This window comes from Protomyctophum bolini (genome assembly GCF_963924005.1).
Source record: "Protomyctophum bolini genome assembly, chromosome: 2".
Taxonomy (NCBI): domain Eukaryota; kingdom Metazoa; phylum Chordata; class Actinopteri; order Myctophiformes; family Myctophidae; genus Protomyctophum; species Protomyctophum bolini.
In genome coordinates this window covers 18,531,118-18,603,206 of record NC_137863.1, presented here as the reverse complement: position 1 = coordinate 18,603,206, position 72,089 = coordinate 18,531,118, and the positions used below count along the sequence as shown (strand labels likewise).

General features: G+C 41.1%; 1 protein-coding gene across 1 annotated transcript; it reads right to left on the bottom strand.

Moving 5' to 3' along the window:
- Nucleotides 1-37,138: 37,138 nt before the first annotated feature.
- prickle2b (prickle homolog 2b) lies at nucleotides 37,139-63,420 on the bottom strand. The gene is made up of 8 exons (XM_080793033.1): nucleotides 62,750-63,420; nucleotides 55,143-55,326; nucleotides 48,922-49,035; nucleotides 47,303-47,440; nucleotides 44,529-44,732; nucleotides 42,701-42,887; nucleotides 39,093-40,052; nucleotides 37,139-38,904 (listed from the first exon to the last, which is right to left on the bottom strand). Exons 2-8 carry the CDS (start codon nucleotides 55,272-55,274, stop codon nucleotides 37,910-37,912), a joined length of 2,730 nt encoding a protein of 909 aa, XP_080649159.1. The 5' UTR covers nucleotides 55,275-55,326; nucleotides 62,750-63,420; the 3' UTR covers nucleotides 37,139-37,909.
- Between the last annotated feature and the right edge of the window lie 8,669 nt (nucleotides 63,421-72,089).

Sequence of the window (72,089 nt, the reverse complement as noted above, 5' to 3'; positions counted from 1 at the left end):
AATTTCAAAAAACATGGGTTATAGCCCATCGTTTTTTGAATTTTTGAAAAAAATGTTATCCTCATTTTTCATCATTTTTGAACATGGGCTATAGCCCCTACCGTACGGCATACTATAGCACGCCGTTTTTCATCATTTTTGAGGATTTGAAGAAAATTCAAAATTTCAAAAAACATGGGTTATAGCCCATCGTTTTTTGAATTTTTGAAAAAAATGTTATCCTCATTTTTCATCATTTTTGAACATGGGCTATAGCCCCTACCGTACGGCATACTATAGCACGCCGTTTTTCATCATTTTTGAGGATTTGAAGAAAATTCAAAATTTCAAAAAACATGGGTTATAGCCCATCGTTTTTTGAATTTTTGAAAAAAATGTTATCCTCATTTTTCATCATTTTTGAAATGATGAAAAACATGGGCTATAGCCCCTACCGTACGGCATACTATAGCACGCCGTTTTTCATCATTTTTGAGGATTTGAAGAAAATTCAAAAACAAAAAACATGGGTTATAGCCCATCGTTTTTTGAATTTTTGAAAAAAATGTTATCCTCATTTTTCATCATTTTTGAACATGGGCTATAGCCCCTACCGTACGGCATACTATAGCACGCCGTTTTTCATCATCTTTGAGGATTTGAAGAAAATTCAAAATTTCAAAAAACATGGGTTATAGCCCATCGTTTTTTGAATTTTTGAAAAAAATGTTATCCTCATTTTTCATCATTTTTGAACATGGGCTATAGCCCCTACCGTACGGCATACTATAGCACGCCGTTTTTCATCATTTTTGAGGATTTGAAGAAAATTCAAAATTTCAAAAAACATGGGTTATAGCCCATCGTTTTTTGAATTTTTGAAAAAAATGTTATCCTCATTTTTCATCATTTTTGAACATGGGCTATAGCCCCTACCGTACGGCATACTATAGCACGCCGTTTTTCATCATTTTTGAGGATTTGAAGAAAATTCAAAATTTCAAAAAACATGGGTTATAGCCCATCGTTTTTTGAATTTTTGAAAAAAATGTTATCCTCATTTTTCATCATTTTTGAACATGGGCTATAGCCCCTACCGTACGGCATACTATAGCACGCCGTTTTTCATAATTTTTGAGGATTTGAAGAAAATTCAAAATTTCAAAAAACATGGGTTATAGCCCATTGTTTTTTGAATTTTTGAAAAAAAATGTATCCTCATTTTTCATCATTTTTGAACATGGGCTATAGCCCCTACCGTACGGCATACTATAGCACGCCGTTTTTCATCATCTTTGAGGATTTGAAGAAAATTCAAAATTTCAAAAAACATGGGTTATAGCCCATCGTTTTTTGAATTTTTGAAAAAAATGTTATCCTCATTTTTCATCATTTTTGAACATGGGCTATAGCCCCTACCGTACGGCATACTATAGCACGCAGTTTTTCATCATTTTTGAGGATTTGAAGAAAATTCAAAATTTCAAAAAACATGGGTTATAGCCCATCGTTTTTTGAATTTTTGAAAAAAATGTTATCCTCATTTTTCATCATTTTTGAACATGGGCTATAGCCCCTACCGTACGGCATACTATAGCACGCCGTTTTTCATCATTTTTGAGGATTTGAAGAAAATTCAAAATTTCAAAAAACATGGGTTATAGCCCATCGTTTTTTGAATTTTTGAAAAAAATGTTATCCTCATTTTTCATCATTTTTGAACATGGGCTATAGCCCCTACCGTACGGCATACTATAGCACGCCGTTTTTCATAATTTTTGAGGATTTGAAGAAAATTCAAAATTTCAAAAAACATGGGTTATAGCCCATTGTTTTTTGAATTTTTGAAAAAAATGTTATCCTCATTTTTCATCATTTTTGAACATGGGCTATAGCCCCTACCGTACGGCATACTATAGCACGCCGTTTATCATCATTTTTGAGGATTTGAAGAAAATTCAAAATTTAAAAAAACATGGGTTATAGCCCATCGTTTTTTGAATTTTTGAAAAAAATGTTATCCTCATTTTTCATCATTTTTGAACATGGGCTATAGCCCCTACCGTACGGCATACTATAGCACGCCGTTTTTCATCATTTTTGAGGATTTGAAGAAAATTCAAAATTTCAAAAAACATGGGTTATAGCCCATCGTTTTTTTAATTTTTGAAAAAAATGTTATCCTCATTTTTCATCATTTTTGAACATGGGCTATAGCCCCTACCGTACGGCATACTATAGCACGCCGTTTTTCATCATTTTTGAGGATTTGAAGAAAATTCAAAATTTCCAAAAACATGGGTTATAGCCCATCGTTTTTAGAATTTTTGAAAAAAATGTTATCCTCATTTTTCATCATTTTTGAACATGGGCTATAGCCCCTACCGTACGGCATACTATAGCACGCCGTTTTTCATCATTTTTGAGGATTTGAAGAAAATTCAAAATTTCAAAAAACATGGGTTATAGCCCATCGTTTTTTGAATTTTTGAAAAAAATGTTATCCTCATTTTTCATCATTTTTGAACATGGGCTATAGCCCCTACCGTACGGCATACTATAGCACGCCGTTTTTCATCATTTTTGAGGATTTGAAGAAAATTCAAAATTTAAAAAAACATGGGTTATAGCCCATCGTTTTTTTAATTTTTGAAAAAAATGTTATCCTCATTTTTCATCATTTTTGAACATGGGCTATAGCCCCTACCGTACGGCATACTATAGCACGCCGTTTTTCATCATTTTTGAGGATTTGAAGAAAATTCAAAATTTCAAAAAACATGGGTTATAGCCCATCGTTTTTTGAATTTTTGAAAAAAATGTTATCCTCATTTTTCATCATTTTTGAACATGGGCTATAGCTCCTACCGTACGTCATACTATAGCACGCCGTTTTTCATCATTTTTGAGGATTTGAAGAAAATTCAAAATTTCAAAAAACATGGGTTCTAGCCCATCGTTTTTCATCATTTTTGAACATGGGCTATAGCCCCTAACGTACGGCATTTGTAAGTGTAAGGCTTAATTGGGTCGTCCACTCACAGTTAACAGTCTTTGTATTGAGTTTGTGCTTGAAATGTAGGCCTACTGTAATTCTGCAAACTGTTAATAAATATTTCAATCAATCAATCAATCAAAATTGACATTTCAACTATTGATCAGACGCTGTGCATTGACGACACCTAGTGGTCATTCATTTTAATTGCATGCATGCAGAGAAATCACAACATTGTGAGACGCACTGGGTCGTTGCCATGTTTTGCCACGGAAACCAGCGACCTGCCTTGTGTAAGTAAGTAAGTAAATTTTATTTATAAAGCACCTTTCTTAACAATGTTACAAAGTGCTGTACAGTGACACAATAAAATCAATCATAATTAACAGGACAGTACAACAAGCAAATAAGAACAACATAATCAAGTCAAATAAAATCAGAAAAATTTTCCCGAAATAAAAACGTTTTCAGTGGACGAAGCCAGGCTTGATACGAGCAGACGTGGCAACGCGATCGAAACACAGGGGCAATCTCCCGTTGGCCGAGAGGTTATGGGTTATAGCCCATGTTTTTTGAAATTTTGAAAAAAAAAATTATCCTTGTTTCTCATCATTTTGGACGGTGGGCTATAGCCTATATCGTACGGCATAACCCCCAACCGTTACTTTTCAGGAAACAGGGGGAGAGAGCACCGTCTCCCGATGGTCCTTCCCAGCACCTTGATGTCATGACATGGGACTTGAACCGGCCAACTGTCTGAAGCTGGCAACTGGGTCAAGCGCTCCACACCATTGAGCCAAGGCACCTTGGGGCATTCAGCAGATGTCTCCTGGTGCTTTTGAGTTTTTATTTTTTATTCAAGAAAGTCAGTGTGCAAAGCAAAGCATCACAGAGACACATGAATAATGTGGGATTTGAACCGTGGACCTGTGGATCACAACTAAGTACAGCCACTCATCACACTGAGCTAACTGCTGGTTACTACAACACAGCTTTTCTGTGCTAGTTGATGTTAGTGTGGAATGCAAAGTGTCAGTAAAGATTTGAGTATGTCGGGGTTCGAACCGGCACACTTCTACTAGGTATACTACGGATATCATTTGACTTATCCGTTGGTCCACTGAGGCACACAATCATGGGGAATTTCTGTGCTGCTTTAAAGTTGTCCTTCTGAAAGTCAGTGTGCAAAGCAATGGACCAATGAACCATGTAAATACAACAAATTGAGCAGGGCACTGCAGGGAGTTGCACCCCGTTCCGGTAAACCAGAAGTACGACACCAGTGCCTTAGTTTTTGTGTTGTCATTTACAGGTCCTTTCGTTGAAATGTAAATTTTACATTTCAACAGTGTGTGTGTGTGTGTGTGTGTGTGTGTGTGTGTGTGTGTGTGTGTGTGTGTGTGTGTGTGTGTGTGTGTGTGTGTGTGTGTGTGTGTGTGTGTGCACGCTTCGATAACCAGTGTTGGACCTGTAAGGGTCCATTTGGTTGATGAGAAACGAGGATAATGGCGAAGCTCTCTGTCTTGGTCTCGGTTGCAATAAAATGATCGACTCTACACTACACTTCAGAACACTCTCTGCCTGCCTTCATTCGTCCGGTGCTTTTGACTACAGCCTACAGCCTGCCGTATTGCTTAGCCGTTTCTGTCTCAAATAGATAGAATTATAGTCAGTGTAAAGGGAGAAATTACACGACACAGGCTCCCATTGGCCCGTGAGTTCCAACCTCTCGGCCAACGGGAGATTGCCCCTGTGTTTCGATCGCGTTGCCACGTCTGCTCGTATCAAGCCTGGCTTCGTCCACTGAAAACGTTTTTATTTCGGGAACATTTTTCTGATTTTATTTGACTTGATTATGTTGTTCTTATTTGCTTGTTGTACTGTCCTGTTTTAATTATGATTGATTTTATTGTGTCACTGTACAGCACTTTGTAACATTGTTAAGAAAGGTGCTTTATAAATAAAATTTACTTACTTACTTACACAAGGCAGGTCGCTGGTTTCCGTGGCAAAACATGGCAACGACCCAGTGCGTCTCACAATGTTGTGATTTCTCTGCATGCATGCAATTAAAATGAATGACCACTAGGTGTCGTCAATGCACAGCGTCTGATCAATAGTTGAAATGTCAATTTTGATTGATTGATTGATTGAAATATTTATTAACAGTTTGCAGAATTACAGTAGGCCTACATTTCAAGCACAAACTCAATACAAAGACTGTTAACTGTGAGTGGACGACCCAATTAAGCCTTACACTTACAAATGCCGTACGGTAGGGGCTATAGCCCATGTTCAAAAATGATGAAAAATGAGGATAACATTTTTTTCAAAAATTCAAAAAACGATGGGCTATAACCCATGTTTTTTGAAATTTTGAATTTTCTTCAAATCCTCAAAAATGATGAAAAACGGCGTGCTATAGTATGCCGTACGGTAGGAGCTATAGCCCATGTTCAAAAATGATGAAAAATGAGGATAACATTTTTTTCAAAAATTAAAAAAACGATGGGCTATAACCCATGTTTTTTTAAATTTTGAATTTTCTTCAAATCCTCAAAAATGATGAAAAACGGCGTGCTATAGTATGCCGTACGGTAGGGGCTATAGCCCATGTTCAAAAATGATGAAAAATGAGGATAACATTTTTTTCAAAAATTAAAAAAACGATGGGCTATAACCCATGTTTTTTTAAATTTTGAATTTTCTTCAAATCCTCAAAAATGATGAAAAACGGCGTGCTATAGTATGCCGTACGGTAGGGGCTATAGCCCATGTTCAAAAATGATGAAAAATGAGGATAACATTTTTTTCAAAAATTCAAAAAACGATGGGCTATAACCCATGTTTTTTGAAATTTTGAATTTTCTTCAAATCCTCAAAAATGATGAAAAACGGCGTGCTATAGTATGCCGTACGGTAGGGGCTATAGCCCATGTTCAAAAATGATGAAAAATGAGGATAACATTTTTTTCAAAAATTCAAAAAACGATGGGCTATAACCCATGTTTTTTGAAATTTTGAATTTTCTTCAAATCCTCAAAAATGATGAAAAACGGCGTGCTATAGTATGCCGTACGGTAGGGGCTATAGCCCATGTTCAAAAATGATGAAAAATGAGGATAACATTTTTTTCAAAAATTCAAAAAACGATGGGCTATAACCCATGTTTTTGAAATTTTGAATTTTCTTCAAATCCTCAAAAATGATGAAAAACGGCGTGCTATAGTATGCCGTACGGTAGGGGCTATAGCCCATGTTAAAAAATGATGAAAAATGAGGATAACATTTTTTTCAAAAATTAAAAAACAATGGGCTATAACCCATGTTTTTTGAAATTTTGAATTTTCTTCAAATCCTCAAAAATGATGAGAAACGGCGTGCTATAGTCTGCCGTACGGTAGGGGCTATAGCCCATGTTCAAAAATGATGAAAAATGAGGATAACATTTTTTTCAAAAATTAAAAAAACGATGGGCTATAACCCATGTTTTTTTTAATTTTGAATTTTCTTCAAATCCTCAAAAATGATGAAAAACGGCGTGCTATAGTATGCCGTACGGTAGGGGCTATAGCCCATGTTCAAAAATGATGAAAAATGAGGATAACATTTTTTTCAAAAATTAAAAAAACGATGGGCTATAACCCATGTTTTTTGAAATTTTGAATTTTCTTCAAATCCTCAAAAATGATGAAAAACGGCGTGCTATAGTATGCCGTACGGTAGGGGCTATAGCCCATGTTCAAAAATGATGAAAAATGAGGATAACATTTTTTTCAAAAATTCAAAAAACGATGGGCTATAACCCATGTTTTTTGAAATTTTGAATTTTCTTCAAATCCTCAAAAATGATGAAAAACGGCGTGCTATAGTATGCCGTACGGTAGGGGCTATAGCCCATGTTCAAAAATGATGAAAAATGAGGATAACATTTTTTTCAAAAATTCAAAAAACGATGGGCTATAACCCATGTTTTTTGAAATTTTGAATTTTCTTCAAATCCTCAAAAATGATGAAAAACGGCGTGCTATAGTATGCCGTACGGTAGGGGCTATAGCCCATGTTCAAAAATGATGAAAAATGAGGATAACATTTTTTTCAAAAATTCAAAAAACGATGGGCTATAACCCATGTTTTTGAAATTTTGAATTTTCTTCAAATCCTCAAAAATGATGAAAAACGGCGTGCTATAGTATGCCGTACGGTAGGGGCTATAGCCCATGTTCAAAAATGATGAAAAATGAGGATAACATTTTTTTCAAAAATTAAAAAACAATGGGCTATAACCCATGTTTTTTGAAATTTTGAATTTTCTTCAAATCCTCAAAAATGATGAGAAACGGCGTGCTATAGTATGCCGTACGGTAGGGGCTATAGCCCATGTTCAAAAATGATGAAAAATGAGGATAACATTTTTTTCAAAAATTAAAAAAACGATGGGCTATAACCCATGTTTTTTGAAATTTGAATTTTCTTCAAATCCTCAAAAATGATGAAAAACGGCGTGCTATAGTATGCCGTACGGTAGGGGCTATAGCCCATGTTCAAAAATGATGAAAAATGAGGATAACATTTTTTTCAAAAATTCAAAAAACGATGGGCTATAACCCATGTTTTTTGAAATTTTGAATTTTCTTCAAATCCTCAAAAATGATGAAAAACGGCGTGCTATAGTATGCCGTACGGTAGGGGCTATAGCCCATGTTCAAAAATGATGAAAAATGAGGATAACATTTTTTTCAAAAATTCAAAAAACGATGGGCTATAACCCATGTTTTTTGAAATTTTGAATTTTCTTCAAATCCTCAAAAATGATGAAAAACGGCGTGCTATAGTATGCCGTACGGTAGGGGCTATAGCCCATGTTCAAAAATGATGAAAAATGAGGATAACATTTTTTTCAAAATTTCAAAAAACGATGGGCTATAACCCATGTTTTTTGAAATTTTGAATTTTCTTCAAATCCTCAAAAATGATGAAAAACGGCGTGCTATAGTATGCCGTACGGTAGGGGCTATAGCCCATGTTCAAAAATGATGAAAAATGAGGATAACATTTTTTTCAAAAATTCAAAAAACGATGGGCTATAACCCATGTTTTTTGAAATTTTGAATTTTCTTCAAATCCTCAAAAATGATGAAAAACGGCGTGCTATAGTATGCCGTACGGTAGGGGCTATAGCCCATGTTCAAAAATGATGAAAAATGAGGATAACATTTTTTTCAAAAATTAAAAAAACGATGGGCTATAACCCATGTTTTTTTAAATTTTGAATTTTCTTCAAATCCTCAAAAATGATGAAAAACGGCGTGCTATAGTATGCCGTACGGTAGGGGCTATAGCCCATGTTCAAAAATGATGAAAAATGAGGATAACATTTTTTTCAAAAATTCAAAAAACGATGGGCTATAACCCATGTTTTTTGAAATTTTGAATTTTCTTCAAATCCTCAAAAATGATGAAAAACGGCGTGCTATAGTATGCCGTACGGTAGGGGCTATAGCCCATGTTCAGAAATGATGAAAAATGAGGATAACATTTTTTTCAAAAATTCAAAAAACGATGGGCTATAACCCATGTTTTTTGAAATTTTGAATTTTCTTCAAATCCTCAAAAATGATGAAAAACGGCGTGCTATAGTATGCCGTACGGTAGGGGCTATAGCCCATGTTCAAAAATGATGAAAAATGAGGATAACATTTTTTTCAAAAATTCAAAAAACGATGGGCTATAACCCATGTTTTTGAAATTTTGAATTTTCTTCAAATCCTCAAAAATGATGAAAAACGGCGTGCTATAGTATGCCGTACGGTAGGGGCTATAGCCCATGTTCAAAAATGATGAAAAATGAGGATAACATTTTTTTCAAAAATTAAAAAACAATGGGCTATAACCCATGTTTTTTGAAATTTTGAATTTTCTTCAAATCCTCAAAAATGATGAGAAACGGCGTGCTATAGTATGCCGTACGGTAGGGGCTATAGCCCATGTTCAAAAATGATGAAAAATGAGGATAACATTTTTTTCAAAAATTAAAAAAACGATGGGCTATAACCCATGTTTTTTTTAATTTTGAATTTTCTTCAAATCCTCAAAAATGATGAAAAACGGCGTGCTATAGTATGCCGTACGGTAGGGGCTATAGCCCATGTTCAAAAATGATGAAAAATGAGGATAACATTTTTTTCAAAAATTAAAAAAACGATGGGCTATAACCCATGTTTTTTTAAATTTTGAATTTTCTTCAAATCCTCAAAAATGATGAAAAACGGCGTGCTATAGTATGCCGTACGGTAGGGGCTATAGCCCATGTTCAAAAATGATGAAAAATGAGGATAACATCTTTTTCAAAAATTCAAAAAACGATGGGCTATAACCCATGTTTTTTGAAATTTTGAATTTTCTTCAAATCCTCAAAAATGATGAAAAACGGCGTGCTATAGTATGCCGTACGGTAGGGGCTATAGCCCATGTTCAAAAATGATGAAAAATGAGGATAACATTTTTTTCAAAAATTCAAAAAACGATGGGCTATAACCCATGTTTTTTGAAATTTTGAATTTTCTTCAAATCCTCAAAAATGATGAAAAACGGCGTGCTATAGTATGCCGTACGGTAGGGGCTATAGCCCATGTTCAAAAATGATGAAAAATGAGGATAACATTTTTTTCAAAAATTCAAAAAACGATGGGCTATAACCCATGTTTTTTGAAATTTTGAATTTTCTTCAAATCCTCAAAAATGATGAAAAACGGCGTGCTATAGTATGCCGTACGGTAGGGGCTATAGCCCATGTTCAAAAATGATGAAAAATGAGGATAACATTTTTTTCAAAATTTCAAAAAACGATGGGCTATAACCCATGTTTTTTGAAATTTTGAATTTTCTTCAAATCCTCAAAAATGATGAAAAACGGCGTGCTATAGTATGCCGTACGGTAGGGGCTATAGCCCATGTTCAAAAATGATGAAAAATGAGGATAACATTTTTTTCAAAAATTCAAAAAACGATGGGCTATAACCCATGTTTTTTGAAATTTTGAATTTTCTTCAAATCCTCAAAAATGATGAAAAACGGCGTGCTATAGTATGCCGTACGGTAGGGGCTATAGCCCATGTTCAAAAATGATGAAAAATGAGGATAACATTTTTTTCAAAAATTCAAAAAACGATGGGCTATAACCCATGTTTTTTGAAATTTTGAATTTTCTTCAAATCCTCAAAAATGATGAAAAACGGCGTGCTATAGTATGCCAAACGGTAGGGGCTATAGCCCATGTTCAAAAATGATGAAAAATGAGGATAACATTTTTTTCAAAAATTCAAAAAACGATGGGCTATAACCCATGTTTTTTGAAATTTTGAATTTTCTTCAAATCCTCAAAAATGATGAAAAACGGCGTGCTATAGTATGCCGTACGGTAGGGGCTATAGCCCATGTTCAAAAATGATGAAAAATGAGGATAACATTTTTTTCAAAATTCAAAAAACGATGGGCTATAACCCATGTTTTTTGAAATTTTGAATTTTCTTCAAATCCTCAAAAATGATGAAAAACGGCGTGCTATAGTATGCCAGAACGGGTAGGGCTATAGCCCATGTTCAAAAATGATGAAAAATGAGGATAACATTTTTTTCAAAAATTCAAAAAACGATGGGCTATAACCCATGTTTTTTGAAATTTTGAATTTTCTTCAAATCCTCAAAAATGATGAAAAACGGCGTGCTATAGTATGCCGTACGGTAGGGGCTATAGCCCATGTTCAAAAATGATGAAAAATGAGGATAACATTTTTTTCAAAAATTCAAAAACAATGGGCTATAACCCATGTTTTTTGAAATTTTGAATTTTCTTCAAATCCTCAAAAATGATGAAAAACGGCGTGCTATAGTATGCCGTACGGTAGGGGCTATAGCCCATGTTCAAAAATGATGAAAAATGAGGATAACATTTTTCTCAAAAATTCAAAAAACGATGGGCTATAACCCATGTTTTTTGAAATTTTGAATTTTCTTCAAATCCTCAAAAATGATGAAAAACGGCGTGCTATAGTATGCCGTACGGTAGGGGCTATAGCCCATGTTCAAAAATGATGAAAAATGAGGATAACATTTTTTTCAAAATTCAAAAAACGATGGGCTATAACCCATGTTTTTTGAAATTTTGAATTTTCTTCAAATCCTCAAAAATGATGAAAAACGGCGTGCAATAGTATGCCGTACGGTAGGGGCTATAGCCATGTTCAAAAATGATGAAAAATGAGGATAACATTTTTTTCAAAAATTCAAAAAACGATGGGCTATAACCCATGTTTTTTGAAATTTTGAATTTTCTTCAAATCCTCAAAAATGATGAAAAACGGCGTGCTATAGTATGCCGTACGGTAGGGGCTATAGCCCATGTTCAAAAATGATGAAAAATGAGGATAACATTTTTTTCAAAATTTCAAAAAACGATGGGCTATAACCCATGTTTTTTGAAATTTTGAATTTTCTTCAAATCCTCAAAAATGATGAAAAACGGCGTGCTATAGTATGCCAAACGGTAGGGGCTATAGCCCATGTTCAAAAATGATGAAAAATGAGGATAACATTTTTTTCAAAAATTCAAAAAACGATGGGCTATAACCCATGTTTTTTGAAATTTTGAATTTTCTTCAAATCCTCAAAAATGATGAAAAACGGCGTGCTATAGTATGCCGTACGGTAGGGGCTATAGCCCATGTTCAAAAATGATGAAAAATGAGGATAACATTTTTTTCAAAAATTAAAAAAACGATGGGCTATAACCCATGTTTTTTGAAATTTTGAATTTTCTTCAAATCCTCAAAAATGATGAAAAACGGCGTGCTATAGTATGCCGTACGGTAGGGGCTATAGCCCATGTTCAAAAATGATGAAAAATGAGGATAACATTTTTTTCAAAAATTCAAAAACAATGGGCTATAACCCATGTTTTTTGAAATTTTGAATTTTCTTCAAATCCTCAAAAATGATGAAAAACGGCGTGCTATTTTATGCCGTACGGTAGGGGCTATAGCCCATGTTCAAAAATGATGAAAAATGAGGATAACATTTTTTTCAAAAATTAAAAAAACGATGGGCTATAACCCATGTTTTTTGAAATTTTGAATTTTCTTCAAATCCTCAAAAATGATGAAAAACGGCGTGCTATAGTATGCCGTACGGTAGGGGCTATAGCCCATGTTCAAAAATGATGAAAAATGAGGATAACATTTTTTTCAAAAATTCAAAAACAATGGGCTATAACCCATGTTTTTTGAAATTTTGAATTTTCTTCAAATCCTCAAAAATGATGAAAAACGGCGTGCTATAGTATGCCGTACGGTAGGGGCTATAGCCCATGTTCAAAAATGATGAAAAATGAGGATAACATTTTTTTCAAAAATTCAAAAAACGATGGGCTATAACCCATGTTTTTTGAAATTTTGAATTTTCTTCAAATCCTCAAAAATGATGAAAAACGGCGTGCTATAGTATGCCGTATGGTAGGGGCTATAGCCCATGTTCAAAAATGATGAAAAATGAGGATAACATTTTTTTCAAAAATTCAAAAACAATGGGCTATAACCCATGTTTTTTGAAATTTTGAATTTTCTTCAAATCCTCAAAAATGATGAAAAACGGCGTGCTATAGTATGCCGTACGGTAGGGGCTATAGCCCATGTTCAAAAATGATGAAAAATGAGGATAACATTTTTTTCAAAAATTCAAAAAACGATGGGCTATAACCCATGTTTTTTGAAATTTTGAATTTTCTTCAAATCCTCAAAAATGATGAAAAACGGCGTGCTATAGTATGCCGTACGGTAGGGGCTATAGCCCATGTTCAAAAATGATGAAAAATGAGGATAACATTTTTTTCAAAAATTCAAAAACAATGGGCTATAACCCATGTTTTTTGAAATTTTGAATTTTCTTCAAATCCTCAAAAATGATGAAAAACGGCGTGCTATAGTATGCCGTACGGTAGGGGCTATAGCCCATGTTCAAAAATGATGAAAAATGAGGATAACATTTTTCTCAAAAATTCAAAAAACGATGGGCTATAACCCATGTTTTTTGAAATTTTGAATTTTCTTCAAATCCTCAAAAATGATGAAAAACGGCGTGCTATAGTATGCCGTACGGTAGGGGCTATAGCCCATGTTCAAAAATGATGAAAAATGAGGATAACACTTTTTTTCAAAAATTCAAAAAACGATGGGCTATAACCCATGTTTTTTGAAATTTTGAATTTTCTTCAAATCCTCAAAAATGTAGAAAAACGGCGTGCTATAGTATGCCGTACGGTAGGGGCTATAGCCCATGTTCAAAAATGATGAAAAATGAGGATAACATTTTTTTCAAAAATTCAAAAAACGATGGGCTATAACCCATGTTTTTTGAAATTTTGAATTTTCTTCAAATCCTCAAAAATGATGAAAAACGGCGTGCTATAGTATGCCGTACGGTAGGGGCTATAGCCTATGTTCAAAAATGATGAAAAATGAGGATAACATTTTTTTCAAAAATTCAAAAACAATGGGCTATAACCCATGTTTTTTGAAATTTTGAATTTTCTTCAAATCCTCAAAAATGATGAAAAACGGCGTGCTATAGTATGCCGTACGGTAGGGGCTATAGCCCATGTTCAAAAATGATGAAAAATGAGGATAACATTTTTTTCAAAAATTCAAAAAATGATGGGCTATAACCCATGTTTTTTGAAATTTTGAATTTTCTTCAAATCCTCAAAAATGATGAAAAACGGCGTGCTATAGTATGCCGTACGGTAGGGGCTATAGCCCATGTTCAAAAATGATGAAAAATGAGGATAACATTTTTTTCAAAAATTCAAAAAACGATGGGCTATAACCCATGTTTTTTGAAATTTTGAATTTTCTTCAAATCCTCAAAAATGATGAAAAACGGCGTGCTATAGTATGCCGTACGGTAGGGGCTATAGCCCATGTTCAAAATGATGAAAAATGAGGATAACATTTTTTTCAAAAATTCAAAAAACGATGGGCTATAACCATGTTTTTTGAAATTTTGAATTTTCTTCAATCCTCAAAATGATGAAAAACGGCGTGCTATAGTATGCCGTACGGTAGGGGCTATAGCCCATGTTCAAAAATGATGAAAAATGAGGATAACATTTTTTTCAAAAATTCAAAACAATGGGCTATAACCCATGTTTTTTTAATTTTGAATTTTCTTCAAATCCTCAAAAATGATGAAAAACGGCGTGCTATAGTATGCCGTACGTAGGGGCTATAGCCCATTGTTCAAAAATGATGAAAAATGAGGATAACATTTTTTTCAAAAATTCCAAAAAACAATGGGCTATAACCCATGTTTTTTGAAATTTTGAATTTTCTTCAAATCCTCAAAAATGATGAAAAACGGCGTGCTATAGTATGCCGTACGGTAGGGGCTATAGCCCATGTTCAAAAATGATGAAAAATGAGGATAACATTTTTTTCAAAAATTCAAAAAACAATGGGCTATAACCCATGTTTTTTGAAATTTGAATTTTCTTCAAATCCTCAAAAATGATGAAAACGGCGTGCTATAGTATGCCGTACGGTAGGGGCTATAGCCCATGTTCAAAAATGATGAAAAATGAGGATAACATTTTTTTCAAAAATTCAAAAAACAATGGGCTATAACCCATGTTTTTTGAAATTTTGAATTTTCTTCAAATCCTCAAAAATGATGAAAAACGGCGTGCTATAGTATGCCGTACGGTAGGGGCTATAGCCCATGTTCAAAAATGATGAAAAATGAGGATAACATTTTTTTCAAAAATTCAAAAAACGATGGGCTATAACCCATGTTTTTTGAAATTTTGAATTTTCTTCAAATCCTCAAAAATGATGAAAAACGGCGTGCTATAGTATGCCGTACGGTAGGGGCTATAGCCCATGTTCAAAAATGATGAAAAATGAGGATAACATTTTTTTCAAAATTTCAAAAAACAATGGGCTATAACCCATGTTTTTTTAAATTTTGAATTTTCTTCAAATCCTCAAAAATGATGAAAAACGGCGTGCTATAGTATGCCGTACGGTAGGGGCTATAGCCCATGTTCAAAAATGATGAAAAATGAGGATAACATTTTTTTCAAAAATTCAAAAAACGATGGGCTATAACCCATGTTTTTTGAAATTTTGAATTTTCTTCAAATCCTCAAAAATGATGAAAAACGGCGTGCTATAGTATGCCGTACGGTAGGGGCTATAGCCCATGTTCAAAAATGATGAAAAATGAGGGTAACATTTTTTTCAAAAATTCAAAAAACGATGGGCTATAACCCATGTTTTTTGAAATTTTGAATTTTCTTCAAATCCTCAAAAATGATGAAAAACGGCGTGCTATAGTATGCCGTACGGTAGGGGCTATAGCCCATGTTCAAAAATGATGAAAAATGAGGATAACATTTTTTTCAAAAATTCAAAAACAATGGGCTATAACCCATGTTTTTTGAAATTTTGAATTTTCTTCAAATCCTCAAAAATGATGAAAAACGGCGTGCTATAGTATGCCGTACGGTAGGGGCTATAGCCCATGTTCAAAAATGATGAAAAATGAGGATAACATTTTTTTCAAAAATTCAAAAAACGATGGGCTATAACCCATGTTTTTTGAAATTTTGAATTTTCTTCAAATCCTCAAAAATGATGAAAAACGGCGTGCTATAGTATGCCGTACGGTAGGGGCTATAGCCCATGTTCAAAAATGATGAAAAATGAGGATAACATTTTTTTCAAAAATTCAAAAAACGATGGGCTATAACCCATGTTTTTTGAAATTTAGAATTTTCTTCAAATCCTCAAAAATGATGAAAAACGGCGTGCTATAGTATGCCGTACGGTAGGGGCTATAGCCCATGTTCAAAAATGATGAAAAATGAGGATAACATTTTTTTCAAAAATTCAAAAACAATGGGCTATAACCCATGTTTTTTGAAATTTTGAATTTTCTTCAAATCCTCAAAAATGATGAAAAACGGCGTGCTATAGTATGCCGTACGGTAGGGGCTTTAGCCCATGTTCAAAAATGATGAAAACTGAGGATAACATTTTTTTCAAAAATTCAAAAAACGATGGGCTATAACCCATGTTTTTTGAAATTTTGAATTTTCTTCAAATCCTCAAAAATGATGAAAAACGGCGTTCTATAGTATGCCGTACGGTAGGGGCTATAGCCCATGTTCAAAAATGATGAAAAATGAGGATAACATTTTTTTCAAAAATTCAAAAAACGATGGGCTATAACCCATGTTTTTTGAAATTTTGAATTTTCTTCAAATCCTCAAAAATGATGAAAAACGGCGTGCTATAGTATGCCGTACGGTAGGGGCTATAGCCCATGTTCAAAAATGATGAAAAATGAGGATAACATTTTTTTCAAAAATTCAAAAAACGATGGGCTATAACCCATGTTTTTTGAAATTTTGAATTTTCTTCAAATCCTCAAAAATGATGAAAAACGGCGTGCTATAGTATGCCGTATGGTAGGGGCTATAGCCCATGTTCAAAAATGATGAAAAATGAGGATAACATTTTTTTCAAAAATTCAAAAACAATGGGCTATAACCCATGTTTTTTGAAATTTTGAATTTTCTTCAAATCCTCAAAAATGATGAAAAACGGCGTGCTATAGTATGCCGTACGGTAGGGGCTATAGCCCATGTTCAAAAATGATGAAAAATGAGGATAACATTTTTTTCAAAAATTCAAAAAACGATGGGCTATAACCCATGTTTTTTGAAATTTTGAATTTTCTTCAAATCCTCAAAAATGATGAAAAACGGCGTGCTATAGTATGCCGTACGGTAGGGGCTATAGCCCATGTTCAAAAATGATGAAAAATGAGGATAACATTTTTTTCAAAAATTCAAAAAACAATGGGCTATAACCCATGTTTTTTGAAATTTTGAATTTTCTTCAAATCCTCAAAAATGATGAAAAACGTCGTGCTATAGTATGCCGTACGGTAGGGGCTATAGCCCATGTTCAAAAATGATGAAAAATGAGGATAACATTTTTTTCAAAAATTCAAAAAACAATGGGCTATAACCCATGTTTTTTGAAATTTTGAATTTTCTTCAAATCCTCAAAAATGATGAAAAACGGCGTGCTATAGTATGCCGTACGGTAGGGGCTATAGCCCATGTTCAAAAATGATGAAAAATGAGGATAACATTTTTTTCAAAAATTCAAAAAACGATGGGCTATAACCCATGTTTTTTGAAATTTTGAATTTTCTTCAAATCCTCAAAAATGATGAAAAACGGCGTGCTATAGTATGCCGTACGGTAGGGGCTATAGCCCATGTTCAAAAATGATGAAAAATGAGGATAACATTTTTTTCAAAATTTCAAAAAACAATGGGCTATAACCCATGTTTTTTGAAATTTTGAATTTTCTTCAAATCCTCAAAAATGATGAAAAACGGCGTGCTATAGTATGCCGTACGGTAGGGGCTATAGCCCATGTTCAAAAATGATGAAAAATGAGGATAACATTTTTTTCAAAAATTCAAAAAACGATGGGCTATAACCCATGTTTTTTGAAATTTTGAATTTTCTTCAAATCCTCAAAAATGATGAAAAACGGCGTGCTATAGTATGCCGTACGGTAGGGGCTATAGCCCATGTTCAAAAATGATGAAAAATGAGGATAACATTTTTTTCAAAAATTCAAAAACAATGGGCTATAACCCATGTTTTTTGAAATTTTGAATTTTCTTCAAATCCTCAAAAATGATGAAAAACGGCGTGCTATAGTATGCCGTACGGTAGGGGCTATAGCCCATGTTCAAAAATGATGAAAAATGAGGATAACATTTTTTTCAAAAATTCAAAAAACGATGGGCTATAACCCATGTTTTTTGAAATTTTGAATTTTCTTCAAATCCTCAAAAATGATGAAAAACGGCGTGCTATAGTATGCCGTACGGTAGGGGCTATAGCCCATGTTCAAAAATGATGAAAAATGAGGATAACATTTTTTTCAAAAATTCAAAAAACGATGGGCTATAACCCATGTTTTTTGAAATTTTGAATTTTCTTCAAATCCTCAAAAATGATGAAAAACGGCGTGCTATAGTATGCCGTACGGTAGGGGCTATAGCCCATGTTCAAAAATGATGAAAAATGAGGATAACATTTTTTTCAAAAATTCAAAAACAATGGGCTATAACCCATGTTTTTTGAAATTTTGAATTTTCTTCAAATCCTCAAAAATGATGAAAAACGGCGTGCTATAGTATGCCGTACGGTAGGGGCTTTAGCCCATGTTCAAAAATGATGAAAACTGAGGATAACATTTTTTTCAAAAATTCAAAAAACGATGGGCTATAACCCATGTTTTTTGAAATTTTGAATTTTCTTCAAATCCTCAAAAATGATGAAAAACGGCGTTCTATAGTATGCCGTACGGTAGGGGCTATAGCCCATGTTCAAAAATGATGAAAAATGAGGATAACATTTTTTTCAAAAATTCAAAAAACGATGGGCTATAACCCATGTTTTTTGAAATTTTGAATTTTCTTCAAATCCTCAAAAATGATGAAAAACGGCGTGCTATAGTATGCCGTACGGTAGGGGCTATAGCCCATGTTCAAAAATGATGAAAAATGAGGATAACATTTTTTTCAAAAATTCAAAAAACGATGGGCTATAACCCATGTTTTTTGAAATTTTGAATTTTCTTCAAATCCTCAAAAATGATGAAAAACGGCGTGCTATAGTATGCCGTATGGTAGGGGCTATAGCCCATGTTCAAAAATGATGAAAAATGAGGATAACATTTTTTTCAAAAATTCAAAAACAATGGGCTATAACCCATGTTTTTTGAAATTTTGAATTTTCTTCAAATCCTCAAAAATGATGAAAAACGGCGTGCTATAGTATGCCGTACGGTAGGGGCTATAGCCCATGTTCAAAAATGATGAAAAATGAGGATAACATTTTTTTCAAAAATTCAAAAAACGATGGGCTATAACCCATGTTTTTTGAAATTTTGAATTTTCTTCAAATCCTCAAAAATGATGAAAAACGGCGTGCTATAGTATGCCGTACGGTAGGGGCTATAGCCCATGTTCAAAAATGATGAAAAATGAGGATAACATTTTTTTCAAAAATTCAAAAAACGATGGGCTATAACCCATGTTTTTTGAAATTTTGAATTTTCTTCAAATCCTCAAAAATGATGAAAAACGGCGTGCTATAGTATGCCGTACGGTAGGGGCTATAGCCCATGTTCAAAAATGATGAAAAATGAGGATAACATTTTTTTCAAAAATTCAAAAAACGATGGGCTATATCCAATGTTTTTTGAAATTTTGAATTTTCTTCAAATCCTCAAAAATGATGAAAAACGGCGTGCTATAGTATGCCGTACGGTAGGGGCTATAGCCCATGTTCAAAAATGATGAAAAATGAGGATAACATTTTTTTCAAAAATTCAAAAACGATGGGCTATAACCCATGTTTTTTGAAATTTTGAATTTTCTTCAAATCCTCAAAAATGATGAAAAACGGCGTGCTATAGTATGCCGTATGGTAGGGGCTATAGCCCATGTTCAAAAATGATGAAAAATGAGGATAACATTTTTTTCAAAAATTCAAAAACAATGGGCTATAACCCATGTTTTTTGAAATTTTGAATTTTCTTCAAATCCTCAAAAATGATGAAAAACGGCGTGCTATAGTATGCCGTACGGTAGGGGCTATAGCCCATGTTCAAAAATGATGAAAAATGAGGATAACATTTTTTTCAAAAATTCAAAAAACGATGGGCTATAACCCATGTTTTTTGAAATTTTGAATTTTCTTCAAATCCTCAAAAATGATGAAAAACGGCGTGCTATAGTATGCCGTACGGTAGGGGCTATAGCCCATGTTCAAAAATGATGAAAAATGAGGATAACATTTTTTTCAAAAATTCAAAAAACGATGGGCTATAACCCATGTTTTTTGAAATTTTGAATTTTCTTCAAATCCTCAAAAATGATGAAAAACGGCGTGCTATAGTATGCCGTACGGTAGGGGCTATAGCCCATGTTCAAAAATGATGAAAAATGAGGATAACATTTTTTTCAAAAATTCAAAAAACGATGGGCTATATCCAATGTTTTTTGAAATTTTGAATTTTCTTCAAATCCTCAAAAATGATGAAAAACGGCGTGCTATAGTATGCCGTACGGTAGGGGCTATAGCCCATGTTCAAAAATGATGAAAAATGAGGATAACATTTTTTTCAAAAATTCAAAAACAATGGGCTATAACCCATGTTTTTTGAAATTTTGAATTTTCTTCAAATCCTCAAAAATGATGAAAAACGGCGTGCTATAGTATGCCGTACGGTAGGGGCTTTAGCCCATGTTCAAAAATGATGAAAACTGAGGATAACATTTTTTTCAAAAATTCAAAAAACGATGGGCTATAACCCATGTTTTTTGAAATTTTGAATTTTCTTCAAATCCTCAAAAATGATGAAAAACGGCGTTCTATAGTATGCCGTACGGTAGGGGCTATAGCCCATGTTCAAAAATGATGAAAAATGAGGATAACATTTTTTTCAAAAATTCAAAAAACGATGGGCTATAACCCATGTTTTTTGAAATTTTGAATTTTCTTCAAATCCTCAAAAATGATGAAAAACGGCGTGCTATAGTATGCCGTACGGTAGGGGCTATAGCCCATGTTCAAAAATGATGAAAAATGAGGATAACATTTTTTTTAAAAATTCAAAAAACGATGGGCTATAACCCATGTTTTTTGAAATTTTGAATTTTCTTCAAATCCTCAAAAATGATGAAAAACGGCGTGCTATAGTATGCCGTATGGTAGGGGCTATAGCCCATGTTCAAAAATGATGAAAAATGAGGATAACATTTTTTTCAAAAATTCAAAAACAATGGGCTATAACCCATGTTTTTTGAAATTTTGAATTTTCTTCAAATCCTCAAAAATGATGAAAAACGGCGTGCTATAGTATGCCGTACGGTAGGGGCTTTAGCACATGTTCAAAAATGATGAAAAATGAGGATAACATTTTTTTCAAAAATTCAAAAAACGATGGGCTATAACCCATGTTTTTTGAAATTTTGAATTTTCTTCAAATCCTCAAAAATGATGAAAAACGGCGTGCTATAGTATGCCGTACGGTAGGGGCTATAGCCCATGTTCAAAAATGATGAAAAATGAGGATAACATTTTTTTCAAAAATTCAAAAAACGATGGGCTATAACCCATGTTTTTTGAAATTTTGAATTTTCTTCAAATCCTCAAAAATGATGAAAAACGGCGTGCTATAGTATGCCGTACGGTAGGGGCTATAGCCCATGTTCAAAAATGATGAAAAATGAGGATAACATTTTTTTCAAAAATTCAAAAAACGATGGGCTATATCCAATGTTTTTTGAAATTTTGAATTTTCTTCAAATCCTCAAAAATGATGAAAAACGGCGTGCTATAGTATGCCGTACGGTAGGGGCTATAGCCCATGTTCAAAAAAGATGAAAAATGAGGATAACATTTTTTTCAAAAATTCAAAAACAATGGGCTATAACCCATGTTTTTTAAAATTTTGAATTTTCTTCAAATCCTCAAAAATGATGAAAAACGGCGTGCTATAGTATGCCGTACGGTAGGGGCTATAGCCCATGTTCAAAAATGATGAAAAATGAGGATAACATTTTTTTCAAAAATTCAAAAAACAATGGGCTATAACCCATGTTTTTTGAAATTTTGAATTTTCTTCAAATCCTCAAAAATGATGAAAAACGGCGTGCTATAGTATGCCGTACGGTAGGGGCTATAGCCCATGTTCAAAAATGATGAAAAATGAGGATAACATTTTTTTCAAAAATTCAAAAAACGATGGGCTATAACCCATGTTTTTTGAAATTTTGAATTTTCTTCAAATCCTCAAAAATGATGAAAAACGGCGTGCTATAGTATGCCGTACGGTAGGGGCTATAGCCCATGTTCAAAAATGATGAAAAATGAGGATAACATTTTTTTCAAAAATTCAAAAAACAATGGGCTATAACCCATGTTTTTTGAAATTTTGAATTTTCTTCAAATCCTCAAAAATGATGAAAAACGGCGTGCTATAGTATGCCGTACGGTAGGGGCTATAGCCCATGTTCAAAAATGATGAAAAATGAGGATAACATTTTTTTCAAAAATTCAAAAAACGATGGGCTATAACCCATGTTTTTTGAAATTTTGAATTTTCTTCAAATCCTCAAAAATGATGAAAAACGGCGTGCTATAGTATGCCGTACGGTAGGGGCTATAGCCCATGTTCAAAAATGATGAAAAATGAGGATAATTTTTTTTTCAAAAATTCAAAAAACGATGGGCTATAACCCATGTTTTTTGAAATTTTGAATTTTCTTCAAATCCTCAAAAATGATGAAAAACGGCGTGCTATAGTATGCCGTACGGTAGGGGCTATAGCCCATGTTCAAAAATGATGAAAAATGAGGATAACATTTTTTTCAAAAATTCAAAAAACGATGGGCTATAACCCATGTTTTTTGAAATTTTGAATTTTCTTCAAATCCTCAAAAATGATGAAAAACGGCGTGCTATAGTATGCCGTACGGTAGGGGCTATAGCCCATGTTCAAAAATGATGAAAAATGAGGATAACATTTTTTTCAAAAATTCAAAAAACGATGGGCTATAACCCATGTTTTTTGAAATTTTGAATTTTCTTCAAATCCTCAAAAATGATGAAAAACGGCGTGCTATAGTATGCCGTACGGTAGGGGCTATAGCCCATGTTCAAAAATGATGAAAAATGAGGATAATTTTTTTTTCAAAAATTCAAAAAACGATGGGCTATAACCCATGTTTTTTGAAATTTTGAATTTTCTTCAAATCCTCAAAAATGATGAAAAACGGCGTGCTATAGTATGCCGTACGGTAGGGGCTATAGCCCATGTTCAAAAATGATGAAAAATGAGGATAACATTTATTTCAAAAAATCAAAAAACGATGGGCTATAACCCATGTTTTTTTTAATTTTGAATTTTCTTCAAATCCTCAAAAATGATGAAAAACGGCGTGCTATAGTATGCCGTACGGTAGGAGCTATAGCCCATGTTCAAAAATGATGAAAAATGAGGATAACATTTTTTTCAAAAATTCAAAAAACGATGGGCTATAACCCATGTTTTTTGAAATTTTGAATTTTCTTCAAATCCTCAAAAATGATGAAAAACGGCGTGCTATAGTATGCCTTACGGTAGGGGCTATAGCCCATGTTCAAAAATGATGAAAAATGAGGATAACATTTTTTTCAAAAATTCAAAAAACGATGGGCTATAACCCATGTTTTTTGAAATTTTGAATTTTCTTCAAATCCTCAAAAATGATGAAAAACGGCGTGCTATAGTATGCCGTACGGTAGGGGCTATAGCCCATGTTCAAAAATGATGAAAAATGAGGATAATTTTTTTTTCAAAAATTCAAAAAACGATGGGCTATAACCCATGTTTTTTGAAATTTTGAATTTTCTTCAAATCCTCAAAAATGATGAAAAACGGCGTGCTATAGTATGCCGTACGGTAGGGGCTATAGCCCATGTTCAAAAATGATGAAAAATGAGGATAACATTTTTTTCAAAAAATCAAAAAACGATGGGCTATAACCCATGTTTTTTGAAATTTTGAATTTTCTTCAAATCCTCAAAAATGATGAAAAACGGCGTGCTATAGTATGCCGTACGGTAGGAGCTATAGCCCATGTTCAAAAATGATGAAAAATGAGGATAACATTTTTTTCAAAAATTCAAAAAACGATGGGCTATAACCCATGTTTTTTGAAATTTTGAATTTTCTTCAAATCCTCAAAAATGATGAAAAACGGCGTGCTATAGTATGCCGTACGGTAGGGGCTATAGCCCATGTTCAAAAATGATGAAAAATGAGGATAATTTTTTTTTCAAAAATTCAAAAAACGATGGGCTATAACCCATGTTTTTTGAAATTTTGAATTTTCTTCAAATCCTCAAAAATGATGAAAAACGGCGTGCTATAGTATGCCGTACGGTAGGGGCTATAGCCCATGTTCAAAAATGATGAAAAATGAGGATAACATTTTTTTCAAAAAATCAAAAAACGATGGGCTATAACCCATGTTTTTTGAAATTTTGAATTTTCTTCAAATCCTCAAAAATGATGAAAAACGGCGTGCTATAGTATGCCGTACGGTAGGGGCTATAGCCCATGTTCAAAAATGATGAAAAATGAGGATAACATTTTTTTCAAAAATTCAAAAAACAATGGGCTATAACCCATGTTTTTTGAAATTTTGAATTTTCTTCAAATCCTCAAAAATGATGAAAAACGGCGTGCTATAGTATGCCGTACGGTAGGGGCTATAGCCCATGTTCAAAAATGATGAAAAATGACGATAACATTTTTTTCAAAAATTCAAAAAACGATGGGCTATAACCCATGTTTTTTGAAATTTTGAAATTTCTTCAAATCCTCAAAAATGATGAAAAACGGCGTGCTATAGTATGCCGTACGGTAGGGGCTATAGCCCATGTTCAAAAATGATGAAAAATGAGGATAACATTTTTTTCAAAAATTCAAAAAACAATGGGCTATAACCCATGTTTTTTTAAATTTTGAATTTTCTTCAAATCCTCAAAAATGATGAAAAATGGCGTGCTATAGTATGCCGTACGGTAGGGGCTATAGCCCATGTTCAAAAATGATGAAAAATGAGGATAACATTTTTTTCAAAAATTCAAAAAACGATGGGCTATAACCCATGTTTTTTGAAATTTTGAATTTTCTTCAAATCCTCAAAAATGATGAAAAACGGCGTGCTATAGTATGCCGTACGGTAGGGGCTATAGCCCATGTTCAAAAATGATGAAAAATGAGGATAATTTTTTTTTCAAAAATTCAAAAAACGATGGGCTATAACCCATGTTTTTTGAAATTTTGAATTTTCTTCAAATCCTCAAAAATGATGAAAAACGGCGTGCTATAGTATGCCGTACGGTAGGGGCTATAGCCCATGTTCAAAAATGATGAAAAATGAGGATAACATTTTTTTCAAAAATTCAAAAAACAATGGGCTCTAACCCATGTTTTTTGAAATTTTGAATTTTCTTCAAATCCTCAAAAATGATGAAAAACGGCGTGCTATAGTATGCCGTACGGTAGGGGCTATAGCCCATGTTCAAAAATGATGAAAAATGAGGATAACATTTTTTTCAAAAATTCAAAAAACAATGGGCTATAACCCATGTTTTTTGAAATTTTGAATTTTCTTCAAATCCTCAAAAATGATGAAAAACGGCGTGCTATAGTATGCTGTACGGTAGGGGCTATAGCCCATGTTCAAAAATGATGAAAAATGAGGATAACATTTTTTTCAAAAAATCAAAAAACGATGGGCTATAACCCATGTTTTTTGAAATTTTGAATTTTCTTCAAATCCTCAAAAATGATGAAAAACGGCGTGCTATAGTATGCCGTACGGTAGGAGCTATAGCCCATGTTCAAAAATGATGAAAAATGAGGATAACATTTTTTTCAAAAAATCAAAAAACGATGGGCTATAACCCATGTTTTTTGAAATTTTGAATTTTCTTCAAATCCTCAAAAATGATGAAAAACGGCGTGCTATAGTATGCCGTACGGTAGGAGCTATAGCCCATGTTCAAAAATGATAAAAAATGAGGATAACATTTTTTTCAAAAATTCAAAAAACGATGGGCTATAACCCATGTTTTTTGAAATTTTGAATTTTCTTCAAATCCTCAAAAATGATGAAAAACGGCGTGCTATAGTATGCCGTACGGTAGGAGCTATAGCCCATGTTCAAAAATGATGAAAAATGAGGGTAACATTTTTTTCAAAAATTCAAAAAACGATGGGCTATAACCCATGTTTTTTGAAATTTTGAATTTTCTTCAAATCCTCAAAAATGATGAAAAACGGCGTGCTATAGTATGCCGTACGGTAGGGGCTATAGCCCATGTTCAAAAATGATGAAAAATGAGGATAACATTTTTTTCAAAAATTCAAAAAACGATGGGCTATAACCCATGTTTTTTGAAATTTTGAAATTTCTTCAAATCCTCAAAAATGATGAAAAACGGCGTGCTATAGTATGCCGTACGGTAGGGGCTATAGCCCATGTTCAAAAATGATGAAAAATGAGGATAACATTTTTTTCAAAAATTCAAAAAACGATGGGCTATAACCCATGTTTTTTGAAATTTTGAATTTTCTTCAAATCCTCAAAAATGATGAAAAACGGCGTGCTATAGTATGCCGTACGGTAGGGGCTATAGCCCATGTTCAAAAATGATGAAAAATGAGGATAACATTTTTTTCAAAAATTCAAAAAACAATGGGCTCTAACCCATGTTTTTTGAAATTTTGAATTTTCTTCAAATCCTCAAAAATGATGAAAAACGGCGTGCTATAGTATGCCGTACGGTAGGGGCTATAGCCCATGTTCAAAAATGATGAAAAATGAGGATAACATTTTTTTCAAAAAATCAAAAAACGATGGGCTATAACCCATGTTTTTTGAAATTTTGAATTTTCTTCAAATCCTCAAAAATGATGAAAAACGGCGTGCTATAGTATGCCGTACGGTAGGAGCTATAGCCCATGTTCAAAAATGATGAAAAATGAGGATAACATTTTTTTCAAAAAATCAAAAAACGATGGGCTATAACCCATGTTTTTTGAAATTTTGAATTTTCTTCAAATCCTCAAAAATGATGAAAAACGGCGTGCTATAGTATGCCGTACGGTAGGAGCTATAGCCCATGTTCAAAAATGATGAAAAATGAGGATAATTTTTTTTTCAAAATTTCAAAAAACGATGGGCTATAACCCATGTTTTTTGAAATTTTGAATTTTCTTCAAATCCTCAAAAATGATGAAAAACGGCGTGCTATAGTATGCCGTACGGTAGGGGCTATAGCCCATGTTCAAAAATGATGAAAAATGAGGATAACATTTTTTTCAAAAATTCAAAAAACGATGGGCTATAACCCATGTTTTTTGAAATTTTGAATTTTCTTAAAATCCTCAAAAATGATGAAAAACGGCGTGCTATAGTATGCCGTACGGTAGGGGCTATAGCCCATGTTCAAAAATGATGAAAAATGAGGATAACATTTTTTTCAAAAATTCAAAAAACGATGGGCTATAACCCATGTTTTTTGAAATTTTGAATTTTCTTCAAATCCTCAAAAATGATGAAAAACGGCGTGCTATAGTATGCCGTACGGTAGGGGCTATAGCCCATGTTCAAAAATGATGAAAAATGAGGATAACATTTTTTTCAAAAATTCAAAAAACGATGGGCTATAACCCATGTTTTTTGAAATTTTGAATTTTCTTCAAATCCTCAAAAATGATGAAAAACGGCGTGCTATAGTATGGCATGAATTGAACAAAGGGCATTGTTCAATTCATCAAAACATTTAGAGACAAACAAATAGACACTTATATGTAGTTAAAGCAACAGAGTTAAGCAACAGAAACAAACAATGGATTCTACAGTGTAAAGACACCAATTTAATTATAAATGTCAATAAAGTTGAATATCTAATAATATCAATTTAAAATGTATTATCCAATACAAATTTCCTTACCATTTTTAATGTTTTAGTTTTGTATTGCTATTTTTATTTGCTAATTGTAGATTGACCTACTTTTTGTTTCTGGCATTCCGCTGCTTGTTATTTTTTATTTTATTTTCATGTGAAGTACTTTGAGTTGCATTTTATGTATGACATGTGCTATATAAATAAAGTTTAATATGTGAAGTACTTTAGTTGTCAAGGATGCAGACAGAGTTGAACCCAGGAGCAAAGTCACAACAAACTAGAGTATAATAATAAAGTATTTAATAAAGAATTACGAGATATCTTACACAGGGGAATGCAGGTAGGAATCAGGCATGAATCAGAATGACATCAAAGTCAACACATGAACAGGCAGGACATCTGTGACACAGGTTATGAACTGACAATGAGTGTTTGTACTGAGTCCAGTTTTATAGTGAGCAGGTTGATTGGAGAAGTGTTCACTGCTGGGCTGATTAGGTAGTTGACAGGTGTGTAAATGGAACTGGGTGTGCTGGAATGGGATATGGGAGGCCAGTGTGGAGACTGAGGGAGAGACAGAATGTGACAGAGTTGCATTTTATGTATGAAATGTGCTATATAAATAAAGTTTACACCACTGACTGTCCCTCCATATAAAATAAAGGCGAAAGTCACAAAAGAAAATTGATCAGTTACAATTCCAGACTATGAAGAATCATTTAATAAAGGAATACTTCCAGATTCAGTTAAAGATTAGCTACAATAATTGTGATATTAAAAGTTAAATGCTCGTCATATGACATAACAGAGAGGAATGGGCCGGACCCTGCGCGCTAGCTCTGGTCCATAGCTCTAATGGGCATTAGAGCTATGGAACTGCTGTAGTCAGCACAGTAGATTCATTTTTCAATCGATCTGGGATGTTGAAATTGTGCCAAACTGTGTTCAATTAATTGCCTCTTCTGTTACATTAAACAGCAGTTACTTATTGTTGACATGAATAGCTTAGTTAATAGCATCTCTGTGTTATAATTAATGGGGTTGATTAAATGAAGTAGAACAGTACAAGTAGCGTCAAAACAAAATAATTCACATGCAAGTAAAGGCATGGTGTTGCAGAGGCAAAAAAAAGCACTGGTAGTAATAAGTACTATCCAAGCTTCTGGATATAGGGTTCGAAGCCCTACAGCGCTGTGACCTGCTGACTGCCTCACCTCTGTCCTGTTGTATGTTTACATTCAATATGAAATTAACTATTTCACTAGAGTGTAAAGATGTGTTCAGATTACCACACTGGAAACACACTTTTAATATATTATTATATATATACATGTCTATCATACAACAGTAATACAACATAATTTGTGTGAAAATGTTAATTGTCATATCAATATTTACAGCACCCAGACAGCTCTGTAATTACACCCTTTACACACACAAAAAAAGAGTAGCAAATTATAACATAACAGCTCATCCTTTTCTTTTTTGTCTAACCCCCTCCTGTTTTCTACTTTATTGGAATAGCCAGCATTTAAAACAATCTGTTTCCCTCCCTTATACACTTTGATCTGATGCAGAAACTGTGGGCCTCACTCAACAGTAAAACAAGCCAACATACAGTTTAAGTGTACACTTTAGTGTTTAGTAAGAGTCATGACTGTACTGTACTTTTCAAGATGTATAGCTTGCTGCAAGCGGATGACTGTCACACTGGTAGTATGGAGATCATTTTCTGCTGAGCCTGCACGAGTGGTGTGCGCATGCGTGAAATTGGAATGATACAGAGAAGAAATTGGAACGATACAGAGAAGAAATTGGAACGATACAGAGAAGAAATTGGAATGAATAATGCAGCTGGTAATTAATTGATTTAATCAATTTGGGCTTGTTTATTCACCTTTCCAGTCCCGTGCAGATTATGGTACAGTGCAGCCTCGGCAAGGACAATGACGAAAAACAAGATTTGACCAAAATAACAGATGTACAAACATAAACACACTTGAAGACAACACTACTGAACAACACCTAAAACAAGGAGAAGCTGTAACAGGCCATACCCTTACTTTCCAAAGGGCCCTGGGAGCTCTCACTTAGGCTTTTACCTGTGTGTCAACCAAGGTCTAACTAACACACATCAGCTGCGGTCTCCCCTTTATAGGAGAGAGACATACCAAACTGTATCACTGCAAATTGGCAATTCAATTAACTCACCATAAGCATACAAAGGCCAATGAGTTAACACACCATTACTGAAGGTTTTAACCTGAACTTAAACATGAAATTCCGGACGTCCATTCATACACAAACTATAGTTTGGTTTTAAATAATCTCTCGAATCAAACACCCCTCCTCCTCTGCAGCACTTGGCACCTTCCCAATCAACAGGAATGCCACTGTAGAGGGAGAGGTGACTCACAATCAATTCAACTTCAAATCAATAAATACATTTAAAACAATTAGTATCCTTCAGCAATGCATTTCAGTTACAGTATCAATAAATAGAACATACACTTTACAACTTGAACCGCCACTTCTAAGCCGGCTAATTGATGATAATGAATTGGAAGCAGGTGTAGTAAAGTTTATGCCATGTCCCCAATCATTGTCTGTGTATAGGGCACGGGCTGGCTGCCCCGTGACAGTATTTGTTGACGAAATTGTCAATATATTTAGTCTTAATTTTAGTCATCATAGCTTATAGTTACCATTCCGTTTTCTTCGTTGCAGTAGCAGTGGTACCTGGAAATCTCAGCTCACACTGAAAGTATTCAGAATAAATCAATATTAATAAAAACTGCAACCTAAGCTTGTCTGTCTGTGTCTGCAGCTGGGTTAAAAAACATTTCATCCTGACATACTTCACATTTCTAGTATTTCTGTAGTATTTATACAGTGTGGTAGGCCTATTGATACTTTTACTTAAGTAAAAAAGTTTTTTATCGCCTTTACGACCACTGGTCGACCGCCCTGGCAAAGTATAAAGCCTGATTTACTTAATTTGTGCTTCGTCGCATGACTGTCAGTGTCACATGTCAGACGCTAGCTGATCTGCAAGCTCTCAAAGCGTTGCGGTTGTGACGCGCCGAGATGTTGTAGGTCAGCTAGTTTCAGCGTGCGACACGGTCATGCGTTGAGGCATAAACGAGGCCTTATCAAGGCAATTGGACACACATGATGATGACAGGGGCAGACGAGGAGGAAGAAAGAACTCTGATGTTCCTGTCATGAGTCTCTCATTCCCCTCGCCTGCATGGTCTCTCCTGTGTGTGTGTGTGTGTGTGTGTGTGTGTGTGTGTGTGTGTGTGTGTGTGCGTGTGTGTGTGTGTGTGTGTGTGTGTGTGTGTGTGTGTGTGTGTGTGTGTGTGTGTGTGTGTGTGTGTGTGTGTGTGTGTGCGTGCGTGCGTGCGTGTGTGTGTGCGTGTGTGCGTGCGTGCGTGCGTGCGTGCACAGGGTTTAAAAGTAATGCAATTGCCTTGTCATGTACTTAGGTTGGCTATGTTTTTTAGCACTAAAATCACTAGTGCTGTGCTTTCAGGTAAGTAGATTTTCGTACATATCACTACTACTGCTATACTATTAGAAGTAGTAGTACTGTTATTGCAACAGTAGGTCGCAGATTACTATGAAAACCTGCATGCCGGCATGTGTCATGCCTCGTGACATGCTCCATATATGAAGATCACGTCACTGACTCATCAAACCCTGGATAGCCATACATGGAGAAGACTGGATCATGGCCTAGATCTGCATATATGGAGCTGGCCAGCAACTCTACATCTGATCTCAAACCCTTAGATCTCCATATATGGAGCTGACCTGTTCTGACATTCCTTTGGGAGGCTTCACCTCCCAATGTATGAAGGAATGAACCATTGTAAAGCGCTTTGAGCACTTGGAAAAGCACTATGAAAATGCAATTAATTATTATTATTATTATATATGTTGATCCTTCCCCACCCGTCCTTCCTCTTCGATGTCTCCCTTTTGACTGATACCTGTCCATTCATACCCCAAAGTTATTAATAGTGCAGCCGGCCCGGCAGCCCGAAAATGAAGGCCCAGCCCTACCTGGTTATTATACAGTTATATTACCTCCCCTGTGTGTGTGTGTGTGTGTGTGTGTGTGTGTGTGTGTGTGTGTGTGTGTGTGTACGTGCATGTGTGTGTGTACGTGCATGTGTGTGTGAGTTTGTGCATGTGTGTGGGTGTGGGGTGGGGGTTAGAGGTGATAACACACCAACCACATTCCTCAAATTGTAAATAATTGAATCAGGCTATTTTAGTGTGCTCAGAGCGCAGCTGTAATTTGCAGCCGTTCTACTCTTAAAGGACCGGTAATTATGGCTTTTAGAGTCTTCCAAAACAACTCACCCAGCCTCAACTCATGACAGCTGTGCATCTGGGGCTCCGGTCCGGTACACTAGCCCAGTGGCTCTCAACCAAGGACAAGCCGTGACCCCCCGTATAATCGTATTTGAACCGGGGAAAATCATATGGGAGGGGACCAGACCCAAAGGTTGAGAGATCCACTAGCTGAATCACCCAAAGTGATTCTCATAACTTATTTATTTTATTTCACAGAAGTCTTACTGTATCTGATTGCCTTAAACAACGTTAGACAACGCTATACTCACTTTGTCACTTGATTTGCCACTCAGCGTGTGTTGTGTGTTGTAACCTGCCGGTTTTTTCTACTTTCTAATTCTTTGTTTGGCCCGAATTTTTTGTTTGTTGTCATGATTTGTCACGACAAGAGTTGGCTTTGTCCGCGGCGTAAAAGTCTTTAAATAAATACTTTCTGAAAAGTCTATGAGGAAAATTAACGGGGATTTATTTTCCGGGTCTCTCGAGGGGGCGGGACTGCGACGCTCGGGGCACCACCAGATGGGGCATGAATTCCCAATTTGCATAATTCCTGACTCGGATCGTGGACCGGTGCCAGTCTAGTGTATACAGTATACCTGGGCTATTTTCCCAGTTAACATCAATTATGGAATGTTATGGAGCTGTTTGTTGTATATGTGTCTTACATCTGGCTGCTGGATGGAAATATGCCTTCATTTATGGACGTAAAACCATCTGGGGGAGAGAAATTAATTTATTTGTCAAATTGTTATTAGATACGGTACATATAGGCCCTTGGTTGGGAAATAATATTTATGCTAGCTGGACTGGATCCTAGATGCATTCTAGAAATTATGAGTTTCAGATGTGAGGGATATAGCCTGGCCCTACTGTATGCATTTTGGAACACATCTATTCTATGGATGCCCTTCTGCAGTCAGTGGTTCAAGCTAGCCTTTCTGCATTATGAATGAATAACTTGGCCCTATTTAATAGTGAAAATACCATATCTACAATGTCACCACACGTCACAACGGAACGTATGAAAATCTTTTTAAGTATTTTTTTGCAAGGAATCATTAAAAAGGGATATTTAATTGCAACCCGTAAAAATGGTTCCGGAGGTATGTGGAATGGGTATGAGAGTAAGTAAAATATAATAGACACATTGATATTACAGTTATATTTCAAATGATCATGATTCATGTCAGCATCCTGGTCAGCATCATGGCCAGAATAAAATATGGTGTAAAAAGAGAGAAGTCTGCACACAGCTATGCTCCACAGTCTGCAGTCTCTGCACACAGCTATGCTCCACAGTCTGTACACAGCTATGCTCCACAGTCTGTACACAGCTATGCTCCACAGTCTGCACACAGCTATGCTCCACAGTCTGCACACAGCTATGCTCCACAGTCTGTACACAGCTATGCTCCACAGTCTGCACACAGCTATGCTCCACAGTCTGCAGTCTCTGCACACAGCTATGCTCCACAGTCTGCACACAGCTATGCTCCACAGTCTGCACACAGGTATGCTCCACAGTCTGCACACAGCTATGCTCCACAGTCTGCACACAGCTATGCTCCACAGTCTGCACACAGCTATGCTCCACACTCCACAGTCTGCACACAGCTATGCTCCACAGTCTGCACACAGCTATGCTCCACAGTCTGCACACAGCTATGCTCCACAGTCTGCACACAGCTATGCTCCACAGTCTGCACACAGCTATGCTCCACAGTCTGCACACAGCTATGCTCCACAGTCTGCACACAGCTATGCTCCACAGTGCTAAATCGGCCTCCTGGTTTCGCGATAACAGGCCAAAGAGTCCCGGGCAGAGGGTTCTTCCTTGGCCTTCCTGGAGTATGTGTGTAACGTTACACGCTGATTGGTTCAGTGGTGCCGGATATTAGCTGCTCACAAACACACGGACACACAGATGGGACAGCGAAAACAATAGTCTCTAGTTGGCCTATGGCCATCTGGCCTGGTGGAGAAAATAAATTATCACAAATGAGTCGGAGACATACATTGAGATCGAGACAAAAAAAGGATGAAAGAGATTGGATTTGACACATTAACTTTTTATATTTCAAATGCATTTATCATTTAAGTGCAAGGTGTTTATAGTCTTAACCTAGTCAAACAACAAAGACAAATAAGTATGCAGATGGGGATTTGAACCCAGGTCTCTCTCTCATATCACAGGTAGCAGCACTAACCAGTTGGATACCCGGCAAGGCCCACTAGTAGACTCCAGACTGGTTCATTGTCTCCGCCAGGCCGAATACCAGTGGCCAACTGTCTGTATACTGTGTGTGTGTGTGTGTGTGTGTGTGTGTGTGTGTGTGTGTTTCTTCAGCTGATCTCCGGCATCGTTAGCTAGATCAACATGAAACTGTACTGTACAGAACAGAACTGCTGCCTCAAATATTTCACATCGGGAATTACATTTTGGGCAGACTAGATGTGTTGTCCTTGTCGTCGTCATCGTCGGGGACAACGACGACGACGACGCGCTCTAAACTAAAGGTTTTCACAGAGATATACCTGCCAGACGAGTAGGCTACGGCTGAAAGGCATGCATTTGCATTCCAATGGGTGATTGAGGGTTGCGTTCTACGAGCAACGGCCAATCCGCTGTCCACTAATAGTTCTCAGGTCTGGTGTTTGTCCTCTCTTTTTTCTCAGTGTATGGATTTTGGCTAGGCAGAAATGGATTTCGACACGCCTGCCCTCGCCTTATTGTAGATACGCCACTGACTGAAGCGAAGAAATAAAAATGGTTTGCGAAGCACCGCCTTAGTGTGCAAAGGGACTGAAAAGCATTCCTCGTCTATATTGCATGGAATTTTAACAATCTCAAAAGCCAGAAAATAGGCTTTGTGCAGAGGTTTAAAGAGATGTGTCCATTTACAGGCCGGATCAGCTGGTGTGCGTGTCGACGTGCGCGTCGCTTATCCAGCCACATACCTCAGAGTTATAACTGCAGAGAGAGAAGGAGAGAGAGAGCGTGATCTGTTCTCCTTTCACTGACATCCCTGTCAACCGTGAATAAGCAAACTTAACTGCGGCTATTCCTCAGCCTTTTCTCTCCATTGCTTTGTGCGTTGGCATCGTGACTGCACGCTATACTTGGTGGTCACATGAAACGATTTGTGTCTGAGCTGGAGGAATGTTAAAGATAGAGATACACAGTCAAAGCCAACAGCCTGTGTACAGAATGCACCCGAGTGGACATGGTAAACGTTTTCTTACAAGTGGATGAATTGACACCTAGGGCTTATGGCTAAAGATATCTCTATCCGTATATGTGATTGTGTGTATGTGTGTGTGTGTGTGTGTGTGTGTGTGTGTGTGTGCGATTCCTCAAAAATGTCGAACGATTCTACAAAAATGTCTTCTAAATGCTGACAGTTATCTGAAAAACCCTATGTTTCTATGTCAGTGGTTCTCAACAGTTTCATGTCAAGAACCCCCAAAGATATCACATTAGATGATTGACACAGGGGTGAAAAATGGGTTACAAAATCGTGGGATAAAAAAAAAATATATATAAAAAAAAGAACCCCCAAAGATATGTATTTGGCCGCCGACCCATGTCTGAAAATATGTTGTTCCAGTGATCTCCCAGAAACAAAGATTTGAGTTAAAAACGCTACGACCTACAAGCTCGTAGCACAGTACTCGGTGCCGAGCTATGAGCTTGTAGATCTGATATTTTTCAATAGCTAAAGTATAACATAATGCTTAAAACACCAAAAGGGGTTAATCGACTATATACACTATAATTATTGTCTATGTTGGGTGGAAAACCTAATATATAATATGTCCACAACGGTTACTTAAAGAAATACCAAAAGTTGCAGATCTACAAGCTCAGAACGTGACGCTTCGAGCCACGTTTCGAGTTTGTAGATCTGCTACTTTTGATTATTTTGTGTGAGTCTGTATGATGTTGTATGATGAAGGGTGCTTCAACACGACCCTTCCCTCTGATACCTTGGATGATATGGCACGGGCCCTCCCTCTGATATGGCACCGCCCCCAAAGCATATGGCTGCAATCTGTGGCCCCCCGCTCACTGTCGGCCCACGTCCTCCACTTGCTTTTTAATTAAACACATGGAGATGTCGCACGCGCACACACACAAGCACGCACATGCACGCACACACACACACAGTCAGTCACACACACACACACACACACACACACACACACACACACACACACACACACACACACACACAGTTGCAGTTAGTGGATAAAAACATAGGATAAAAACCATAGAGATAAAGGTGTGTGTGGGAAACATTAATAAAAAAAAACGCCTGCTTGTGACTTGAGAAAGGAAAAACCTTTGTGTCTGGAAGACCCATATCCAACCAGAACTCAGATTGAAAGTACAGTTTATGTACGGCTGTATGTTTGTCTTATTCTGAGTGATCTCATTAATTCAGAAAACGATCAACCGCGATAAACATTCCACGTCTCAGCTGCCGTCGTTAAAGGTTTTTGAGGATTCCCTTCAAGTCGGGCGGGGCCCAACGCTGCCCACATCGCCGCCCCATCATCATCAGCCAACATGATGTATGGCGCGTGTTTATGCAGCTGTTATTGTCATAACAAGGCTGACTAAACGAGCAGCTTCAGGCGGGAGTTATTTGATTATACCAAAGTAAACACGAGAAGTGGAACACATGGCGCGAGGCGAGGCTATCAGGGTGAAGTCTCTAAACCCACTAATGTGCCACTCATGTCAACAGCATCAGTGCCCCCATCGCCTCTAATCAAGAGGCTGAGGTTGAAATACCTGGGTTTCCAAAGCGTGCGTGTGGATTATTGGGGGGGGGGGTAAAATACCATTTACGGTGTGCCCTGACATTGATCAGTTCTGGATAAAATAAATATCTCTATAGGCCTGGGCCGTGGCTCAGCGGTCCAGGCACCTTGGCTGGTAATCCAGTCTGGCAGTGTGCCGTGGATTCGATTCCGGATCCCGACGACCTTTAATACATGTCTTCATGACCTTTATTCATGACCCATTAGACAGATGGAAAAGATGACTGATAGAGAGACTACTCTTACACACTCCTGTGCACAAGCAGCACAAGACATGCTTTCGCGCACGTGTGTGCACACACGCACGCACGCACGCACTCTCAAGAGAAACACGACATGTCACTCAAAAGGTCTCTGTGAAATACTCTTTTTATTCCAACTGCAGGATCAGGTTAGCCAAATAAAGCATGCATGCGTTGTGTTTGTCATCATGGTCTACCTCTACATTATAGATATTCAATACATAAATGATTCTATCCATACAAAATATAAAAATATTTGGGGCCTCATTTACTGTACAATCATATTTACATTGACTTCCTTAACTTAAGTGAATTTATTCATTCATTTGCCTATGTACATTTACTATTAACCGAATACAATAGTACAGTATATCCTGTGTGACTAGAACCACACTACGACTGTACTAATGTGACTTTGTACCTTTTTAACATGGCTTTCTGCACGGAAAAGACATTTATTGTAATTAACTGCAACGCGATGGCTTTCAGAAGCATTTTGCCTTGACTAATAGGATTGCGCGTGTACTGTTAGCCGCGACACTCAAGTATTTCTGACACTGTTGTAAGATGGATAAACACATGCAAACATTGGTGCTTTTACACTGTTTACCCGACTTCAGTAAGTATACCACATACTGGCGACCGCACGACACCCAACACTCATCAACACTGAAAAGAAGTGACGTTTTTTTTTTTTTCTTTTTACATTTTTAGTTTCAGATGAAATACTGTATACTAGTGTAACACACACACACACACACACACACACACACTCCCACACGCAGGCTGGCTGGGACATGGGGGGGGGGGGGGGGGGGGGGGGGGCGCTTCCTTTAGCCCAGGCGAGGTGTGTGACTGTGTCTCTGAGAGAGAGAGAACGTTAGGAGATAATGCAGTTCTTGCTTTTCCGCCGCTTGCGGGTGTGCAGCTGCCCGCCGCCGCCACGTGCGCTGGGCACGCCCCCACCGCCACCGTTGTACTTGTGCATGAGCTCCTGATTGCTGAGGTAGCGCAGCTGGACGGGCCGGGGGATGGGCTCGCCCAGGAAGTAGCCCTCGTCCTCCGACTCGGAGGACGAGGAGCAGGTGGAGCACCAGTCGTCGTCGTAGTCGTCGTAGTCGTCCCAGGACGAGTACTGGCTGAGGCCCGCGCGGCGGTGCGTGGCGCCGCCCGCGTGGTTCTGCAGCGTGAGGTCCGAGGTGGTGCGGGGGCACTGCCTGAAGGGCTGCGGCTGATAGCGCCCGCCCCCCCCTCGGAGGACCCCGCCCCCGAACTGGTCCTTGGTGGCTCCGCGCGGCGGAGGGAAGCGGTCGTAGTCCTCGCGGACGCGCATCTGCAGCGGCCGCTCGGGGGGGCGGTCCCGCCGCTCCGCCGCCAAGTGGAGCGCGTTCTCGGAGCGGGAGCGCCGGGACCTCCGGGAGCGGTGGTGGTGGTGCCGGCGCCTCTGTGGGGTCTCCCCGGGGTCTTCGACGTGGATTCGATCTGCTCCTCCCCGGCCTCCTCCTCCACCTCCGATGCCGCCGTCTCGCCGCTCGGCGATGGGCGGAAGGCGTGCGGCGTTGGCGCTGCTCACCAGGCTGACCCGGTCCTCCTCCTGGTAGGTGAAGCCGGGGGGCAGGTGGGCCACGGCCAAGCCCGGCGCGTCGCAGTACGGCATGGGGTACTGGCGGGAGGCGTTGGGGGGGTCCATCTCCAGGTAGGGCTGGCCGGCGGTGAGGCTGCGGAGGGACTCGGAGCTGCGGTACGCCACGGAGGAGTTGAGGGTGCCCATGTTGCTCTTCTCCGACACGTTCATGCCGGAGTCTTTGCTCAGGTCGGGCATGGAGAAACGGGAGAGGTGCTCCTGCCGCCTGCCGCCCCTATCTGCCGAGTGCCCTGGAAAACCATGAGTAAAGAGCGGTTTGTTCATTGTAATAAAATAAGATAAATTACATTTTGTTTTTTATCAAGTGGAAGGACAATAGTGAAACCAAATCAGTATCAAAATCAATAAGTTGGTCACAGACAGACAGACAGACAGACAGACAGACAGCTGTGACAGATCCCTGACTGACTGTACCAACCTGTGGCGTTGGAGAGGGCCAGAGACTCCATGGATCCCCTCGGGGTCTGCTCCAGATCCGTTAGCTGCTCGCTGAAGTTAAGTGCGTTGATGGGGTTCCTGCTCCTCGCCAGCTGCTGGGCGGGCGGCAGAGCGGCCACCATGTCCCTGTCCCTCTGGAAGCCGGCGTGCAGGCTGACCGAGCGCCGGTCGGGAGAGAAGCCGCCGTGATGCTGCGGCGCCATGTTGTCGCTGTAGCTCTGCTGGCTCCTCAGCTTGGGAGGGTAGTAGTCCTCCGGGCCCGGCCCGTGGAACCAGGCCTCGTTCAGCGAGTGGCCCTTCAGGGCCGAGATGGGCGGCCTCTTCACCACGCCTCCGTTCTCCTTGACCCTCATGGGGTCCTGCTGTTGGCCGTTCTGCTGCTGCCCGCACGAGGAGGCAGGGTTATTGTTGTTGTTATAGGCAGTCCTGACGTTGCACTGGCTGAGGAGCTGCAGAGGTGTGGGCTGGGCGTTGTTGGCGGTGGGGTCGGACGGGCCGCGGGACTCGTACGGGTAGCAGTCGGCCCCTTGGTGGTCCTGTTGGCTCTGCCACGCGGGCGGCTCGCGGCTCAGGCTGGGCGTCTGACTGGAGAGGCTGAGGAGGTCCATCTGCAGGGACAGCGGGTCCACCTCGCCGGAGAACCTCCCCCCGGCCTGGCCCCTTTCTCCTCCTCCTCCTCCCCCGGCCGTTCCTCCGCTCTTCCCCGCCTTGGAACTGCGCCTCGACTCTCGGGTGGAGCGCGCGCTCTGGAAGGCGGAGTCGGAGGAGTCCGAGCCGTTGGGCTCCTCCCCCAGGCTGCAGGAGCGCGAGCAGAAGATCTGGCCCTGTTTGGGCAGGAAGGGGCGGCCCAGCAGCGAACGCTTGCAGCGCGCGCAGCAGAAGCAGCCCTCCGTGGCGTGCCAGTGCTGTCCGTCGTATGTCATCTGGCCCTGGTCGATGCCTGTGGGAAAGACAAGTTTGACCATTTTTATTTAGTTTTAGTCATTAGTCTTTTGAATAAATGGTAAATGGTTTGGCATTTATATAGCGCTTTTATCCAAAGCGACTTACATTAGATTGTGCATTACATTCACACACACACACACACACACGTTCATACACCGATGGTGGAGAAACCATGCAACCATGCACCTGAGCCCCGAGCCACTGCCGCTGAATAGAATTTTGATTTAGTTTGTCATATTTTAGTCATCTGAAATGTTTTAGTTTTATTCTATATTGTTTTGGTCGACTAAATATCATCAAGATTTTAGTCGAGTAAATCTGCAGTTGATTTTTACGACGAAAAAAACTTTTTCACAGGCCTTGATGGCGGTATAATGCCTGATTTTACACTTGGGTTGCATGCTGAAAATAGCCGATCTACAAGCTCACAAAGCGTCTGGAATGTTTCGCAACCAAACATAAAATGACTTGTCTTTTAGTTTTACTCTTCCCCCACACTAGTCCCTCCTTAACATTTTAGTCTACCGGTAGTTTTTATTTGTTGACTCGAACTGTCATGATATTTAGTCTCAGTTTTAGTCATCACAGCCGAGTTTTTATTTCGTTTCCGTCAGTGAAAAACGTGGTCAAAGGAACATTTTTCATCGTAGTTTCAGTCACTGAAATTAGCACTAGAAAGACATGCAGAGAGGCAACGCACGTCTGTCCACTGGGAATGGAATACGGACTGAGCCCATATATATCATTATCCAAGAGCTTCATATAAAACACTGGAGTTAGAGTTAGAAATGTCCTAATTAAAAAGGCACTTTTTTATAGGAACAGAGTAGAATATTTCAAGTCAGTGTTTGACTGAGAGGAGGGGGGGGGGGGGTGAGAAAGCACAGCCTGCAGTGGTAACACTTATCTGGGTTTAGGGGCAAACTCATTACAAAGCTTGCCCAAGCACTGTATAAACACATTGCATTTTAAGTATGTTTGGAGTTGTCGGAGGGGAGAGAAAAGCAGCTATTTGCTAATGGCTGCCATCTGGTTCCACTATGTTTTCCGATGGTTCCAATTTATAATCAGTTGGGGCTTTTTGAGCCAAATACTTTCCTGTATCCTGTCTGACAAATAATTACAGAGCAAATTTGTCGAGTGGGACGTGCCAAGTCACAGCTGGGCATCCCGAAGAGGGCTCTAGGTGCACATGCACATGCACACACACACACACACACACACACACACACATGAGACATACATCGAGAAGCGATCTAGAGATGTTGTTCTTTTTAAGTCGTTTCTTTGCTCAACACTACAGAATTTGCCTCGTGAAAATATGAGGTTAGTAAATGATTTCCCTGAGGCTATCCATCTATAAATATCTGACATCATGCAGATTTTAAGTGATACTGATTATGTTACGTTTCTGTGCTACACCTGTAAGCTAATGTCACCACAGCTGTGTGACCTTGCCTGTGGGTTTTTCTCGCGCTATCGAGGAAGCGCACGTTTTTGTCGCGCTATCGAGGAAGCGCAAGTTTTTGTCGCACTATCGAGGAAGCGCAAGTTTTTGTCGCGCTATCGAGGAAGCGCAAGTTTTTGTTGCGCTATCGAGAAAGCGTGAGTTTTTGTCGCGCTATCGAGGAAGCGCGAGTTTTTGTCGCGCTATCGAGGAAGCGCAAGTTTTTGTCGCGCTATCGAGGAAGCGCGAGTTTTTGACGCGCTATCGAGGAAGCGCGACTTTTTGTCGCGCTATCGAGGAAGCGCAAGTTTTTGCCACGCTATCGAGGAAGCGCAAGTTTTTGTCGCGCTATCGAGGAAGCGCAAGTTTTTGTCGCACTATCGAGGAAGTGCGAGTTTTTGTCACGCTATCGAGGAAGCGCAAGTTTTTGTCGCGCTATCGAGGAAGCGCGAGTTTTTGACGCGCTATCGAGGAAGCGCGACTTTTTGTCGCGCTATCGAGGAAGCGCAAGTTTTTGTCACGCTATCGAGGAAGCGCAAGTTTTTGTCACGCTATCGAGGAAGCGCAAGTTTTTATCACGCTATCGAGGAAGTGCGAGTTTAAAAGAAAATGCCACAAATCAGGCCACATGAACTCTTTCAATTCCAGACACAAACTGGGTCTGTCGTCTTACTCTCGCACAATAAAACTCCAGCTACATCAGAAGCAGACGCCCACTCCTCTTGGGGGTTTAATTAAGGCCAAGGACCCCTTAGGTGAGAAAGTTAAGGGGTCCACACACACACACACACACACACACTACATAATATTGCATAAAAATGTGTTGCACGTTCAACTTTTTCATAGATTTCACAGATAGTTCTGTGTAAATCATTATAATTTTTTGTTTACACATAATGGGGCGGCGGTGGGTCAGGGGTAGAGTGGCCCGGATGGTAACCACAAAGGTTGCCAGTTCGAAGTGTACTACACTACAGTAACCAATTAAATAATACAGTACTTAGAAAACTCAACCTCTTGATCTGTGCTTGGTCTGCTCTGCTCTTTTTTCCCGTCCATCTACACAAAAACCTCTTCGCCGAAAATAGCCAATCTACAAGCTTGCCATTTTCGGCCAATGTTCCCCCTTCGCATACTTGGGGTACTATAGGGTTCAAGTGGTGAATGTAAAAAAGTGGGGTTACATCATAGCTTACCGATGTGTTCCCCGCAGGAGTCGCAGTACTCTGCGTACAGGGACTCGAAGCAGGTGCAGCAGTACGGCCGGCCCTCCTTCATGATGTAGCGCTGGCCTCCCAGCACCGTCTCACACTCGAAGCAGCAGAAGTGCTTCATGTGCCAGTGACGGCCCTCCGCCTCGGTGCACTCGTCCGCAAAGATGATCTGAAAGGATGAGGGGGGGAGAAGCAGAAGAGAGAGAAGAGGAGGGGGGTGTCATTTACCACAAATCCCCAGAGGAAAAGCGCTTCCTGCTTTATTACAGTGAATAACAGTACAAAGGCTTGCTGGGTTGCCAGTAGTAATTCTTGGGCTTCCCCGTCTGTCCATCCATCCGCCCAACCACCCCCGTTCCGCTTTCTCCGCTCTGCAATGCTGTTATTAGCTCGTCTTTTTGTCATTGTGGTTTGTTTGGTTGAAACCTTGTATGTCCAAAACTGTTCCTGAATTTGTGTAACCTGACTTTGCCAGCTGGGGGCGGTATTGGGTAACCATGTTCCCCAACACCACATCCATCTGGAATCTCGCAGGGAGTTGAGCCAACGCCGAACCGCTCCGTACCGAACCAATCAGCGTGAGCTAAGGGCGGGATATGTGCGAAACCGGATGTGAAGCTATACAGACACGTCAATATGATTGGTTGTGTTTGCACGCCCACACGGTGATAGACAGACGGTCCCATCCAATCATCTACCATGTATCTTGAAAAAAAGGAACAGCCCCGTCATCGAATTTGCTTCCGCGATCCCAGATCCCAATAAGCTGTGAAACAAACATGTGTAGCAAGCTTATTGGATCTGGCCGCGTCAGGTTAGAATTTGTGTTTCCTGAAATACATTTTAAATAGCTAAAATAGCCGATTTACAAGATGACCTTGAGCTTGCACGTCAGCTATTTTAACCACTTCTGTGCAACACTCTTGTACGAGGAAGTAGGACATTAATTTACAAAGAAACGACACGAGTTGAAATTTGGAGATACGAGGTGTAAGCCCCGACAGCAATGATTGTCTACAGTTGGTGGCTAATGGCGAGCGGAGATCTGGAGAACGGCTAATGGTGCCTTTACTTTTAATGACGGCGCTATTAGGACACAGACTTGTCTTTCAGTGCCATGTCCAATGAAGCACTGCGTCTCCGTCACCCTCTGCAGAGTGTCTTAAGAGGGTCATACTGGCAGGATCACGATACTGAAAGCTGACCCCATGAAAGAGTACGAGAGAGGGGGAGAGAGTGTGCGTGCGTGCGTGTCTGTCCAGTCCACCTGTTATAAATAGCTGTGACAGTGCCCCTGTCCCACATAGAAGCTAGACTTAAAGTAGCCTATGTGTGTCAGTGTGAGTTACTATAAACACATTTCCCCACTTTTGCAATATAGATAAAGTAGGCCTATATGTTTATGTATGCATTTATTTGTACACATGTGTGCGTTTATGTTATGCATGCATGCATCTATGCATGTACACCGTGTGCGTGTGTGTGTGTGTGTGTGTGTGTGTGTGTGTGTGTGTGTGTGTGTGTGTGTGTGTGTGTGTGTGTGTGTGTGTGTGTGTGTGTGCGTGCGCGCGCGCGTGTGTGCGTTAGGGCTGATTAAAAAAATATTATTATATTTTTAATAATAGTTGTACATTTAAAAACTGTGTACATTGGTGACTATAACTACAATCTAGCTGATCTTGACAAAAAAAACAACTAGTCAACTAGTACCAACAAGGTCGACTAGTTGCTTAAAGCCCTAGCGTGCGTGCGTGCGTGCGTGCGTGCGTGTGTTTGGTGGCGCATGCAGACAGACAGACAGACTGTATACCTCGTCGCAGGCCGTGCATCGTGGTTTCAGCCTCTCAGCGTGGTGTCGGCCGCAGTAGATCTTGCCCTCCTGGTAGAAGTAGATGAGGTCCACCAGGAGCTCGTCACAGATGCCACATACGAAGCAGCCGGGGTGCCAGCACACGCCGTGGCCTGCCCGCGACGCAAACACCGCGATGTCCCCGCCGTTGATCTGACCTCCGCACTGACGAGGGAGAGAGAGAGAGGGTGTTAATGTGATCATCATCATGTGTTAAAGATGCGATGTGTACAGTTTATTATGTTTATGTCTCCCGACTAGAGTTGTTCCCATACTGACACCACCAGCATCAGAAAAGCTGCCGATTCTGCCTGAAATGCTGGCAGTCGGTATCGGCGAGCATGCCAGTCACGTAATTTAACACATGATTATGTCATTTACAGTAATAAAAGGTTATTATTATTAATTAATTATTTTATTTATTTATTTATTAAGATTTGTTTTGGGCTTTTTTTGCCTTTATTGATAGTGAACAGTATATAGACAGGAAAGGGGGATAGAGATGGGGAGTGACACCGGGATCGGGAGTCGAACCCACGGCACGCCGTCCAGCTGCCCAGACGGTTGAGCTAACTGTCCGTTTTATTTTGTATTTCAATGCTTCAGTTGACGTTGCACTACCGTTTTATACTCCCTGCACACTGCTGCATTCTTCAGATGTTTTGCTGCATTCTTCCCCCGAATAACAGTCTATGTCCACACTAATTATCCATAATTTATAAATGATGGATAAGAGGTCAGGACAACTAGGTCTGTCCAAGTCCAAAATACATTTTGGACTTATACTATTTGTCTATATAGTACTCAATTATTGTACATTGTATTATTTTTTGTATTATTAAATTATCGGATCAGTACTTGGTATCGACGACTGATACGCAAGTTATGTATATCGTATCGGGAAGGCGAAATTGTATCGGTACATCCGGACCAAATTTCTACTACTCATCCAAGAAACCAATCCCGTAAAATGTGTTTAATTGATTCGATGTCGATATGTGAAATATGTGATTTACACGTTTCTCAATTATTGAGAAGGTAATCGATAGAATAATCGCTAATAAATAAATGGACAGTTTTAGCCCTACTCTGGGACACTTCCGGAGCTAATAAATCCTCTTTGAAATGAAAGTGAACGCCGCAGTGGGGGGTTGGAGTGGGCAGGGCTGACCGACAGGACCTGAAGGTCAGGAGAGCGGTGACGAATGAGAATATGTCGAGGACCAGATGGAGAGAATTGGGTGAGAGAGTGATGGAGAGATTTGTTCATATGAAGATGGGGCGGGCGATGATGATGATGATGGGAGGGGGTGAGGGGTCCGACATGAGGATGGTGACATGCATGACGGGGAGAAAACATAGAAGAAAGATGGAGAAAGGATCAACGAAGGGAAAAAGAGAGACGGGACAGACAGAAAGGTCAGGTGGGACATTTAGAGAGGTGGGGAAATAAGGGAGGGAGGTAGAGAGAGAGAGAGAGAGAGAGAGAGAGAGTTACAATGAGGTTACCTAACCGGTACGCAGCTTACGTCTGCAGGGAGGTCATGGGGGAGGGGAATTCAATCAATACACAACATTCTGCTACCTCGCCCTTGGGGTGGGTGGGTGTGACTCGCCCTGGGGGTGGGTGGGTGTGGGTGGGTGATATACTTGCTCACACAACTCATTGCATGACAATGTGCTGTGAACTTGTAGATTAACAAAAAAAAGTCTAGGATTAGAAAAAATAGTTGGGCTCTCAAAATCAGCAAAAGCAGCAGACGGTGACCAGGTCACTGCTCCATTGTGGAGGCTGAGAGCATTCATATCGTTGCCCTTTAGAAGTCACCAGAGTCACGCCTCTCCTTAATCACAGCAAAAGGCCAGAAATGACACTATTCAGAATGCCTGCATGTCACACCGCCGTGGCGGAACGATGCGGCTTTGATCCCGTCACGCTCAATTCACTGGGACGCCACGCGGAAATGATACTTTGGAACGCCGTGATATTTTCTTACCATTGTGATTTCATTCCAACCTTTCATGGTGAGAGATGATGTTAAAAAATGACCTTTTTGTCATCGGAGAAGGGGGGTCCCACCGGCACAAGCTTGATAGTCCGGCAGCCGACAGGCTTCTTTTGTTTAAAGTGGGAAATTTGGTGTATAGTCTTTTTTATTGGCCTAAAATATTGTCTATATATACATACATTCATGAATCCACTTGCTGACCGGCTGTGAGTATTGGGCAATTTCTTTTTCCACTAACATCCTATGGCAGGCAAAATTGTTAAACTTTCCTTATGCTTAAGTAGTATGTGACATGTAAAACTAGGGGGTTTTCATGATTCTGAATCCATTCCAAGCATTAGTTTTGCACAAAAAAAACACTCCTTGGGCTAAAAACGGCCGTAGGCGTCATGACAAATGTGATGAGGTCAGCACAAATGTGATGAGATCAGCACATTTTGGGCAAGTGGACAAATAAATTGCCCAATACCGACAGCCGGTCAGCAAGTGGATTCATGAATATATGTATATAGACAATAATTTAGGCCAATAAAAAAGACTATATACCAAATGTCCCACCCGTCCACGGACTATGAATCCTTTCCCAGTGGGAAACCCACTTCTCCACATACAAGATGTTTTAACTTTGAGCACCTCGCTATCACGGACTGGAGTTTTCACACTCGTTTGACATTCTCAGCAGCACTCGGCTTGCCTCTATTCCCTGACTTTATTTTTTGTTGTTACCTGTTCACAGATGGCTCCCGTCATCGTCACAGGGAAAGGACGGACGTTTCCTCGGCCCAAGTTCTCCCGTTTCCGTTGGTTGCTGAAGAGCTTGAGCTCTCGCTTCTCCTCGTCGTCGAGGCTGTTGCAGTAGCGCACCTGGACACGTGCAACATACACATGATTTTATAAATCAATCAAATAATTGATCAACAGACAAGCTAAACTTCAGTAACTGAATAGTACTCAATATTAAATAGCATCATGTGAAATGTGCTATTTACAGATGGTTGTCTTTGTTTGATATAGAATATATAGGTACATTTCTGGGTAAATTCAAGATATCTGTTTGGGTTCATATAACTTTCACATAATTTTCTACCCTTCAATACCTAATTGTAATGCACTTTTATGAAAATACCAGGGTAAAAGGTTTGCCTACATGGTCTCTGTCAGGTGGAGACTGGAAACCTCATACGTCTAATACTGTTCAAATTCTCAAGTAACAGAGCTACTGTACAAGATTAGCTAATTAACTGCTCGTGATGGAACCTTCCGCCAATTAGAATCCAACCGGCACATTGACGCTAATTATTTAGCATCTAAGATGGCCGACCAAACCGGACACAAAAACCAAGTAGATCCGGGTCGCAGTCTAGCGTTGGTTCTTGCGTCCACCAGGTGGCAGTAAACCTGTTAAAAGACATCAATTCATGCCGTGTATCCAGCTTGTAAGTATAAGTAAGTAAAGCCCACCACACACCGTCTGCGACCGTGTGCGGCGCGGTGCGTTGCTGCGCGGCGCCGCGCGGCGCCGCCTGGAAAATAGAACTGTGTTCTATCGGCGCGCCGGGCGGCGCGGCGCGGCGCGGCGCTGCTCCGCGCGGCGGACGGAGCCGGTGTGCGTTAGGTTCATTGAAAATAATGGAGGCGGCTGTGCGCGCCGCGCGGCGCCGCGCGGGGGACGCAGACGGTGTGTGTCGGGCTTAAGTCAGCAAGTAATCCAGTTTGTAGATCTGCTACTTTTGATGCTTTTGTGTGATGCTGTAGTGTAGTGCAGTGGTTTTCAACCAGTGGTCCGGGGACCACCAGTGGTCATTGGGGTGGTTCCGGATGGTCCCCAACTAAATGATGGAGAGTTCATAACCAAATGGACCCTTGTCCCTTATAGATCCTTAACTCTTGAGAACTCACTTGAGAGTGTCAGATAATGCTCTTTTTTATGCTCTCAAGACTGCATTACTTAATTTACTAGAAGTCTACACAATTAGAGAATGTAGAAGAATTGTTATTTCTTTCCCCCTGTTGTCTCTCCTAATGGTACCAACATCAATACAGGAATGGAATTGTAGACAAAATGTTATCCAACGACAAAATATTGTCTAGTTTTGGGTCTGAGAAGCTAAATCTCATCCTGGTGTCCCGTCCGTAGCTCAAATGGCCAATAGATAATGGGCCTTGAGATGAAAAGGGTTGGAAACCACTGCTGTAGTGTGATCAGGTAGGGCATTAGCAACGACTACCCCATACCACCAACTCATAAATTAAGCAGTCTGTGCACATGTAACTCTCCCCTCTCATCTCGAAGGTGTACCCTGAGGGCAGGGAGGAGGGGGTCAGCGGGGTCTTTGGTGTCTCACCTCATTGTCGTGCGGGGGAAGCTGGTGGAGCAGCTGTTTGATGCGATGCTTCTCTCCCGGGCTGTTCACGTAGGGCACCTTGTCCTCGGGCAGCGAGCTGTAGTACTGGTGGACCTGCAGGGCCAGGGTTAGAGACACAGACGGTCAGTTCACCACGTTCAAAACAATCCAGAATAATCCAGAATTAACTTTATTGTCACATGTTTAAGGGGTAAAACAGTGGGTGAGATTTTGGTTTTGTGTACGTGCAAAGCTCCATTGTTTTTGTTATTTCCATAAGAGAAAGTGGGGGAAATAGAAGAAGGAGGGGGCAAGGGGGAAGATGAATCAATAAAAAAAAGAAATCTACATATTTACGCATAGAAACGTGTATCTATTTGGTACCTGAGGTAAGACATGAAGGTGCGTGAGCATATGCTAAGGATGCTATGTATGTTACTCCCATGTACAAAAACACGGTGTACATGGGATTAAAGTGCAAAGTGTGGGCGTGGGTGTGTCACCCGCATTGTCCACATGAGGTAACAGACACTGCCTGGTATACTATAATCCACAGGTAGGTCCATGAGGTAACAGACACTGCCTGGTATACTATAATCCACAGGTGGGTCCATTCAACTTGGCACCCATGGTTTTGGCCATGTCCTTACAGGCAAAGATTCTAAAAAATGCTTGAAAGAAATAGATAAAATGGCTCCCAACATGTCATGACGTGATGCGTTGTGACCTTAAGTGGCTAAGAGACAGACACGGGGTATACGTAGTTAAGAGATAGACCATGGGAATAAGTGGTTTAAGTTAAGAGATAGAGAATACTGTTGTTTGGTTGTCCACAAATGCTAGGAATGTTACAGGAATGTCTAGGAATGTCTATGGGCTCACAACACGTCACATCACGACGTGATCCTCTGTGAGCTTGTAGATCGGCTAGTTTAGGTATTTTCGGACGTGTTTCAAAGTACAAAATAGGCCTCAAGCGGTTAAGGGATAGACATTCTGTATACTATCTGCTTGTCCACAAACGCTAGGAATGTCATTTATGTTGTTGTTTAGACAGATGCGCCTAGGTTTCATGTTTACCTGGTATCCTAGTTACTTTGTAGCATTTCATTGTCTTTTTTTAGACCTCTATTTGCTTGACCATTTAACCAGTTTGTTGACTATGGGTTTCATGGCGTTTACTCCAAACTCCCAACACTTTTAATATAAGAGCAAGTCATGATATATATTGGCAACATGTTTTCAAACTCTAGCCAAAAAAGGGCTGAAGTGCTCGAGTGGAGCCACACGTGCAAAAAGGCAGACACACACACACACACACACACACACACACACACACACACACACACACACACACACACACACACACACACACACACACACACACACACACACACACACACACACACACACACACACACACACACACACACACACACACACACACACACACACACACACACACACACACACACACACACACACACACACACACACACACACACACACACACACAATCACTTTGATTTATGGTCAACCTGCGGAGACTTAATGGAATCTAGCCTCACACCCGCACACTGACATAGGAATGTACTATTGACCCATCACACACACACATGCGCGCGCGCACACACACACAATTTAAAATGTACGCATGCACAGAGGAACACACATGTAAACGGGGCGTGCATGTGACAACAAGGAGGGATTCATGCTAATCTCACCCAGTTCCCAATTACTCTGGACATTCTTCACATTACAGGGGCCGACAACTATAATGTCCTCTCTCTCTGTTATTTATTGCAGCGCTTGTATTACACTATACCAGAGGGCTGTACAGTATAATTGGGGGCCAGCGGTCACATAAGAGAGACCGAGGTTGGACACTGGACAGTCATGGGATTTACACGGCAGGCAGAAGACAAAGGTCGAGGGAAAGGGGAGAGCGAGAGAATGGGGAGAAAGGTGAATAATACAGGCCATAGAAATAAGAGTGACAACACAAAAGGCCGCCTAAACGCAAAGAACGAGAGGTGAACAATTTCACCAAGATTCAACAAGACGCATCGTAGTAGGCAGGGAGTTACATGTGAACATTTCTCAAGCAACATGTTCTTTGCAGTGGCTAAGGAGAGAGAGAGAGAGAAACACAATCAATCGATAGGTGCTGACTAGGGTTAGGGCCAAGCCAATCTTAATGGGCCATCTTTCAAATGAATGGATCTACAGACTGAAACTCATCACATCTGTCCTTGACGAAGCTGTTTCTATCATACAAAGTCATATTATATAGACACACACACACACACACATACACACACACAAAGACAAAAAGACAAAAACACACTACTCAAATAATATACGGTGCACGCAATCCACTGCAACCATTGCTGCTTTCTCCCAAATCCTCGCATTTCAAAGCTGAGCTACGTGCCCGGGGCTTTTCATCGTGCTTGGCGTAGAGGGCAATGAGCGGCCGTCTACATTTTCATGAAAATTGCGTTATGTCAACATGTTTGTTGTTGGGAGTGAATTTATGGCCGGTCCAGGTTGCGGGGGCCTCTTGTTCTCGCAGCTGTAACCCAATTCCTCATGCTCTGCTTTTGTTGGCTTCCCACTGGTGTTGGCGGGGGGTGACGGATCTGTGTCCAGCAGCATAGCTTGGGGTACTGGGGGGGTCCCTGAATAGCCGCCGAAAAACAACTCAATGGTCAAGAACCGATAAATCACGGAGCTCTGATATGCACAGTCTCTCTTTCACAAGTGCACACATACACACTTGTAGCCATGTACAACCAACTACTGATGTGGTGTTAAAAGAGTTGCGCACACGCACACACACACACACACACACACACACACACACACACACACACACACACACACACACACACAAATATAAAAATAAATCAGGCAACATACTTCCAACAATAACAGCCTTACACTCTAGAGGTGAAAGACACACTGCCCCGAGCAAAGTTCTAAAGGAACATACACACACACACACACGCGCACACACGCACACACGCACACACGGTGGACACACAGCCTTGGCGAGGGAGCCAGGAGAAGCAGCTTGTGATAATAACTGTAATCGAAAGCAGACGAAACTGAAGACGGAGCAAAACTCTCCACTGTACAGAAAGGCGTTTTTTGAAAGCTAAAGCAAATGGCAGGCCTTCACAGCAGAGCAGAGCGCCGAGGGTGACTGACAGGGTGAAGGCTCCGTGCACAGCTGCTTTCTATTGCAGTCCATGGCCAGACAGACAGACAGACAGGTCCAGACAGACAGACAGACAGGTCCAGACAGACCTGTAGAGATGACACAAGTGGTCCTGACACTCTCGACGAGCCACTTTGTTTATGGGTCACACTAGATGTAATATTATGAGGGGAAACGCCGGTAGTAACAGCAACACATGCGAGCAATTTGGGAACGCTGAGAGGAGACGACAAGGTGAGTGAGGTCAGGGTGGGCTCAGTGTCGCAGGTAAGGCTCTATTCTTATGTGAAGCTTATGTTCACTTATAAAAAGACCATGAATTGGTTGGTGTGACCACAGTTGACAAAGGCTTAGTTTAGTCAAGATAGTTTTTTTCCATGTAAAAACTTTCAATTCTGCCAGTCTAGAACTTTTAATAACTAGTTACCACTGTGAAATGAACACTAGACTGTGTTCAATCAGTTCTTCATCTCACCGACCTGATAAGGTCTGCTCTCTCTACATGGTTGTGTGTGCAGCAAACACAATGTTCCTTTTCTAATGAAATGAGTCAGGGTCAACAGTGGGACTCGGAACAGTAAAACCACAGCTTCGTATTATCTGCCAGTAGAGAGAGAGATAGACTATCAGCGAATATAGGGCCCACTCCTCGGTGACATTCTTGGCCTCTGCTTTCCGTATCCTGGCAACTTCCTGTGTTTTTTATTAGACGGCGATGAGGAGAGAGAATACAGTGTTATTGGCAGAGGCTCGCTCAGGCTGCGGCCCAATAACTCCTCCACCGTACTCAATAAAGGCCATCTTTGGGAGATACGGGTGGAATGCGGCGCTGGATGCACAGGGGGACTTATTTCATTGAGTCTGTGTTACAGGGATAAGCTTAATGAAACACAACCCGAGGTGAGGATTTATTAAATGGAAAACCTTCTTTTCATTAACAAGTCGTTTGGTTTGACTGCGAATCAGAACGCGTGCACACACAGTGAGGGCACACATGACTCCTGGCTAGCTACAACAAGCAGCAATGTTTGAGTTATCCATCATAATCCGGTGGACAGATTTAATTGAATGCCGTGGTTCTGGTCTTAAAGCTCCTGTTACAGAGGCATGATTTGATACCAGCAGAGACTGAAAAGCAGGTCTCTTCTACGCGGAGCACAGAGGCGTGCTCCCTGTGGGGTAACCTACACCTATAGCATTCAGATCCTAGAGATTAGCTCATATTCACCGTTTCTCCTCTCTCTCGATCTCTCCGTGTCCTCGTTTCTCTCGGCTACAGGAGGGCGTTGAAAAGCCCCTCATCAGGCGTGCTTCCGCTCCACGCCGAGAGGTCAAACAACATGTTTCCACAGCTTGAATGACTTGCACTTGGTGTTGGAGAACTAGGAACCGCTCGAGCTACGGATGCAGCACTATAACCCATTTATGGCGGGAACCCCTTTTGGTGTTTTAAGCATTATGTTATACTTTAGCTATTGAAAAATAGCAGATCTACGAGCTTGTAGGTCTGCTATTTTTGAAAAATCATGAAAATGTGCCTCAAATCTTTGAATATACTGTATATTCTTACAGAGCAAACGTTTTTAACTCAAATCTTTGCTTCTGAGGGGTCGTTGAAATTACATATTTTCAGATGGGGGTCGGCGGCCTATTACATATACTTTCTGGGGTCCTTGACATGAAATATTGAGCACCACTGACATCGAAAGATAGGTATTTCAGAACACTGTCATGATTTAGAAGATATTTTTTTTAATCGACGTCAGGCCTAAATGGGATAAACCCGGCAGAACAGACTTAGAGACTTCTTAGAGGTCCATTTTCAGCGAGGCTGTTCCAGTGGCCACATGCCCGCTACTAGACGAGAACCTAATTGACTTGAGGGGTCAGACGGAATGACCCCGGGTGGGGAGGGATGAGGAATAGCTGTGCTCAGCAGCGCTGCGAGGTGAAAGCAGGGGGCCGTACTACTACAGTATAACAGCATATTGACCAGCCTCATTGCTCAGGCAATAAGGCTTGCTCTCGGCACAGCCAAGAAAATGAAACTGCTATCCATAAAACGCTTTCATTGTCCTATAAAGCAGGAGGACCCTCCCCACACGTGTACACCTATGGTCCAACTGAGCCTTGTAAAGCCGGGGATTTCGTTTGGATGCGCATGGGGCCATATAATATGTTTGCGTATTACGCCGGCTTAGCCGAGTCGACATGAGGCCCGTCGAAGAAGACCACAGTAAACATTTTGCTAGTGGAACAAATGGGAGATTCATATGGCCACTGGAGCCACATTATAATCTGTGTTAAATCCCCATGCGGGTTATTTCAGAATAACTGGAGAGCAGAGCATTAAAAGTGATATGACAAATAATGACATGACGATATTGGTTTGTCCTACTTCATTAAATGTGGAGATGAATAATCCATGTTTGAGCGAGGTCTGTGTCAACATCTCATGCACAGTGAGGCACAAATGTACACTGGAAATATCTTAACTAATAACTAAGAGAGCTGATTGCAAGCAGAAGAAATGCATTGGTTGTGTGTTTCTCAACAATATAAAGTACTTTGACATCGTCCTTCTTACTTCTTACGGTTAAACCAAAATTGCAGTTCCTTCCCCCAGGATTTAATTATATCCCCTTATATGTACAAATCCTGAGCAGACCGTATGCTATTGCTGTATGACCTGAGCGCTACATAGGGTGCAATGTGCATTGCACACAGCAGACAGCACATATGGTAGATGGGAGACATTTACACCTAGACATGATGGAGAGGCGGGCAGCCTAAATATAGCAGCGCAGCAGAGCCACGGCTCCAATCTCACCAGACAATATTGGAAAACTGCAGGAGATTACATTTATGCAGAGCGTTACATATGGCCATCAAAAAAACAAATCTTCTGGAGTGAGTGTGATGTGTGTGTGTGTGTGTGTGTGTGTGTGTGTGTGTGTGTGTGTGTGTGTGTGTGTGTGCGTGATATGCGTGGTGTTACCTGCTCGGGTTTGAGCCCGGGCGGGACCCAGGCGTACTCCTCCAGGGCGCACCCCGAGTCGTCGTCCGAGGTGGAGTTCCTCTGGAAGTCGTACATCAGCTTGGTCACGGTCTTCTCCATCTCCACAGGCATGACCGTCACTGCGTGCTCTTCGCGACGACACTTACAGTGAACGCAGATTTTCCTGCAACACCAAGCAAGCAAACGGGAACAGTTTTTAGAGATGATGCGGTGAATAAAGAACAGGACTCCGAGTGGCATTATGAGGGAAAGAGAACACTTGTTGAACACACGATTCAATGTTAGAGGAAACGTAGCTATACGCACATCGACTAGTGGGCGCTGCTGGGCTATAGAAGAGGCTTCGATTCAAAAAGGTAGTGCCCGCACACCAAAGCAGGGAAAGGGTACCACTTTATTACAAAATAACTGACAACATTTCAATACACTGAGGAGTCTGGGACAATATTCTAGGCGGTGATGGTTATGCTTTCATGCATAAGAAGAACAATAACACTGAGGTCTGTGGTACGGTCTGCACTTCTGCCAAAGAGCACAGGACTCAAACCATAGTTACAGTATACTGTAGCTGCTAGCCTGCTACAAGGACAAGCTGAACTATAACAAGATAGGCTGTACCAAAACAACAACTGTCAGGCCTATAGTGGAGACATCTAGGCTCTTACAAGTTACAAATATATCATAATGTATTATAAGTACAATACTGTAAGTGGTGGTATATAAAGGTTAGATATAAGCAACCATAATCAATATAGTACCGTGAATAATTGTTCTGCACCTTTCATTAATCCCCCCTGATCTTATGAGAAAATACCTGCTTGTATTATGAAACCTAGAGATGAGGCTAAAGATAACCAGCTAAGTACTGTTCAACTTCAAAACTAAAGTTAACCAGCTAAGTACTGTTCAACTTCAAAACTAAAGATAACCAGCTAAGTACTGTTCAAAACTAAAGACAACCAGCTAAGTACTGTTCAGAACTAAAGACAACCAGCTAAGTACTGTTCAACTTCAAAACTAAAGATAACCAGCTAAGTACTGTTCAAAACTAAAGACAACCAGCTAAGTACTGTTCAGAACTAAAGACAACCAGCTAAGTACTGTTCAGAACTAAAGACAACCAGCTAAGTACTGTTCAAAACTAAAGATAACCAGCTAAGTAATGTTCAAAACCACCATGGGCTTCGTCTGCAGGGCCTCCATCCGTGCAGGACGTGTAACGTAAACTGCACATAGATCAAAGGTCGGAGTTCACGAGTCAAGGTTTCCTGCTGCGGCGCCTTTCACAGTGAAACCCAACGGGGTCCCACAGATACTATATATCCCCCACAATCCTCCGGGGCACCAAGAGCAACGATGTAATGACAAACAGGCTAGGGAAATAACCAGCACACTTCCACTGACAGTGATGGAAAGCAGTACTGTAAATACAAAGAAATGTGCGTACGTGCACACACACACACACACACACACACACACACACACACACACACACACACACACAGTCTTTCTGTCTGTCTGTCTGTCTGTCTGTCTGTCTGTACAAGGTTTGCTTCAAATGCTAGCAGACGCTTAGCCAGGATAGTGCTCGGTTGTCGTCTGTCAAGTTGAGCAGGGGACCCACCCAGCCATAAAATGGAAACTGTCCGTGTTTCGGAGGGAGAAGACGGCTCGGTGTGTTTGATTTTGACACTTATCTACCCATCTGCTCTTTTATCTCACAAACATGTTAAGAAAGCAATAAACTGACACGTCATATTTACACTAGACCACCACACCGATTCTACATTACTGCTGAAAACATGACGGTGATAAAACTATATAGCCCAGGTGTAATTGAGAATCTTGTAAAAGTAAAAAAATAAAAAATAAAAGAGGGCCTAGATATCATCTCTGTCGGGTAGAAACCTCATATGTCCAAAATTGTTACTTTTTGGGATTAAAATAAAAAAGTAGCAAAAGTAGAACATCAACAAGCTCAAAAGCAGTGTTTTGAGCTTGCAGATCTGCTGCTTTTGTCGCTTTTGTGTGACGCTATTGTAGTATGATCAATTAGGGCGTTAATTTACGATCGAGAAACACAAAAGGTCAGAATATGGAGATAAGAGGTTTCCTGCCCGACCGCAAATCAGTGCTTTTGTCTTCCTAATGAAGACAAACTGTGTCAGGTACATTGTACATTGCAGGTCTGTTACTAAAGATACATACAGGCCTATATACACTACAGCTCTGGTTTGTATTCCAATAATGTCAAGGCAGGAGACTCTGTACGCATACAAATCCCGTCTGTGTCCTTGGCAGCTCCAAGCTCTAGTCTGGTGCACAGGGGGAGACTCTGGGTGGCCACTAGGTCACTTCCCTGCTAACCTCTCCTGCCCCTCAGGCGGGCCAAGGCGGGAGGCAATCCCATTACCCACCCAGACAGACTGCCTGTCTGCCTGCTTAAGGACACTGCCTGACAGAATGACAGACTGACAGACCTGAGATCTGTTAGCGTATGAAGCACTTAAGGCACAGAGAGAGATTTGGTCCAATGTCACGGTTGCTTGTCACCTTGATTCTCCTTGTCAAAGTTTTCTGAAAAATGAGTATTTCCTCCTCCAATTTCTTTCTCTTTTTTTTTGCAAAATCGCCTGCAGTCTCACGAAGACAACCCAATCAGAAGCTCTTTTATTTCCCTGAACCGATTATTTGAGAAAAGTTGCAATCATTCAAAGGAAGTACTTTTTCATACTCTTGTCTCGTTATGTTAACGTCAATCACGGGTGCATTCCATCGGTGCCTAGAACGCAACGCATCTCTCCCCTTCACATATAGCCTTGCTACAGTCAGTACCAACTGAATCAGAATGAAACCAGCCCTTCACATATAGCCTTGCTACAGTCAGTACCAACTGAATCAGAATGAAACCAGTGACGACTGGATTATATAGCACTGACCTCCATCATACATGCCAACACCTGTTCCTCAATATGATGGGATAGTAGTAACTGTACTGTACGTTCATGTGTACGTGTGCGAATGTGACGTAAACAAAGGAAGGAAATAACGCCGCCAAGGAGATGATGTCACAACAAGCAACCATAACCTTTGGCACACACTATGATGTGGTAGACAACTACTGTTTTCTAGAGTTTTCCAGAAAGTTAGTTTTCAGGGGCCAAAAACATGTTTTGCGTGTAGATGACAGGCTCAAACACAAAGAAAAGAAACTACATGTGGACAGGGCCTGAATCTAAACTTGGTTAAGAATGTATATACACAGTCAAACATGCTCATTTATATGTTCACGAGACCTGTAAGTGTATATTTAACAACGGCTACTTGGCTTAGCTTTCAATGGATGTTGATGATGGAATTTACACGTGAAACGTCGTCCCCCCCCTAAATCCCTGTGTAACTCAATGCAGTGATTACAACATTACGCTGACACGCCGGGACTGGTGGTATGAGAAGTGATCCTTTAAATAAATATACACACATTTTGGACGAATTCTCCATCATCACCTGAGGAGTCATCGGCCATAAGCCGCGCCGCCTATCATCTTCAGCTTTCCACACACTGCATCGACTTCCTGCGTGCCCTTGTAGAAGGGCAATCACCATGGAGCCACAGGCTTCAGCAAACCGCCCGCATTAATATTAACACCAAGCGATGTGACATGCCAAGATATCACTCCCATAAATATTGATGGGACCGGTTAGCGGTATAGCGCAGCAGCTATACAGCGGACTGAAGTCATCAAGCAGCTGTCCTAGCTGAAACCCCGTCCCAGTGGCGTGGCGCTGTAGCCCGGGGGCAAGCAGCGAGGCCAGCTCATTACAACGCAGCACCTTCGGCACCATCATTTATTTATGGGTGATTAGCTGGGGTGGCACTCTAGAGGCCACTCACAGCTTCAAGTACACACGCTCCACAGAATGGATAAACTATTGCTTTCCTGTTTCCTTAGAGACCCCCCCCCCCCCACCACCCACACACACACGCATCACTACCACCAACTGTGCTGGAACGCAGATCATGGTTCGGCGTGCCAATATGGCAAACGGCACCGATAAGCATGAGGACGGGAAGGATAAATAAAAAAAGAAATAAACATGAAGCACGCGGGCGCACATCTCCCACTCTTTTGACACGCTGCCAGGTGGCTTGCAGTCGATTCTGCCTCAGAATGGTGGGGCATGCTTGGAGATAGGGGGTATATAAATAGCCCGGAGGAGCACGAGGAGGTGGACCTGAAGGAAAGCATTTCACACCGCATTCCTGCTCAACACCACAACCACTGGACTGTCCAAACACCGCTTCTCTGCTCTGTGCTACAGCCATGGAGGTTATAGGAGCTCCTGCTTGGCCCTCCTCAACAGCATCTCTGTCCATGATCCTCTTCTTTCTCTCTGTCTTTCTCTCTCCTGACTGTCAAATATAGATGTATTCAAGATGTACGCTGAACAGTGCACATCCGTGAGTGTTTCACCTCACAAGCATCTGATCTCCCCACACGAGAGTTGGTTAAAGATTTGCCTACAGGGCCCTGGCGTTCGTTCTATTCCCCCTCTCTCCATCCCTCGTGATTTACAGCACACTTCATGCACATGCCGAGAAAATCCAACCCACCCACACCACCCCTTCATGCACATGTCGAAGGGAGTGAAATATAAACCTGTGTTTTTACGTCATCTACATGATTTCAACTAGGAGAGATCGGAGGCTCGTTGGTAGTCCAAGTCAAGTTCATCACACACGCCTCATAAATGACTCGCAAGTAAAGTGAGGGGAGAGAGAGAGAGAGAGAGAGAGGGAAGTGGACTGTTTCCTCTCTAAACATGATTGGCCTTTCCTCCCTGGGGAGATATAAATTCAGCTGTATCGCTGTTCACGAGGAACATGGAGGCTTGTTTCAAACTATGGCGATATGTGGTCGGACAGTAATCTTTGCGACCACGATTTCAGCCAGACAATCATTCACCACGCCGGGTTAATTATCGGCACACTGTTGCTCTGCGGATTAGCCCAGTAACCCAGGCGATGGCTGTTTTTAATAGATAACTAGAGTGTGATAGGGACCCTAACAGCCACACCACACGGACCGACGCTGGCTATTGGTCCAGTGGCTTTTAGGTCAACAGCCCAGGAAACATCCATCACTAATGTGCACCTGACACATTTGATAAGTTTGCACAGTTTGACACCTTAAAAGAAACTACGCATTAGATGTGAGTTTGCACAGTTTGACACTTAAAAAAAAAACATCTGTCCAAATCTTCCAGGTTAGCAAATCAACATCAGCGGTAAAGATGGTTAACCTAAATTCATGCAGGAATCACTGGAAAAACGGTGGTGCAGGAACTTCGAACAAGTTGAGCTTTCACAGACCTAGCTGCACACGAATGATGTTGGCAAAGAAAGTTAAATATGTTCCCCGAGACTCCGTTCAAGCTCGCTCTAACAAAAACAAAACAAAAAAAGACTTGATTTCAAACCCTATATGCAAAAAACAGCCGCGCAGCAGAAGCGCAGCCTTGGTGGGTTTGGGAACGGAATCCACCAGAAAAGCCCCGCTCCGTGGCCCATTCCTAAGTGACTCCCAGAACCGCACTAGAACTTTTCCATGGCATCACTCCGGACAGTGGGATTAAAATCCCATCATTAAAAGGGAGGCGGGATGGAGAGAGAGGAGAGGAGAGGTCGGCTGAACAGCTGGGAGCAGGCAGCAGCCAAGTCTCCTCTCTTCTTTTTTTCTCCCTCTCTCACCCCTTGCTTTTGTTTTCTCTGGAAGGACGGGGAAAAAGAGGAGGACACTTTCCTTTTTAACAGCCTTTTGTTCTGCAAGAACAAGACATTTCCGCTCACTGTTTCGAAAGACTTGGTGAGGCCGATGTCTGTGTAACGCTATGCACGTACATATAGACCAGACTTCCAAGTGTTTATCTGTCCGCGTTTACAGACAGATATGCAAGGCCTCTAGCTGTATTGTGAAATTCAAGCAGGCATTGGTTGGATCAGTCTGGGGGTGTTTTTTGGACAAGAATCAACCTTGCCAAAGATGCTTTGCCATTAGCAGCCAATTAGTGGTGGCTCCATCTTCCCACTGATACAGATTACTGTGTCCAACTGCCGGAATACATTATAATCTAGTAGTGGCTAATGAATGCGGTAGAACTAATACGTGTGTGTGAGTGTGTGTGTGTGTGTGTGTGTGTGTGTGTGTGTGTGTGCGCGCTCACGCACATGCACACGCACACAAACTATACCTACCCAGACATGCACATTTCTCCTTTTACAGGCAGACAAGCGCATGCAACATAATCTATGGTAGCCTACATACAGTACAAACAACCTCAGGGGTGCAATTCTACTCAAGCAAGAATTTGTTAAATAGCATGAGTTGGGGGGAAGGGGAGTCCAGTGTCTTCTTTCTCGCTGCTGCAGTCAAATATAGAAAATGTTCCCGTTCTCTGTCTTTGAAATCAAACTACAGGTCATGTGTGGGATGTGGGTGGATTTGGAAGAGAGGGGTATAGAAAAACTGGGAGAAGAGAGATATTTTTGTAACATCAAACCGCTTTCCAGCAATGACCTCCACGTCTGAGAAAGGAGGACATTATCTATTCATTAAGTGACTTGCTTCATAAAGTGACACTATCCTTAGAAACGGAGTGAAGGGATAAAGGCTTTCCCAGATGGAAAATCTGCAGCCAGTAAAGACTATTAGCCTAAGCCTACCTGCTGTAGGCTGCTGTACCAATTCCCAGGGTGAATGATTATGAACAGTATAAAGTCCTGGCTGTCATTGTTTGATATTTGGGCTACTTTGCCTTCCTTTTTTCGAGCTGGCATTGCCGTTGCTCACTGACTCATGCAGTCAGCTGCTGAAGCCACAGACATTATTCATCATCCCGCCGGGTTGGCCCGGCCGTTCTTATGCTAATCCCTGACCCGCAGGCCCACTAACTCAATCAATCCATAACATGACCACAGGAGCTGCACAGCAACAAAGACCCGGCTTTACTAGCCTACTCCGGGACGGTACGAAAAAGCGCTGGTCAGACTCAGTTTGCCCTGACCAATGCGCCACAGCAATGGGGTGGACCGGTGGAGTGGAGAGAGAGGGGTGTGTGTGTGTGTGTGTGGGGGGGGGGGGGGGGTTAAACAGATCGAGTGGGGTGATTCGGGTGCAGCGTTTAACTGCTTTTGCCCACCTCTTATTTTTAAAGGGAAAAGGTAGGCTAAGTTTGTAATGGGTGGAGGTCTAGGCTTAACAACACACACACTCGCAGCTCTCCTCAAATGGAGGAAGTGTGAAACTGCCTTAAATTACCTTGGTTTGTCTTCACTCACAATTACGCATAGATAATATGAAATAAAAATGCGCAATTAATTGCATGTGTAGCAGTATAGCCTGCGCTCTTCATTGTGCCTAGTTTTGAAAAGCCTGGAAGAGTAGCGCAAATAATAATGGTTGTGTGCGGGGGTCGGGTCTCGGGACAAACCAGGCGCTGGTCAGCTCCTCCAGCAACAGTCACGCACCACTAATAAAATAACGGAGCGAGTGACAACTAGTTAATTTAAGGCCCATTCTTCTTACCTTTTTTACAAACTATGAGCGAGGCAGCCCTTCATCATCAGGTCCCCATCGTCGGTATAGTTTGAAACCGTAGTCTTGCTCATTGCAGGATTTGTTGGGTCTCGCACCATTCCAGACTTCCAGTGCCACAGGCAGCAGTTATAAATCCCCGACCGACTGTCTGTGTCTCTGGTATGTAATAGCCCTGCTAGTGCTGCTATACCACGACGCAAAGCTGTCTGTTCCCCCACCACGCACGCACGGTCCCCTCCGCAAAACGCCCCGTTTGTTAGCCCCCCTCTCTCCGCAAACACATTCACCAAGCAAGCGACAGGATTCTTCTCCTTCTTCTTGGAAGTGAGGAGGTGGGTCGTGAGTGTGAGTGAGATCGTGGTGGTCTTAAAAAAAAGAAAAGCCCAAATACGTGTTACGCACAAACAAATCCCCCCTGCCTGGCTGCAAAGAAGTCCTCAGCTACTAGGGGTCCCAAAAACAAAACGGAGCGATCAAATCCAGTTTATAATAATGCAATCCAAACGAAAGAAACGTGATAAATTTCCCTTTTTCTTCTTCTTGGATGTATACAATAAGTTGAGGCCAGATCCATTTGTGTAGATAGATAGTAAATATATGAGTTTAGTTGCTTGTTTTCCCAGTGCGCACGGAGCGCAGCGCAGTGACTGACTGGCTGCACGGAACGGAAGGGACTGAAGAGAAGAGCGGAGGAACGGTTTCTCCTCTGCTCTGCTCTCCCTCCCCCTCTCCTTTCCCCGCATGCTAATAACCAGTGTGATGTCACCAAGTCACCGGCCTAACATTGCTATAATTAGCGTTGTGAATGACTGGTGTGTTTTTTTCTTATTATTTTATTTTTTTCCCCGCGTCATTTGCATTGTAAAGTAAGTAAACCACTGACTTCCCCCCTGCTGAACCAGTGAGTTTGCTTAATGCCCCGGAGCAATATTATCTGCCGAATGGCTAAAAAAAGGAGGGAGAGAGAGAGAGAGAGAGAGAGAGAGCGAGAGAGCCCCACCAGGACGCTGCGTCTTGAAAGGAAAAGGAGCCATGAATGAGCGGCTGTAAACAAAACGGGTGTTTAACATAACACATGGACATTAGCAGGAGAAAGGGGAGCAGGCTTACAAAGCAAAACCAGTTAAAAGTTCCTAAAGATTATGTTGTAGCGCATTGAAGAGGTCACTCAAAGTATCAAAGAGCATTTTAAAGAGCTAAATTGCATTTAACAAAATAGAAAGTTGAAACTATTAGTGGTCTCTATATGCACTGACTGAGTGCCAGTGTGATTCTTTATCAATAGGCCAACGACAATAAAAAATACTCTTGCTACAAGTGCAAGTGTGATATCCTTACACCTGGGAAAAACTGAATCCATTCTGTTCGGATCAAATAGTAATCTCAGCAAGGCAGATGGCTTCTTGGTTAGAGTGGGTGACAACATTATCACACGAAAAGATGGAATTACCTATAGGTTCCATCCTGGAGGCTAATCTTTCCGGTGATAAAATGGCCACCAACGTAATAAAAAAGAACAAGATTCCTTTACAGGATCTCCTCACTGGTCAACAAAAACACCTTGAAGACCCGAACAGGAGCCCTCGTACAAGGTTTCTTCGACTATGCATGCACCTCTTGGTACTATAGCACCTCAAAGGCCCTTAAAACAAGGCTCCCAAGACCTCCCAAAACAAACTGGTCAGGCTCCTACTTGGCCTCACCCCCCGAACCCACCTCACCCCTGCCCACTTTGACAGGCTGGAATGGCTTAGGGTCAGTACAGCATCTTGCAATGGGTCTGGTCCGTAAGATTCGATAAACCACCAGGATACCCACCTGTCTAAATACTTCCTTAATGTTAACGAAGTTCACACCCACAACACCAGAGGGAGTGCAACAAATCATGTATAACCCAGATTCGGCACAAACAAGGGACTAAATTCTTTCTTTTCCCTTTTTACCTCCTTTATAGTGAATTCCTGTTCTGTTCTCTGGCTATATAGAAGTGTCTATTTGTACGTCTTTGTATGATTGTTTTGATGAATTGAACAAGGTGGAGCCTCTTGTAAACAAGTGTAATGCTTTATTGGGTCGTCCACTCACAGTTAACAGTCTTTGTATTGAGTTGTGCTTGAAATGTACTGTAATTCTGCAAACTGTTAATACATATTTCAATCAATCAATCAATATAGTAAAAGTATACTCATGCTGAAATGTCCCATGTCAAGTTTTCAAAACAGGAAAGGGCGCACACCAGTGTTGGTGAGGTGCTGGCCTAAGGCAGTAAATAAGTAAAAAAGAGAAAAGGGCTGCACACAAGTATAGCCACGATACTGTATATTTATTATTATCCAACGTTTCGAGGTCTTCATTCCCTGAAGAAGGCCATGTGGACAAAATCAAATAGACAATCTTTTTTAACAAATAGCCTACATATATATTGATATCGTGATGATAACATTGTATTGTTTGTTTGTGACTATGCCAATTTATTTTTTGATCTACAAGCGGAACAGTCTTGTGCGACAAAGAAGTGCGGCATTCATTTACAAAAAAAAGCTATGCAGGTTTCTGACCGACAGGGACATTAGTCCCAAAAATGGTTTCCCCACAGTGGAGCAAAAAGTACATTCTAAAACCCAATACTTGATTCCGATTGGCTGGTTTCTGATTAGACCTGACCATGTAGTAAATCTCATGATAATCTACACCTTCAATCACTTTATATCATTCCCAGGTGCGTTACATTGATCCCGCAGCCCTGTAGCTGAACTGGGGAAGGGGAGCACTTGATTGCCTTACAAACCCTGGCCGTGCGTGCGTCTAAGCACCGCCCGCGCCCCCCGCTCATATGACTGTGAATGTGTGGCTCCGGGCGGCCTTGTAAAGACATCAAGCGCCTCCTATTCCTCCGTCACAGAGACTGGCCGAGTAAAAACAAGGCAGTGTGGCTCGCTCTGGTGGGCGCGAAGTGGCGCAAAGTGTAACTACTTTTGTGAATTAGGAATAGTTTTATGAGGTTAATATTGCCATGTTTGTAACCGTTTTAGAAAAGCAATGAACCACGCAAGGACGCGAGGTACCAGCTTACCGTGTATTTTATAATGGCTGAGAGGGTTGGGAGACACTCCGCTGCGCGTCGTGTCTCACTGGTTAGTGCTTGGTTACTACACTGTATTCATGTAGCGCTTTTTCTAGTCGTCTGACGCTCAAATGTGCTTTACCATGTACTTCATATTCAGCCATTCACACACGCACTCACACTCACATACTCACATTACATTATTCACATGCATGCCAACAGCGGAAGGAACCATGCATGCATGCAAGGCACTGGCAGCCTCCCCATCATAAATGAACAGTGTCTTGCACAAGGAAACTTCAACATGCAGCCAGGTCAGGAGGATAAGCCTGGAACCAGGAACCTTCCAGCTGCCAGACAACCTTGTTGTACCTCCTGAACCACTGCCGCTCAATCACACAAAAGATATAAAATAATCTTTCCACTGCTGTGCGTTCCATTTTAATTTCAAACAGGCAACATGTGTTCTGTCCGAATTATTATGAGTGCGTCCATAAACTTTATAAAGTTTATGGACACTCATAATCATTTATGACAGAGAACATCTAATCGCATACTGGTGCGTTATTAGGCTACATTAAAATGCCACCCATGCCGCGGTGAGCTTTTTTCCAAATTAACAGTCAACGCAATATTGTCGATATGCATGCATGCTCAGTCAGGAAACCCCGACTAGGCGCAAACACCCCAAATTGTTCTCTGACAGATTACCACCATCTTGGTCTATTTTGGTCCGCACGTAATCTCCCACACACTCTGCATGCCTGTGATGCTCTGTAACGATATCTGTGCCTGTTCTCACAATAGGAGAGCGTTTAACAGTATCCTTATGCTTATTTGTCTTTTGCAGAAATGTGTCAAGAGAAGGGTGGGAAAAGTCTAAATGCCCCCCCAAATAAGAGTTTGCTGGCAAGCCACGCTGAATAGATTTATGGATGATTTAAAAAAGGCAAGTTGGAGGATGGATGGAATGGAAGTGGGTTAGGGACTAATTAAATGAAGATTTGTGCTAGTTATTTTTTTTCCGTCTTCTTAAAATCCCCCTCTGGTGCATGCATGGAAAAAAAATACAGGAGAAAAGGAGGAAGTAAAGAAAAATAAGGGGGAAAAGCAGTCTTTGAAAAATCAGCCGGGGGACAAACTACACAAGGAAGATGCTAAGACTGCTGAAAATAGCCGGCGCACAGTAAAATCCATTTGTAAACCTGACATCCATTTGTAACCCTGAGAGTGAGCCATTTGCTTACACCATGTGTATACACTCGCAGAGTTAAACGAACTCTTACAGTGTGGCTCCGAATGACCGCTTTCTTTGAGGACACCAGCGCGGTCTCTTCTGAGTGACTTCCCTATAGAGTTAGCCTGAAGGTTTGCTTCGCTTTATGGTGAAAGCCGTCTCTCCCTGGCCTGGATTCCCCTCTCACACGTGGCGGGACGACTCTTGCTGCTTCTTAAGTCTCACACAGAGGAACATAGGAATCCTGGCCCCCTTACAAACACAAGAGTATCAATTACAGTCTGGCCTGTACTTATAGGGCCTCTCCGCAGGTTTTTATGAGGATCCCTTAAGTGACAGCGTCCTACAACCACACAACGGGTCAACTGGTTTGGGATCCTGCCGTTCTCTCCAATAAGCGGTGCCCTTTTCCCCCAATAAACCGATCTCAGGGCGGTGGTGAGTGAGTCGTTGAAAATGTCATGCCGAGGCCTGAATAAAGAAGCATCGAGGCCAGCTTTGGGGGACATGCCACAGATAGCATTGACTTGGCTCTTGGCATGCAACAGAGAGCCTCTGCTTGGTAATTTTAGACGGTGAGCCAAACAGGTTTACTCCCTTCCGAAGCATGCATAAGCATATCAGGGCTTTTGTGGCCATATCAAAGCACAGGATGAGCGATATTGTGTATACTTGCTGCCCCCGAGGCCAGGAACCAATCTTAAAAATGTAGCAAAAGTTGCAGGGTCTCACAAGGATCTTATCATGCCAGCACATTATTATTCAAGTCATACCAGGGAAGGAACTGTTTTATACTCCCCCTCCCCATAGGACATGACATAAAACAAAAACACTCCTGCTAAAACAAATCCCATAATCAAGATATCAAACTTGTCCACAGCGGCCCAAAAATGACTGTCCCTACGCATTTTTCTTTCTAAACAGCTTTTTTTGAGAACCCAAACCTTGTTCTTCTCTCCTTTCATGTGGCAAATGCTGATAGCTATCATTCTAGAGTCAACACCAAGGCAGCTGGGACTTCTAACCCAACAGCTGATAGCCAAGACATTGTGGGAGGGGAGAGAGAGAGAGAGAGAGAGAGAGAGAGAGAGAGAACACATTTTCTGGTGTAGCCCTGCCTCTGTGGAATTAGATAACCAGCCACATTCTATGTTGGAGTGAGAACGTGACAGGGGCAATGTTTGAAGATCAACTGAGCTCAACTTGACGAGTTCTGTTGGAAGGCAAGTATATGTTCAAGTATTCGACTTGAGCAAGGAACCGATTGGGCTCGTCGGTGACATTCCGAAACTCCTTTGCCATTACGATCACAGTACTACCGGCCTCTATACCAGGCTGTACAACGTCAGTGGCCCAACTAACCTCTCCATAAAGCAGATTTAGTGTGACCCAACACTGGGGGTGGGGGGCTTGGTTTCTTAACTCAAGAGCCCCTCTGTCACAGCCGTCCCGGCAGATAAGTGGCCATTATTCACTTCGTGTTGAACATTAACTGGATTAATTCTACTCAGGCTGAAGGGTGAAATTGTATTTGTCCGAAGGGAGGAAGCCGGGGAAATGAGCAGAGTAGCCAGCTTGGCTGAAATTCTAATTAGCTCGGGGGGGTTCGTTAGCACACAAACTCTGTTTCCCCCCTCTCCGTGACTTCCCCCCCACCTCTGTCCTTCTACGTGGCCTTGCAGAGTACACACGCACGCACGCACGCAAGCGAGCGCAAGCCTGGGTATGCCATTAGGCTAGGAGGGGGGAGAGAGAGAGAGGCAGAGGAAAATAAAGAGGAAGCTGCTTGGACATTGGAGGGGCTGGTCGAGGGCACACGGGGTGACCTTGTGGAGTGACTCCTCAAGGGGGACCGGCGCTATTTCTGCTCCTCCTGGCCCACTTCCACCAGCACAGAGGGGAGAGAAAGAAACACACTCCCGGGCCTTTCCCCTCCATCCGTCTGTCCATCAGGCGATCCATCTCCTCTGGTAAGACAGCCATAACAGTGGCCTCCTCCTCCAAGGCTCTGTTTCCAGGTTCTGCAGCACACGTATACACCCTTCAACGGCTGCCACGAGTCTCACGCAGCGTTTCCCCAGGCCAGGCGTGTGGAATCTGATCCGTAAAACACAACTAGGTCACGTTGCGTGTTCTCTGACGAGCAGCAGCGAGGGAACAGATCATAGGGTGTGAGGACTTTGTGTAGAGGGGGCACGGGGACATGAGGAATGGACAATGAAAAATTACTTTGGCATTTATTATTATTCCCGACGTTCACGACGACTCTAAGGCACAACACGTGGTTCTCAAAGCGGGAAGTTCACAACGTGTGTTGTGAGCTTGTGGATCTGCTGTTTACAAAGAAATCTAGTAAAATATATATGCTTTGAAACATTTTCACAACACAACTCTTCTATGGGGGTCCCTGGCACAAACTATTTCCTGATGGGGGTCCGCAGCCAAATACACACGAACGTGGGGGTCCAAGTCCAACATTCCATGCATTTATCTGTAAAGAACAGATAAATACAACTCTCCCATTTTGCGCGAGAAAAGAAACCTCTCATAACCATAATATAGAATCTCATTTCCCTTCCCCATGACAACAGAAATACCTGAATGAACCGCCTACTGGCACGGTAGAAAATGCACGTTAGCTCGACTCTCTGGGCGATGTCTAAAAATGGAAGCCCATAAGGGTATAATATGGGAGTGTGAAAAGTGCTCCCATTTTTACAACGCCAGAGTGGAACTGACGTCTCGTAACATCCTCCCACATCTCGCACCCCACAGCCACGTCTCTGACTCAGCGCTCGCTCAGCCTCCCTCCACCGATGTTCTATCTCACCTAGTGATTATGAGGCCCAGATGAGAGCCGTGGGAGTTACCAACACTTCAGTCTCTCTCTCTCTCTGGCAGCGGTGTAAAGTAACTAAGTGCATGTACTCAAGTATATGCAGCAGTGGCTCAGGGGTAGAGTGGCCGCTTGGGAAGCGGAAGGTTCCCAGTTCGATCCTGGGCTTGATCCTCCAGAGTTAGTGTCAAAGTGTCCTTGAGCAAAGGAAAATAGCAAAAACGACGGATTGTGAGCTTGTGGATCTGCTATTTTCTACAGACGTTTATACATTTTAAACTTGTGAAATTGTTTACTCAAGTACATTTTGAGATTATTTCTATTTTGCAGTGTTGATACTTCTTCCATCACTGCTCTCTGGCCACCATGCAGCTGCAGGCTCTGCTTTCATTCACTTCTTCTGTGCCAGAACGAGAGAATCTTGTGAATAGCTATTGTATCCAACGGTGCCAATCACGAGATTACGAGATTTGATTAATAAGCATTAATCCAATACAGTATATATCTTTTGTACTCAAATGGTAGAAACACCTGCATCCCGATCCGATGGACACGGACACAGCCTAGAATGAGGATGTGGCTCAAATATAGAAATACAGTATATCACTTCCGGTCAGGCGGAAGTGCTCTCTTCTCTTCTTCCCGCCTGATCATTATATGGCACAGTTTCAGTCTATTGGCTCTGTGTCTCAGAGAAGGGCTGTGGACAGTTTCAGTCTATTGGCTCTGTGTCTCAGAGAAGGGCTGTGGACAGTTCAGGTCAGAAACCTGCTTATACCAGTGACGTCATCGGCAGACAAGTTTGGTAATTTCAAACAAGAGTTTTGTTGTATTAATGCAAGATCAATGGCTGGCACGCTAAACTTCCCAGGAAGAAAAAGGCTGAACTTGCTGAAGTTTCCATTAGCTTTGGAAACCCTGCCATCGATGATGTATTTTCTGAACCGTTCCCAGCCATGCACCAATAAGACACAGAGCGAGTAGACAGAAGTTGGGGACGATCTTCTTATAATGAGGACCAATCATATGAAAATAAGGTCGAAAAACCTCAGTGAAGTCAAGTGTTCCTCTTCCCAGAGCGCTGGCTCGTCTTTCATTAAACCACAAGGCTTGGCTAAAGTCTATTTCTAGCCCTCGGTATAACAAATCACCATGCTGCCCTCGTCCGAGCGGCTGCTACCCGCCATGCGGAGTGACCTGACCAGATGTTCCATTAATAATGGATATTAGCATCCTCATTAAGTGGGACCATGGTCGCAATGCAGTGGCAGCAACCAGGGTGTTACACCCCCCCCCCCCCCCCCCCCCCCCCCCCCCAATAGCGGTTCTCCTCTGCACATTTAAAGTACATTAGCAGAAGTGAAGGTGAGTCAAACATTATCTACGTAAGGTGAGAAAATGTGAGCAGCGCATTGTTGAATGTAAAATTGAGTGTTAAATCAAAAAAACATTCTTAAAGGGGAATTCCATGCTAGAAGGCTTTCTTACCTTTATTTGTATAGTTGTTACGTCCCCACCAAAGAGGTCCAGGTGTTATTTTGTGCAAAAGTGCATTATCTAAATAAGTAGTAAAGTGTGCTGATTGGGATACTATTTACATTATGATGAGAGGATATATAGTGTAAAAAATGCAATTTATGGTAGGGCAATAGCCAATCATGTGCTTTTGCACAAAATAACACCTGGACCTCTTTGGTGGGGATGTAACAACTACAAATAAAGGTAAGAAAGCCTTCTAGCATGGAATTCTCCTTTAAGAGAGGATAAAAAAAAGAGCTCACGAGTCAAATATTTGTCACACACAGTGACAGTACTGTATATGCAATTAAATAAACAAAACAACAACAATATATCAGCACCAGGGAATGAACAATAAAGCCGTTTTGCAGTCGAAAATCTGTTCAGTACCATAGAGTTGTACGACAAAGTTAGTATACTATATCTTCAGACATGAGATGAGACGCAAAAAAGAGGCAACGGAAGATCTAAACAGTCAGGGTTTTACAGCATAACACCTAGATGCCATGGCAGAGGTTTTGTTCTACACTTTCTCCTATAATGGTTTTTAGCCAAAACTTTCACTTAAATAAACCCTCAACACTCAACTCTGCCATGTTTAAATATTTAGAGAAAGAGAGAGAGAGAGAGAGAGAGAGAGAGAGAGAGAGAGAATGGGTCTGCCAAACAGCAC

Coding starts and splice junctions, on each gene's coding strand:
- prickle2b (XM_080793033.1), bottom strand. CDS start 55,274: ATGCCTGTGGAGATGGAGAAGACCGTGACCAAGCTGATGTACGACTTC. Junction 49,036..55,142: donor CCGGGCTCAAACCCGAGCAG/GTAACACCACGC, acceptor CTGGCCCTGCAG/GTCCACCAGTACTACAGCTC. Junction 47,441..48,921: donor TTCCCCCGCACGACAATGAG/GTGAGACACCAA, acceptor GCACGTGTCCAG/GTGCGCTACTGCAACAGCCT.